General features: G+C 36.4%; 4 protein-coding genes and 3 long non-coding RNA genes across 12 annotated transcripts in view; 4 read left to right on the top strand and 3 right to left on the bottom strand.

Moving 5' to 3' along the window:
• Window positions 1–10,346, top strand: part of LOC125654482 (sterile alpha motif domain-containing protein 9-like) — a 19,647-nt gene extending 9,301 nt beyond the window's left edge. The window contains exons 3-7 of the mRNA XM_048884445.2: window positions 484–706; window positions 1,758–1,840; window positions 1,976–6,810; window positions 7,326–7,423; window positions 9,334–10,346. Of these exons, the coding sequence (XP_048740402.2) occupies window positions 484–706; window positions 1,758–1,840; window positions 1,976–6,810; window positions 7,326–7,423; window positions 9,334–9,340 (5,246 nt within the window). The 3' untranslated portion in view covers window positions 9,341–10,346. The remainder of the gene's footprint in view (window positions 1–483; window positions 707–1,757; window positions 1,841–1,975; window positions 6,811–7,325; window positions 7,424–9,333) is intronic.
• Window positions 10,347–13,882: 3,536 nt separating this feature from the next.
• LOC130048545 (uncharacterized) lies at window positions 13,883–16,945 on the top strand. Of its 2 annotated transcripts, none has more exons than XR_008797330.1 (2): window positions 13,883–14,257; window positions 16,549–16,945. It is a non-coding gene; the product is annotated as an uncharacterized LOC130048545 (long non-coding RNA). The 2 variants fall into 2 exon arrangements; XR_008797331.1 differs by lacking the exon at window positions 13,883–14,257 and adding an exon at window positions 14,943–15,194.
• LOC130048547 (uncharacterized) lies at window positions 16,309–17,906 on the bottom strand. The gene is made up of 3 exons (XR_008797333.1): window positions 17,587–17,906; window positions 16,810–16,908; window positions 16,309–16,695 (listed from the first exon to the last, which is right to left on the bottom strand). It is a non-coding gene; the product is annotated as an uncharacterized LOC130048547 (long non-coding RNA).
• Window positions 17,907–19,611: 1,705 nt separating this feature from the next.
• Window positions 19,612–47,349, top strand: LOC125655164 (transient receptor potential cation channel subfamily M member 1-like). Of its 2 annotated transcripts, XM_048885336.2 has the most exons (26): window positions 19,630–19,999; window positions 22,058–22,137; window positions 25,416–25,575; window positions 26,359–26,575; window positions 26,684–26,811; window positions 27,070–27,238; window positions 27,479–27,647; window positions 27,772–27,895; window positions 30,086–30,155; window positions 30,781–30,881; window positions 31,050–31,184; window positions 31,795–31,848; window positions 31,926–32,057; window positions 32,722–32,895; window positions 33,186–33,283; window positions 33,774–34,002; window positions 36,379–36,552; window positions 37,735–37,833; window positions 38,393–38,569; window positions 39,998–40,126; window positions 40,421–40,669; window positions 40,772–40,946; window positions 41,640–41,766; window positions 42,048–42,238; window positions 44,199–44,331; window positions 46,819–47,349. In XM_048885336.2, exons 1-26 carry the CDS (start codon window positions 19,847–19,849, stop codon window positions 47,024–47,026), a joined length of 3,855 nt encoding a protein of 1,284 aa, XP_048741293.2. In that variant the 5' UTR covers window positions 19,630–19,846; the 3' UTR covers window positions 47,027–47,349. The 2 variants fall into 2 exon arrangements, with proteins under 2 accessions (XP_056001380.1, XP_048741293.2); XM_056145405.1 differs by lacking the exons at window positions 41,640–41,766; window positions 42,048–42,238; window positions 44,199–44,331; window positions 46,819–47,349 and adding an exon at window positions 41,457–41,633 and having other exon boundaries at window positions 19,612–19,999.
• Window positions 46,997–47,504, bottom strand: LOC130048546 (uncharacterized). The gene is made up of 2 exons (XR_008797332.1): window positions 47,271–47,504; window positions 46,997–47,227 (listed from the first exon to the last, which is right to left on the bottom strand). It is a non-coding gene; the product is annotated as an uncharacterized LOC130048546 (long non-coding RNA).
• A 92-nt stretch (window positions 47,505–47,596) lies between these two features.
• Window positions 47,597–53,220, bottom strand: LOC125656272 (coadhesin-like). Its single transcript, XM_056145853.1, has 12 exons — window positions 53,211–53,220; window positions 52,543–52,986; window positions 52,206–52,376; window positions 51,903–52,073; window positions 50,755–50,925; window positions 50,162–50,332; window positions 49,618–49,788; window positions 49,145–49,315; window positions 48,763–48,933; window positions 48,387–48,583; window positions 47,791–47,953; window positions 47,597–47,670 (listed from the first exon to the last, which is right to left on the bottom strand). Exons 1-12 carry the CDS (start codon window positions 53,218–53,220, stop codon window positions 47,597–47,599), a joined length of 2,085 nt encoding a protein of 694 aa, XP_056001828.1.
• Window positions 53,221–69,848: 16,628 nt separating this feature from the next.
• Window positions 69,849–72,089, top strand: part of LOC125655847 (uncharacterized) — a 15,831-nt gene continuing 13,590 nt past the window's right edge. The window contains exons 1-2 of one of the 4 annotated variants that reach the window (XM_048886371.2): window positions 69,849–69,966; window positions 70,813–71,010. The gene's annotated coding sequence lies outside the window, so the exon portion shown is untranslated. Of the gene's footprint in view, window positions 69,967–70,332; window positions 70,436–70,457; window positions 70,692–70,812; window positions 71,011–72,089 lie in introns of those variants that run through there. The other 3 variants (XM_056145404.1, XM_048886372.2, XM_048886373.2) reach the window with 3 other exon arrangements.

Here is a 72,089-nt window from a genome sequence, read left to right as displayed (position 1 = left end):
AACGACTTGGGTTAATCGCGGCCGGGATTCGAACCCGGCTTTCTATGTGCGGTGCGAACGCTCTAACCTCTAGACCACCTCTGCGGTTGTCAATTTTTTTCCTTCTTTTTTTTCTTTTTTTTTTTTAGATATTTACGACAAAGGTTGAAAAAAGGACAATATCTTGTTTGGTAAAAGTGGTTGGGTTAGTTTGTGATCCCTTTCCCAATGAAGTTTGGTATATTTATGAAATAGAATCGCTGGATATTAGTACCTGATCAGGATATAGGGCTCACGGCGGGTGTGACCGGTCAACAGAGGATGCTTACTCCTCCTAGGCACCTAATCCCACCTCTGGTGTGTCCAGGAGTCCGTGTTTGCCCAACTATCTATTTTGTATTGCTTATAGGAGTTATGAGATTGATCACTGTTCGTTATCTTCACCTTGCATTACTATAGTATGGTTTTTCCCTATTGTTCAATTGGAAAATTTATTTTTTTCAGAGAAAGAAAAAATCAATGATCAAATGAAGGACATTCTCACAAGAACATATGCATGTGTTGAAGATGAAGCAACTCATATAACTCAAATGCAAGAAATTCAACGAGAAATAGAGTTTGGGTTTTTAACATCGGGAAAGGTTTGGGAAGGAGAGTGGGCAGCAGTGGAAACACTCCTTTTCAAACTCTTCCCGAAAGTGAAGAAAAAGAAAAAGAAAGGTGGAAGGTAAATTTAGTAGCTCGTTTTATATATTGACTCAACTGAACTCGGATTGTAATTTGTCCATCATTTATCATCTTTGAGGTTGTCGTTATTTTATACGTCCGTCAATAGACGGGACGTATTATGATATGGCGCTGTTCGTGCGTCTGTCTGGTTAACTGTCCGTCCGAGGTCATGTTTTTCGGACTTTTTTCCGTATCAGATATATATACGACTTTGAAATTCGTTCGCAATTTCTCCCTCAAGAAGCGTAAAATGATTTTGCATTTCAATTGGATTTGTGCTATTTAGGGATATAAATAGGTCAAAGAGTTTTTCGGACTTTTTGCTTTTCGAATACAGATATAGCTTTTTAAATTTAGTCACAATCTTCCTTTCGGAGGAATACAAGTGCAGTTAGCATTTCAGATCTATTGGTGCACCATGGCCTACTTTAGGAGTAGAAGTAGGACATTTTTTCGCCAGATTTCTTTCGGTATGGTCACAGGTATTGCCCTGAAATTTTGTCACTCCCTCCTTCTCAGAGAAGTACGTAATCAGTTCACATTTCAAACATCTCAAATTAATTCGTGCACCATGGCCTACTTAAAGTAGTTCAAAGGATTTACTGGACTTTTCTCATCATAGATATAGTTAAGCACTGACATTTTGTCACAATCTCCCTCTTAGAGAAATACATAATCAGTTCACATGTCAGATGGATTGGTGCATCATGATCCGCTGTTAGGCTTTTCTATTCAGAATGTGTGTGGTATCAATTCAGAGTGCATACTCTGCTTCCAGGTTGTATTTTACTGTCCGACGGGCGTATGTTGTACCGTGTGCGGTGCTGTTGTTTCATTTGGTAGCTGAATGCCTGTCTTTCATATGTTTTTATTGTAATTAATGCATAAGAATATTTTGCACTCGAAGGTTCAATTCACAAACTTTAATACAGGAAAACATATGACATTTCTCTGCTTCACAAGCGATTTGTTGCTTCATAAACCATTTGTATCAAATGAATTAACCACAGAAAACACAAACCATCTGTATTTATTTTGAATTTTTGCAGGAATATCAACAATCCTGCATTTCAGTTTTTGAAAAGAATAGATGGTGACGTTGGAACTTCATTAGGAAGCCAAGATGCTGGAGGTAATATACAATGGTGTTAACCAAAATACTTTCCATAAGTATAGAATGTGTGATTAGTGGAATACCATGGCAAATCAGAATAATCAGGATGGAAAGCGAAATTTGACATATTTAAAGATATTGTTTTTGTTGCAGACGAATTGTTAGCAGTGTCGAGAAACAAAAATACGCAACCAATGTCTGAAAGAAGTTCCCAAAGTCTCTGCAAAATTTTGAAACATTATTTCAGAGAACATCAACTGGATCTTTGTTTACTTGATACCCTTGAGGAAGAGGAAGTAAATGGAGAGATTTTTATGAATTTAAGAATGGACGAAACAGCACAACTGTTTCCCAATTTAAAGTTTGGCAAAAGAAAGAAGATAATTCTAATTCGTGATGACTTGAAGGAAAAAGAAGAAAAAGGCGAACTATTTGATGAAGACGGATGTGAAAATATCCAGGCAGGAACAGACGAAGAAGAAAGGAAAGTTGATCAATTATTTTCTGAGAAATTTAGAGAAACATTTAGAAAATTTGGATGCACAGTGAAGGACTCAGAAAATTACTTGCAGAATTCTGCATTGATCTCGAACCGAGTTTCTCTTCAGAGTCTTTTGGATCCTTTGCATAAGTTTCTGTATGAGCAAGTTGACGAACAAGGTATACCAGATTGGATTGCAAAAAGTGCCATGCCTTTCATTGCAGCATGTCTAAATGAACGCGCCAATGGCACAATCCATTTTGGAATTGCTCCCTTGGAGTCCGAAATTGAAGTTAAAGGAACTATCAATGGTATCCCAGTTGACAGAAAACGTGTTATTAGAAGATTTTACTCTATACTGAGATCCTATTTCTATGAAGATGATTTTGAAAGTGTCTGCAAATGTATTTGTCAACCTCAATTTATACCAGTTACAGTTCCGAAAGACGGCGCGGAGGAGTCCCGAAGACATCTTTATGTAGTTGAAATTGACATTATCCCTTCAGCAACATTTACTGAAGATAATGTGTTTTTCATACGACAAAAGGACGTGGATGGAGGCAAGATAAAGTCTGTGTTCTTTAGATTTAAGAAAGGGTCAACTGAACCAATAACTGGAGCAGATGAAGATCTTCGGAACTACATGACTGTCAAATCAAAGTTGACATTAGAAAGAAAAAACCAGGAAGAAAAACCATTGGACAATAAACCAAAGGAAAATCAGCGCCAAAAATTCCTCGATTTGTTTTCTGCAGGATTTGAGACTGTAAAGGATGAGATCCATCCAGTACTCTTGTTGAGTCCCCTGGACAGCAATTTGGGCGAACAGTTTGTGGCAGAAAATTTTGAATTCATAAATGACATTGATCCAGAAGTGATTTTTGATTTTGATTTTTGCAACGAAAACAAAGGAATGTATCGTTTTGTTGAAGAAGAACAAGAACAATGTCTTAAGGTATTTACAACAGATTCCTTTGACAAAAACAGCGAAGAACACACTGAAAAGAAAGATAGCTACCATAACATGCTGGAAGATTTGAAGAGAACTCCAATTAAGCCATGGATATTTTGTAATGGTTACAGCCCCCTAGATAAAGAACCCTTAAAAAGATATGCGTGGAAACAACAGCGAATTGAAGGATTCAAGGAAGCAGTCAGGTTTTTCAGTGACGAAATACCAGCTGGGAGAGCCATTGTTATATTTTTGTTGTTTTCAAAAAATTATGGTATTCTTTTAGATGCAGCAGAAGAAGTCATTTCAAAGTTCAAAGGTCATTGGTTACTTTTTGCAGAAACTGAACAAATTGCAAGTCACTGGAAAAAAGAGCTTCTTCATCGTCAGTGTGTTGACAAAAAGGCATTAGATCACCGGTGTATTATTGGTATAACTTGGAAGAGTGTTAATTTGATGATAAAAGAAGTTATTGGATCAAAGAAACAGGGTGAATGTTTAATCCCAATGGCAAATGGAAGTATTTGTCATCTGAGAGAGAAGATCAAAAGAGAACTGTTCGATTTAGAAATTTTGAGCGCAAACGAATGTGACAATGATTTAGAAATAATGAATGACTTAGAGAAGAGGAAAGAGCAAAGGAAAATGGTGGAGGAAAATTTCTTCAAAGGAGCTTGTGTGACATGGTGGAACTTATGGTTCGAAGGAGATCATGTTTTGAAACGATCTATTCATGCCAATTTTCTAAAGAAAGTTAAAGATGCGTGCTCAAAATCTGACAACGAAGACGAAAGCAAAGTTAGCAGAGTAAAGTTGTACCATCAGCCGGGTGCAGGTGGTACAACATCGGCTATGCAAGTCTTATGGGATCTGAGAAAAGAGTACAGATGTGCTGTTGTAAGGCATATTTCCGACTTAACTTGTGAACAAATAGAAAAACTGAGAAAATATGAAGAAACAGAAACGCCAAAACCACCCATTATACTAATCGATAATGGTGATGAGGAGAAAGTAATCTCCCTGTGTGCTCATCTTGCTAATCGAGCTCGAATCGCTCTACGAAGAAGCGAGGATCACTGCAAAGTCTTCTGTGTACTACTTTTATGTGAGCGTAGACCAAACTTACCACATTTTGTTGACGAATTCTCTGTTCAACTTCGACATGATCTTGAAAAGTCTGAACTTGACTGGTTCCAAAAGAAAGGAGATACTTTACAAAAGCAGTACTTAAATGAGAATGGCATTGATCCTCGGCTGTTATTGTCGTTCAATTTACTGAAAGAAAACTTTAATCCAGACTACAGAAAGGAGATAATTCAACAATTTGTTGACAATATTACCGATGAAAAGGAGATGTGTCTGCTTCGGTACCTTTCGCTGATGAATAGTTTTGATCTAGATTTTCAATCTGTTCCAGTTAGTGCTTTTGATTTGCTGATGACAGATAGAAAACACACACCACAACAGCAAAGGAATCCTATATCGAGTTTTGGGATTGTCTCTACTCAAACTCACATGCGAAATCGAGGCTGGGAGGTGCAGCTTACACAATCACTCTTAGTACTTATCAACCGCAGTGGAAGCGTTAACTATAGGGCTCACCTGAAAGGTCTCTACATCATTAATCAACTGTTTGCAAAGGAAATCTTCATGTACATTCAAGGTCAAATGAAGTTGAAAACCAGCGAACTGATGCTAGATTTTCTGGATTCCCCAATGTTCTTAAGCTACAACAAATCTCTGCAAGTTTTACAAAAGATTGTCGGAGACATATTAAAAAAAAGACAAACCCTTGATATCAATAGAAGAGAAAAATTTTCCCCACTCATAAAGGACATACTCTCTCATGAGAGTGCAGACAAAGCTGCTGAGGTTTTGGAACGTGGTTTTGAGTTATTGAAAGATCCAATGGTAGCACAACAAGCTGCTCGCCTATACTATATCCACAAAAATTGGGTAAAAGCAGAACGCTTCGCTCGAATTGCAACTGGAATGAAACCAGAAAATTCTTTTCTTTGGGATACGTATGGCCAAATTTTCAAGACACAATTAAAAGAAATGTATATGGAATGCTCACAGAAAAGTGAAATGTTAGGAGATGATGAAGTGAGGTTAGCCGTGCATATTTTATCGAAGGCAATCGAAAAGTTTCAATTTGAACAAAAAGCAAGTGAAAAAGAATACTACTCAAAAAATACGGACAATGGTTACTTTGCAGAAATTGCAACAATTATAACTTTCCTAGATCTCTTACACTTTCATCCAGACACAAATGACATGGATATATTGCGAAAATTTTTGGTAGATCCAAAATACATTCCCCCCTCACTCACCAATTTCAACCCTAAGATCATTCAGTTCATCAAAGCATTTAATGCCAGAACAAGTTTCGTTATGAGATTCATTGATGAGAGGATCTCACAACTCAAATGGGGTGTATACAGTGATTTACTGTCAATCATTCCAGATCAACGAAAAATGCTGTTCGATTTGAAAGAAAATCTAGACAAGTATTTTGGGGAAGATTCAAATGACATACCACATTTGGGCTCTTGTGAAGAAATCGAATTTGTCAGACGCAGAATTCGAAAATTAGGTGGAAGCTCGTTGAAAGTGATCATTGATCTCAGAACAGATGAGAATGGAAGGGAAAAACTACAAACAATAGAAAACTTACTTCTGGAAAAAGTTTTGCCCCAAGAGTTTTCCTTACCTGATTTGATAACACTGGTCAGTGCTCGTGTTATTAGAAATCTTAATAGCAATGGACATGAAAAAGAGTTTATTGAAATTCTGTTGTGGAGCAAACAAGCATATGAAATGGCAATATCCCAGAAGGAAACTCATATCTATTTAGAGCCATTCTTATATTTGGTTCTATTTCATTGGCAAACTGAAAATAGAAATAAGTATGCAAAAGAAATTTGTCCTGTGCAACAGGTTGAAGACGCGATTAAACAGTGGAAACTCGCATATAACCAAAAATATCCACGCCAGAAAGATGAAACCAATCCATATCAAAGAAAAGAAACAACATACTTTTATTTGGGCAAAGGCGTTCAGTTTGCAGAGATTGTTTATTATGAAGATCTTTTCCAAGATGAGCACGGCTCTCGGTATCGAAAAGGGGATTCAATATGGCAGGAACCTGCTATTAGAAGAAGACTTCACAGAATTAAGGGGACTTTAAAACCAAATGGACTTGAAGTTATGGTACAACAGAAAAGTTCGTTAGGAAATGTAAATGTTGTGTCAATACCAACAACACTCCCTATCCATAATAGAGCTTTGTGGAACAAACAAGTGTTTTTTTTCCTTGGCTTCTCTTGGTCAGGTCCAAAAGCTTTTGATGTCTCGCAGGAAAACTTACAGGTGAGCACTACTGATGCTGTGGGGGCAATTAAGTCATCTGTTGGATTGTTCAGAGGTATGCAGTATCGACAAGTGTCCAGTGACGTAACAACCAATGAAGACTATTTAAAGAAACTTGCCCAACTAAATGAAAGAATAAAGAGAATTGAACAGCTCAAAAAACTCAAAGTTACATCACGAGAGGTAGGAAGACTGTATTTCTTTTACTAAAATATCGTTTAAGTACTTAAGTGAACATTTATTTATCTTCTGTTGTTGGTAATCATTGTCATTTCTTTATGAATTTTCGGTTCACTCTCCTCAACACATGAATGACTTTAAGTGATTGAAATGAGCTCAAACGAAGGCATTCAGTGGGAAATGATTAAGATATAGTGATAAATGGGACAATATTGGTATCTGTTGAACAAGGGTAATGAAATAGAAAATAGACGGGCTGCTCACAAATGAATTGACGTGATAGTGTGTCATGCCATTTTATGTTTTAACAATGTGTCCTTTTTCTAACTTTTAATCATTAAAGTGATAAGGAAATTCATTTCAAAAGCTTTTCGAACTCCTGCTTGTATCATTTTTCAAGCAAACTTCCAGGGGTCCGTGTTTTCCCAACTCTCTATTTTGTATTGATTATAGGTTTGAGATTGATCACTGTTCGTTGTTGTTACCTTTCATTAATATATCCATGATATTTTGTGTAGATGGAAGAGATACAGAAAGAGAAAGATTTGATTAAAGAGAGGGACGAACTGATTAGAAGAAGAAGTGATTTTCTTTCTGGAACTTTGGCAGAGCCTTGGTGAGATTTCACTAATACCATTATAATGGCATTACTACATTCATGCAAAGTACATACATGTTTTCTGGTTTTAGATATAAGTTGTGTTTTGGTGAGAGTGAGAAAACGACATAGAGAACGACGCTTACCACCAAGTCCTCTGTACGTTTCAGATTCGATGCCCAGATATCAATAATGTTTTAAGATGTATTTAGGAATGAAGTTTCTTTATCTTGCAAAGCAATGCATAGTCACGTAAGATCTTGTATGCTACCGAAAACTGACAATTTTGTGTTTGAAAAGCCTTACCTCGTCAGTTGAGTCTCCTACGTCACAATATAAACTTTAAGAAATGAGCACGTCATAGTAAAATTGAAAGCACGTGGCTAATGTAGCTTTGGTTATTGAATTATCATCATTAGGACCGGTCGTGGTAACTCAGAGGTAGAGCATTCGCTTCGTAACTGGGAAGTCGTGAGTTCGAGCCCCGTCGGACCATGGCCACATCAAACCTAAGAATTTGAAATAGGTTATGATTGCTCCTTCGCCAAACGCTCAGCATTTAAAAGTGAGAATCATGGGCCTTTCGAATATGGCCTTATAAACGGAGGTCCCGTGTCGCAACAGGCTTTGACACGATGAAGAACCTCCATTGCTACGACTGTAAGCGATAAGCATAGGTCTAAATTTTTGGTACTGCACCCACAACTGGTGACTTATCAACGGGACGTAAAAGAACAAACCATCATTAGGTCAGTAAAGAGAATAGTTGCAATATTTAATTTAATTTAAAGTAATTCCACCCTCCTGTGATGTCATCAGATTTTGCAAAATCAATGATTCATTTAGATTTATGCATGATAGGAACATAAATTTTGTTGGAGTCTTTTCCGATAGGTATTGTAAAAAATCTTGTTAAAAATAAACTATTTTAAAAGTCTAAGTTATAGATGAATAATCAATGATGCGTTTTAAAATATTGAATCCAAGGGCAATAATTCTGATTTTGTTGATTTCTCTATCAAGTCTATTATGCGATAGATTTCCTTTATTTTTTACAGACATTTTGTATATTTTTGTGAAGATACAGTTTCATGTCATTGTTATGAATGTAAAACTTATACGGTGCCAATTTTGATGCACCAGATGCGCATTTCGACAAATAATGTCTCTTCAGTGATGCTCAACCGAAATGTTTGAAATCCGAAATAACTATGAAGTTTTAGATCTAAATATAGCCAAAAACAGAGTGCCAAACAAGTGGAGCCAAATTCGTCCAAGAATAAGAGCTATGCATGAGGGAGATAATCCTTAATTTTGAAATGATTTCTAAATTTTATAACAGCAATTAAATATACATCCGTATTTTCAAGCTAGTAACGAAGTACTAAGCTACGGGGCTGTAGAGACCCTCGGGGACTAACAGTCCACCAGCAGAGGCCTCGACCCAGGGGTCATAATGTAAAATTTATACGGTACCAATTTTGATGCACCAGATGCTATTATATCGTTATAACCAGTATGTATGAAATTTTGATAACGCTGTTTAAGGAAAATTGCAATTTTCTGACGGTGATATATGATTCTGTTTATATAAGTCTCGCATCTAAAAAAAAAAAAAAAAAAAGTGTGATGACCTATATATTTTATTTGATAATTTGTTAGGTTTAACTCTAATGAATGGAAATAAATACACTTTTTAAACTTGTATCAGATAAAACTGCGGGCAATACCTTAAACAATATTTTATTCACTAAGTGAATGAAATTGGACAGCAGGCACAACCTATTTTAGCCCTCTCCCTAATTCGCAAGAGAAATATATTGTTTGATATCGGTGTGTCATTTACAACGCTAATGATTGCTACATTACATGGGAAGTTCAATTGCGATGATTAACGAGTACATCGAAGATATGTTTTGCTGTTGCAGGTACTGAATCGGTGTACGGTTGATGAGACCCTGGCAGTAAATATCGGCAAAAGATAAGCTTCAGGGAACCAATGGTGCAGCTCCACTTAATAAATCCTAGGGAAATATCTCTCTGTATATATTGTGTCGGCTATGATTCTGAGTGAATGGCCATGTTACCATTCTAATATCATAAATCTTTATATGGGTTGTTATGTGTATTTCTTGGCAATAATTATTCATTTTATGCAAGACCCTTTTGAATGATTACAAAAACATTTTGCCTTGTTTGTCTTTTAGTCCATTAATAAAAAACTGCGGACAGTGTGTAGATCACTTCATTGTTGAATAACTCTTAAATTTTAACATTTATACATCATTCTCCTCTTCGAATGGATTTGTATGCACTGTTAAAACCTTTGATCAAACCGCTGTTTATTTACATGATGTATTTATGTAACTTCCTGGCGATCTTGGATAATCATTAGTAATATATGTTGTAATTGATACTTAGTGCAATGTTTTGTTTCATGTATCAGAAATTAAAGTTGTTCTTCTGCAAATTGAAACTAGCATCCACTTCGTTGAAAGATTATTCCACTGGTCTCAACAGGGGATGCGTACCCCTCCTAGGCAACCCATCATATATCTGGTGTTTTCCCTGTTCTCAATTGTTTATTCTTTATAAGATTCATTAGACTGGTCTCTGTTTGATATCTTCACCTTTTTCCAAATTGTCCCTCCACTTGAGAATACTATTAAAACATTCAATGCTATTAATGAAATCATCATATTCCTTGTCAAATCAGAATTCGCCCAATTAAAGCTCTCCAGTTGTATCTCGTGCGAACATCAAACATTACACGGTTTACGTACTTTATAAGTAATCGATGAAACGTACTTTTGGTTATACAGTTCAAATGTTTATAATCATTAGTATATTTTGATAAGTAGTATAATTGTAAGAAGTCTTTATATAAGTTTTACAACATATTTTTTAACGTTTACGTTGATTAAAATGATGTTTGTGTACAGTGACTTTTGTTGTTTTAAATTTGATTTGGTAAACTTCTTTTGGTACATGCGTTTGTGCATAGGTACATTTTGGTTAAGTGTGTTTGGGTATACGTGTTTCAAAGTTATATAAAAGAGATATCGGGGTAATGGTTGATTGTATATTGTTTAACGTCCCGCTCGAGAATTTTTCACTCATGTGGATACATCATCATTGCCGGTGAAGGGCTGCAAAATTCAGGCCTATGCTCAATGTGTACGGCCATTGAGCAGGGAGGGATCTTTATCATGCCACGCCTGCTGTGACACGGGACCTCGGTTTTTGCGGTATCATCCGAAGGACCGTCCCATTAAGTCACCTCTTACGGCAAGCAGGGGGTACTGAGGACCTATTCTAACCCGGATCCCCGGGGGTGGGGTACTGAGGACCTATTCTAACCCGGATCCCCGGGGTTGGGGTACTGAGGACCTATTCTAACCCGGATCCCCACGGGACTCGGGAGTAATGGTGTATCCATACTTTCATTTCTTGTGTTACTAGAAATAGACGGTATGACTTTTAATTTCTGATTGGTGTATGTGCACAGGTACTTGTTTTCGTCCTTAACAAAATTTCTTCAGATACACAACAGACAGGAACGTAACGTATTTCTAATACGAACAGAAAAACGTGTTCGTGAGTGTGTGGCACAAGGGATTTAAGATAACAATATACTTTTACTACAAATCAGTTACTAGCAATGTAAGAGTCCTGTTTATCATAGCAACATACCGAAACACTTTGACGTGCAGAGTCAACATTCTACAAGGTTAATCACTGCCAAATCAGCGTTCTACAAGGTTAATCAATACCAAACTAGTGTTTTACAAGGTTAATCAATACCAAACTAGTGTTTTACAAGGTTAATCAATACCAAACCAGTGTTTTACAAGGTTAATCAATACCAAGCTAGTGTTTTACAAGGTTAATCAATACCAAACTAGTGTTTTACAAGGTTAATCACTGCCGAACCAGTGTTTTACAATGTTAATCAATACCAAACCAGTGTTTTACAAGGTTAATCAATACCAAATTAGTGTTTTACAAGGTTAATCAATACCAAATTAGTGTTTTACAAGGTTAATCAATACCAAATTAGTGTTTTACAAGGTTAATCAATACCAAATTAGTGTTTTACAAGGTTAATCAATACCAAATTAGTGTTTTACAAGGTTAATCAATACCAAACTAGTGTTTTACTAGGTTAATCAATACCAAACCAGTGTTTTACAAGGTTAATCAATACCAAACCAGTGTTTTACAAGGTTAATCAATACCAAATTAGTGTTTTACAAGGTTTATCAATACCAAACCAGTGTTTTACAAGGTTAATCAATACCAAACTAGTGTTTTACAAGGTTAATCAATACCAAACCAGTGTTTTACAAGGCTAATCAATACCAAACTAGTGTTTTACAAGGTTAATCAATACCAAACTAGTGTTTTACAATGTTAATCAATACCGAACCAGTGTTTTACAAGGTTAATCAATACCAAACTAGTGTTTTACAAGGTTAATCAATATCGAAACAGTGTTTTACAAGGTTAATCAATACTGAACTAATGTTTTAAAGGGTTAATCGCTGCGAATCAGTGTTTTAAAAGGGTAATCAATACCAAACTAGTGTTTTACAAGGTTAATCAATACCAAATTAGTGTTTTACAAGGTTAATCAATACCAAACTAGTGTTTTACAAGGTAAATCAATACCAAACCAGTGTTTTACAAGGTTAATCAATACCAAACTAGTGTTTTACAAGGTTAATCAATACCAAACCAGTGTTTTACAAGGTTAATCAATACCAAACCAGTGTTTTACAAGGTTAATCAATACCAAACTAGTGTTTTACAATGTTAATCAATACCGAACCAGTGTTTTACAAGGTTAATCAATACCAAACTAGTGTTTTACAATGTTAATCAATATCGAACCAGTGTTTTACAAGGTTAATCAATACTGAACTAATGTTTTAAAGGGTTAATCGCTGCGAATCAGTGTTTTAAAAGGGTAATCAATACCAAACTAGTGTTTTACAAGGTCAATCAATACCAAACTAGTGTTTTACAAGGTTAATCAATACCAAACTAGTTTTTTACAAGGTAAATCAATACCAAGCTAGTGTTTTACAAGGTTAATCAATACCAAACTAGTGTTTTACAAGGTTAATCAATACCAAACCAGTGTTTTACAAGGTTAATCAATACCGAACTAGTGTTTTACAAGATTAATCGCTGCCGAATCAGTGTTTTAAAAGGGTAATCAATACCAAACTAGTGTTTTACAAGGTAAATCAATACCAAATTAGTGTTTTACAAGGTTAATCAATACCAAGCTAGTGTTTTACAAGGTTAATCAATACTAAACTAGTGTTTTACAAGGTCAATCAATACCAAACTAGTGTTTTACAAGGTTAATCAATACCGAACTAGTGTTTTAGAAGATTAATCGCTGCCGAATCAGTGTTTTAAAAGGGTAATCAATACCAAGCTAGTGTTTTACAAGGTTAATCAATACCAAACTAGTGTTTTACAAGGTTAATCAATACCAAACTAGTGTTTTAGAAGGTCAATCAATACCAAACCAGTGTTTTACAAGGTCAATCAATACCAAATTAGTGTTTTACAAGGTTAATCAATATCAAACCAGTGTTTTACAAGGTTAATCAATACCGAACTAGTGTTTTACAAGGTTAATCAATACCGAACTAGTGTTTTACAAGGTTAATACCAAATTAGTGTTTTACAAGGTTAATTAATACCGAGCTAGTGTTTTACAAGGTTAATCAATACCGAACCAGTGTTTGACAAGGTTAATCAATACCAAATTGGTGTTTTACAAGGTTAATCAATAATAGGCCTAATTTAATTCTTATTGTATCCTTGTCTCTGATTGGTCAAATTCCAATTGAGGAACACAGGTTATTTTTGTATCAGCTGGTTTGGTATGGGGACACCCCCCCTTGACAACCAGATGTCGGAACTATTTTTTTTCTCTCTCTCTAAACTTCTATGGAATAGAAAGTCAACGTGCACAATAAGATACTTCGGTTTGATACACATGTTGTTTTCTCGTTGTCAATATTAGCATCTAGGCCTACTTGTACGCAAATCACTTTTGTTAAACATCTTTCTCTGTATGTATGGTCGAATAATACTATTGATAGATTAAAACAAATATATTATATTCGAATTAATGATTTTCCAAGTAAGCATTACCCTGTTCATTTTGAAATACATTTCTCACTGGGGAAAAGAAGGGGGTGCGTTGTTTCATTCCTTGATCCGTCTTTCAACAAAGCAAGCAAAAATTCATACGTCACATTTTATGACATGACGTCAGACACATTGACATGTGGATGCTATTTGTTACTTGCTTACATATTTTCTTGTGTCGGATTTACTATTAGCTATAACATTGCATACAAGGGTAAGTTTTCATTTAGTAGAAGTTTTCACAGAGTTGAAAGCCGTAAATTATTGCATTTTCTGATATTTGAAGATTTAAATAGCCGTGTTTCGAGTTACTCCGGAACACAGTGTTTATTCTGTGTTTAGTCACGCCGCGTCAAAAATGTTCCACAGGGTTACTTCCGGTTTATCGTTGTTTACCTTTGTTTACCAACAGTCGACACTTCGTGTATTAGGCCTAGGCTTAATTTTGTCGATCATCATGAAATTGAAATACATATGTAATAGTTTGGGGTGTATGCGGTACATATTTGTTTATGAGCGTTTGATAAGCTACTATTGATCTACGAAATACAACGAAAGACTTCGTCAAGAACAGAATTAAGAAGACGATGTCGTGTAACTCACACAAGGCCCAGCTGTCTAGTAACCGGAGGGGTAAAGGAAAAGAACGTATTAGACTCACTGTAACCTGTCAAACAGGTAAAATGAAAGTTATGACGACATTTTATATATAATTAAACAAAACACAATGTGCACTGCTTCATAAAGCAGGGATTAGGTCCAGTACAGTCTAGGGCCTATGTGAAATAGAATTTACGTTACCAAATCAGGGCCAAAATGGGCATAAACATGTAACATATATAATCAGGTCCATTCCAAAGACTATTTCTTCCTACGTACTATTAATAGCTACCTAGGTATTTAAAGCTACTTAAAGTAGCTACTTTTACCTACTTTTACATGTTTTTAAAGATATGAATAAATAATAATTAAGGCACATCTTTTAAACAGGTCAGTCGTTTTATGTATCATGTTGTGCATGTGCATGACAAAATTCGGAGTGTAAATTTAAATACTTTACGAGGGTGGAAAATGTAGAGGAAATTGCATGAAAAATTTACTCAAAAACTTTTAATGTAAGAGTGCATGAATGTTAACTTTAAAATTAATGAAGATTTGTAAAACATTCTAGACTTCTTATCATGTATCTTTGATCCTAAGTTCCTAGAGAATGGAAGTGGGTGCAGTTATTGATGCAAATTTGAAAGTAATAATTTTTTGTACAATATTTTTGTGGTATTCATTGTCAGTATAAGTGAATCAAGAAATTTGGTACACACCATGTTGTGCCGTTCCTGCGTTTGGCCACGCAATGCAAGTAAAGGAAAACGTAGGTAAAAATAGCTACCTGGAGTAGGTTTAAATACCTAGGTAGCTATAAGTAGCTACATAGGTAGAAATAGTCTTTGGACTGGACCTGATAATTATTGATATAAAATATAGATAATGACAATACACAGTGAAAAGTAATAGATTAGCTATAATATTATAGGTATTTGAAATGGCTTTATTATTTAAAGCTAGTTTAGATTGAATTAGACTGGGTTTCTGAGTGCAATGGTATAGCCATATGTGGGTGAGGATAAAATGATCTACTTGGGTATAGTCAATATGCTGTCTAATTTGAAAATAATTATTTATCAACTAATACTTGTGTTACAAATTAAGTCTTTGGAGTTTGACTTCTAATGATATACTCATGTAATTGGAAGAATTTTTAGCATGACTATTTGTTGTTGTAGTCATTTTATTGACTTTTCACAATCCAGTAGGTATTTGTGATTACTGGTCATATTTATATCACTGAACAAAATATATATCTGATCATGATTAAGGTAATATTATTCCTTTCAGCAACATAATTTCAATTATGTGCTCATAGACTGGTCCAGCACAATCTCTAGTATAATTAGCTATATAAATATGCTAATCAAGCTATATAGCTTTTTAAAGCTAATTGAAATTACTTGATATAACTATTTCAAATCTTCTATCAAATATATTTTTAAAGCATAAAAATTGAATTTCTAAGTGAAAATATTTCATCCTTGTACTTGAAACAACACACTGTAAACAAAAAAAGCTTCTTAAACTATGTACCTTAGGAAGAATTTTGATTCAAAATTGTCAAATGTTTAGGATTATTAAATTGTTACAGATTCCACATTGTAAAGTCATCATATACTTATCAAAGCTTCGACACACACAAGGTAGTGGACAGTTATCAATACAAAAGAAATTCTCTTTTCATGAAAATTCTTAAAATGGCATATGATCTATACCTAGAATAGTGTTGTGGTTAGTTCAAAGTACATGCATATTGTTATGTGTCATTGCACTTAAGAAATTTAATCGAAACTAGCTTAATGAAGCTGTTTGAAATAGCTTTATAAAACTATATACAATGTAGCTAAATATAGAGATTGTGCTGGGCCTGATAGATATAGTAATACAGAGGAAATCTGTCATATGCATTAAAAGTTTGAAAAAGGTGAATTGACTTAAATATAAATTTATGAACAAAATTGAAAAAAAGGAAAGAAATTAGGAAGAATCTTTTGTGTTCATTTAAAACATGTTGGGTAGATTTTGAAGTTGTTTAACTCGGCTTTATACATGATGTCAGATCTCTGAATGCAAGCAAGTTATCATATGACTACAATGTATAGGGGAAATCAGATATATGTACAATAAATATGGTAAGCTTTATTGATAAAAATCATGAAAACTCATACATTCACAGTTTTAATATGAATTACTTCATGTATTTCCAAATAAGTTAAAAAAAATATACATGTATGTACAGTGAACAGTATTTTTAACAAATACATGAATTATAATTTCAGCATTATTTTTTTTGTTTTACATCTTTGCTTCTCAAATTGACAAAAGTCTATTATCAACATTGTGGCATCCCTCCTCTTTTTCAGGTATATGGGAACAGGATCATTTTCCATGCCTTTCACTTGAGGTCTTCAGTTTCATCATTAATCATCTGAATGTCGGTATGCCAAACTCTCATGATGTCATGCCATTACTGGATATTCCTTAACACTGGTTTATTTAAGCCACACTACCTATAACATCGCCAAAATATTAGACTGAAAATTTTCAAATACACAAGATTTGAAGCAGCAAAAGAAAAGAATTACATATGTATAACACACAAAAAAGAAGAAATTAATTCTCACCTGGCTTATATGAACTTTTTACTCCTTTTTAGCTCCCTTTCACTGCATACCAGCCTATAACTAGCAGTCATTATATGCAGATCAGCCATTGTTATCAACCTGTGTATATATATGTTGAATAAAATATGAATGAAAATTGTTCTTCTTTGTTATTCTTTTTAAAAAATATATATACTCAATAGTATATTTCCTTACACAGTACTGAATCAAAGGGGTAGGAGAGCAAATATATAATATATAACCTGGCTCATGTTCAGCTGGTTCCATTCTTGTATACAAGTGGTTTGAGTGGAAATGTACATATCTAATGTACATGCAAAGTACCTTGATTGCACAGGCAATAAGCATAACTTGTGTTCGAATTTACTATTAAAGAGTGCTTGATTGGTATTAAAAGTTGGAGAAAAGATAAATGTTCTTTAATACAATTCAAAATTTTGCAGTGAATGAACCATCGGTATGGAGCTTGAATAAATGATCATGCAAATTCTAGTATAGATCCGTAGGGATATATTATCTGGTGTTCTCATATTTTATTTAATTGGCAGATATTATATATGCCCCCCTCCCCCTTCTCACTCCCTTGTGAAATTGCTGCGTAATTTTTATGAGCCTGAACCATGAGTTCATAATTGAAATTGTCTATTTAATGTCACATGAATACCGTTGTAAAATACACACACTGCTCAGATGTGGATGAGGGTACAGGTATACCTATTCTTAAGATTGACAAGATGTTGCACAGTCTATATTATATTTTTAAGAGTCAGTACAAACCTCTTGGTTTTCCTAAAAGTTAATATAAGCAAACTGGCTAGAACAATGATGTTTCTTTGTTGGTTCAGCTTTCACGGAATGTAATAATCGCACTCAATTTCGGCTGCTCGTGGTTTTCTACACAAATGACGCCATCGTTTCTTCTGCGTGAACGCTTTTCCCGGGTTTGGGAAAAGGTAAACTTTGACATCTTCCCAAGTAAATATACATCCCTTGCTATCCTTTATCTGATTTACGACAGTTTGTGCCGCAAAATCTATATTTTGTCAAAAACAATTTTGTTACCAGTGTAAACAAAATTAACCGGAAGTACCCCCTGTGGAACATGCTCATATCACGTGACCGGCGTGGCTAAATACGAAAAATCCCGGGTGTTCCGGAGGAACTCGAAACACGGCTATTCCCCGTATTTTCTCAATCTGTCGGAGATGAGCGACTTCAAAGTCGATCTCTCTCTCTAAAGGGCAGCGAAATACTCGTTACATGGATAGTCTACACATATTTTCTATCATGATAAACTTCACTTTCGATACAATATTTTGATAAATGGCTAGGCTCCGTAGAACTAAGATTAAAGATGGCGACCTTTGGCTTCGCAGCTAGATATATACACTTCGTGTCGCTGTTGCTAAGTAAATCATTGCGCGGCTTGGTTGACTTGTATTTTTCCGAGTGTATGTACATTTTGATAAACGAAGGTTAGCATCTTTGTCTCTTGCATTAAATTATAAGGAATGACTTTAATTCTGGGGCAAGTTATACGAGTATAACCTGGTTTGGGTCAGTTTACGCTTTTTTATAATCCGCTTCGCGGATTATAAAGCGTAAACTGACCCAAACCAGGTTATACTCGTATAACTTGCTCCAGAATTAAAGTCATTCCTTAACCAAATCAGTGTTTTACAAGGTTAATCAATACCAAATTAGTGTTTTACACGGTTAATTAATACCGAACTAGTGTTTTACAAGGTTAATCAATACCAAACTAGTATTTTACAAGGTTAATCAATACCAAACTAGTGTTTTACGAGGTTAATCAATACCAAATTAGTGTTTTACAAGGTTAATCAATACCAAATCAGTGTTTTAAAAGGGTAATCAATACCAAACCAGTGTTTTACAAGGGTAATCAATACCAATTTAGTGTTTTACAAGGGTAATCAATACCGAACTAGTGTTTTACAAGGTTAATCAATACCGAACTAGTGTTTTACAAGGTTAATCAATACCGAACTAGTGTTTTACAAGGTTAATACTGAATCAGCGGTTTATTTTTAATCATCCAACATCGACAAGTCTTTACATAGGATTAATTAACACTGAAGCAAATTTTACAGGGGACATCCAAATCTGATAAATACCAAAGGCGGGAAACAAGCAAACACAATCTGATTGACATGATATCTTTAATCCGCCCCGGACTTGTGTAATGACTTCCAATCGGGAGCGGATCATAGATCTGATTTTACTCACACTGCGAGCAAACAAATAGTACACGTAGTGGAGTATGAATCTGAGATTCCATGCAGAAGAATCATCTGATGACGTAATCATTGATGAGAAATGAATCCACATAGGCATCTTTTATTATTTCTAAGCTTCCATAAAAACAGCACTGATCCGTTCATAGCTGGCGATAGTACTTTTTCTTTGAATATCGTAACTTGTACACGTAGCAACACTCAATAACTGAGATTCAGATATTTGTAAATATCCCTGTGTTATCAAAATTTGTTTTTTAATTGCGAATTTTCAACAACAATTAGAGAATAACCCTGCAGTTAGCTGTTCGTATTGATGAAAGGTGAAGATAACGAACAGTGATCAATCTCATTACTCCTAGATATTGGTCTTTCTCTATTGTATAAAAGAATTATTTAAAAAATCTGTCACAGACACTGGCTACCAAGAAAAGATTATTGCTATATAGTATTTTATACATTTACTTGGATGAAGCTCATACAACAGTTTTTGAAAATGTGAAAGTATCGTTGGGTGACGGGACAGGAGGATTTGATTGACAGGTGCTCTCACCGCGGACGGTTTCGTTTCCTACACACATAAAGAACCCCTTGTACAACACGGCTGACAGGGACTGCAGTATGTACCTGTCAAGTGTCTAAAATTGGAAACGTTAAACAGTACACAGTCAGAACTTCAATGGATTAATATGGAAAATACAGTACGTATCACCGAGGAATAAGGTTGTTGTTTTTTTTTTAAAAAAAGAAGGGAAATCTACCGGGATTTATCTTGTGAAATGCTCCCTATGAAAGACTTGAGCCCGAGTGTGAGTGTAGAACCGCGCGCTGGCGCCCGGGGCTCCATTGCTCCCTCACCGAGCACCTATAGTTTTTCTACTCTCTTGGATGGATTAAAGAATCTTCGACAAAGAGTTGTACCCGATGAAAAGGTAGAGTACTGACATTAATTTGATGGAATTATGACCGTATTTTGCGACACAGTACATCTTATTCAGCAAAAATCCCAGTGTGAACAAGAATCATATATCGTATCGAAGTTTTCTGCCATGTTTTCAAATGAAAATAATTAAATAAATCAAAAAAATGAAATATGAATCATATACATGTATAATCATAATTATTGAAAATAAATTATGTTCGTGGTTGTATATTACGACCTGCGCAACGTTCAATATGACAATGTATATAACTCTTATGATATCATATTCTGCTTTTAATAACATCAACAACAAAAAATGAAAAAAAAAAAATGAATGAATAAGAAATATATTAATCACTGAGTTTTTTCAGTAAATTACAAACATATCCATGTCTGAATTGTTTCTTTAAATTGATTTTTCGAAACCCGTACAATATTTTACAATACCTTTCAATTTGAACGAGAACTATTTTTCCGTTTAGTTCTTGGAGTGAATATGACGCAGATGACTGTTCATGTTTTAACCTCGTGGCTGATTTACATTCAGTGCATGTGCATGCAAATGAAATTTCACAGTGGATTTTCTAAGAAGACAATGTTATGATATTTCTTCTCGAAAGACAAGTGCAAGAAAATAGTCCTTGGGATTTATAAAGAAAAAATAAAGAAAAAGCATCATATATGGTTAACCAGACAGGTGAAAAAATACACCTGCCAGCCAAGTGTGACAGGAAGAAATATATGTGTGCGATAAGGGCCCAGAAATTTCGCTAACGACGCTGGAAATGAACATAGTTGACAGTTTATTACCGAAAGGTATCGGGAGGTTTTTCTTTAATTAAGAACATCACAAGTCACCGCAGTTTTACAACTGTATCTAATTAAAATTAGAAAATAGAATACATTTCCGTAATTAGTTCATTCTACAAAATGTACATTCATGAGTATCATCAAGATTTGGATGATTTTTTTTTATTCCTGCAATGTGCGATGCATAAGTTTGTCGATAATAAAATTTCTTTATTCCCCGGTAAAGGCACTGCTTTTTCAAGTGTTCCAAAAAAAATTCTAGATAATTGAAAAAAATCAAGTACAAAAAATTGTTAATGATACCACAGTTAAGTCAGAGAATAAATAATTCTGTGTAACTAATGACATTGGTGATTCTATTCGAGCTTTATAACATGAGGTACTGAGTTAGCACTTTAGGTCAGTGGTAGAACGTCAGATTGCGAATGAACTATTGTAGTGAAGATAACTAACATTGAGCAATGCCATAACTCCTATAAAGAATACAAAATTAATAAAAGGGCAGACACGGACCCCTGGATATACCAGAGGTGGGATCAGGTACCTAAGAGACTGAGCATCCCCTGTCGACCGGTCACACCCGCCATGAGCCCTATATCTTGATCTGGTGAACGGAGTATTCCGTAGCTAAAAGCAGTATATCCTGCATTGTGGAATTCGTACATATTCTACTTCGTTATCATGAGTGTCGGAAATTTTAAAATAGGTTATATCGTTGCTTTTTTGCTGTTTAGGATAAAATCGAAGAGCGTCGTTGGATTATATCTAATATTTCATCGAACTAGAGGCCCCAGGAATCCATAGATTACACTTGTAAATACAAGTTGTCACTGGGGCTGATGTTTTTCATACCAATTCTTAGGTCGTTCTTTTACTTAATGGATGATTGGGTTTTTAAAAGTATGTACAGTAATTCAGATTATGTAACATTCCGGACTACAGAGAATGGACCTTCGCCAAGTTACACTGTAATTGAAAATGCGCACTGCACAGTCTACGACGATTACAATTTCACGAAGGTGTCCATGATACAAACTACCGTGGTAAAAGTGCAGTTGATTACACCGAGGCCTGAGGGCGTAGTTAAACCGCCGTCTGTCGCAGTAAAACAAGACGACTTGTCATTTGTATTTGACAATAATTGTTAACAATTATACACGTCACGTAGAGGAGAAAACTACGTTACATAAGAAGGAGACGAATACAGGAATAAATTGGGCTTGAACAATTATTTTAAGAATTTTGTATTTTTCCTCAGACGGAGACATCTTGGATAGAGGAGACGTTTCACAAAAGAGAGTGCATACAGTTCATAGCTGACCCCAATAACCCTGGGAGGTAAGGTATCCTCGTCACAATGTTGAGGGCCACATGTGCAGAAATCACGATGAGGGCCAGTCACACATACATCAAGGGAAGTAATAAAACACGAAACGGTTCACCAAATAAACTAAAAAAAAAATAATTCAGAATCATAGTAGACGATAGTAAGTATTTTAGTCTCTCTACCTATAACTATATATGCATGTTAGGTACATATATACACGACACATACAAGTGTACAAGTTTACTTAATATTTACTTAAAACATGTCTCTCTCTCTCTCTCTCTCTCTCTCTCTCTCTCTCCATGCACATAATGATAATTATATATGACTTGTTGTATTCATGTACTTTGTTATGTGTACAAAAACCAATAAAAAAAACAACCTAAAAAAACCCCCCAAAACAACCCAACTTTAACCCGAATCAGACCCGGGACCTTGCATTACAAGTCAGGTGCTCTATAACCACTGAGTTATCCAGGTTGATATCCACGGTCCGTATAACCCAAACCACTACATTCCTCCCTCCTTAAATTGTCTTCACCCTCGAAGACACACAACCCAAATTATTTTGCCATCAAATGCGACAAGGAAAGAGTAAATCTATGACTGGACTAGAAATCGAACCCGGGGCCCTCACATTACTAGTTATAGGTGGTAGAAATCGAACCCGGGGCCCTCACATTACTAGTTTTAGGTGCTAGAAATCGAACCCGGGGGCCTCACATTACTAGTTATAGGTGCTAGCCCAAACCCATAACAATCTGTTAAATTAAGTTCAGCATAATCCCAGTCATGCTTTATTACATTAAACTAGCTAAACAAGTCATTACGATAGAGTCTGATCATTTAAGCTCATAAATAGCGATGTTAACAGTATAAACCAGTGTGAACACCTGTAGGAAACTATATATTTCACTTCTAAACAATTACTATTATTAACGCTTTGTCAATAATTCATGCTGTTTTGATTATTTTATTTTTCGATAAAAGCACCAACATTTTCACTTATGAAAGTACTGTATGACCAACACAATGGTTTTTACATGACCCATAATGTTCCGCTAGTCCAGTCCAGTCTAGTTCTAGTCCAGTCCAGTCTAGTTCTAGTCCAGTCCAGTCTAGTTCTAGTCTAGTCCAGTCCAGTCTAGTTCTAGTCCAGTCCAGTCTAATTTTAGTCCAAACAAATATTGCAAAGGTAATCTGCTTCCGTTACTTAGCAACACACAGACTTGTATATATTTACAGAAAAGCCATAATGATGGAGATACACGATTATCACAAGCCTATTTGTACATATATATTGAGAGATATGCATGAAAACTGCACAAAATATACGTAATAAAACGTTCTGATGACCCTGCGTTCAGAAAATAAAAGGTTATGTGAAATCGTAGAAAACCCAGACATCTCTCATCGTAAAAATTCAACATCGGAAAAGACTGACTGTCACATCTCAGAACATTATGAATATAAATATTTATGTGTGCATAATTATATCAACAATCAATTGAACAGGATCTAATACAGCAATTTCCAAATTACAAGATTTTTTGAAAAATTGAACGTCTTAATGGTCACAGTTGCTTCAGTCATTTGACTTTAAGTATCAAAACGCTATGTTATACCGTCGTCCGTCTGTCCGCCCGTCTCGACCTTGTAGGCAAAATGCAAACTGAACCGTAAGCTTCAGGACCGTACAACTTGGTTTATTTGATCACCTTGATGAGATGAAGATGACTATTGTTTTTCAAGTTCAGAGGTCAAAGGTCAAGGCCATAGTATCAGTTAATAGGAAAACCTTGTAGACAGAATACATATTGAACTATTGAAGCTAGGATCTTACAACTTGGTACATCTTATAATCAGAATAAGAGGAATATGTCTATTGTTTTTCAAGTCAGAGATGAAAGGGCAAGGTCATAGTATCAGTTAATAGGAAATCTTTTAGGCAGAATGTATACCAAACTATTGGAGCTAGGATCTCACAACTTGGTACATTCAATCCCCATGATGAGAGGAAAATGTCTATTGTTTTTCAAAGTCAGAGGTCAAGGTTGTAGTATCACTTGATAGGAAAACCTTGTAGGCAGAATACAAACAGAACTATTAGGACTAAGATCGTTAAACATGGAACACATACTCCTAATGCCAAGTGGAGGGCGCCTTTTGTTCTTCAAGATCAAAGGTCAAGGTCGTAGTATTACTTAGTAGGAAAACCTTGTAGGCAGGATACAGACCGCACCGTTAAGGTTAGGACCTTCAATCTTGTTACACATACACCTTATGCCAAGTGGAGGATGCCTGTTGTTTCTTAAGGTCAAATGTCAAGGTTGTTATGAATATAAGTATTGCCCTGAAATTTTGTCAGAACCTTCCTCTTAGAGAAATACATAATCAGTTCACATTTCAACTTAATTTGTGCATAGTGACCAACTTTAGGGCTAAAAGTAGGTCAAATAGTTTTCTGGATTTTTCCCCATCATAGATACAGATATTGCACTGAAGGTTAAACGGGTGTATGTTGTACCATTTGCGGTACTCATGTTGCCATGATGACCGCCGCGGTGGTCTAAACGTAGTGTTCGCCCTGCATGCGGAAGTTCGGGGTTCAAATCCCGGCCACGACAGACCTAAGTTGTTAAAACAGGTAGTGACAGTTCCATCGCCAAACACTCGGCATCAGGTGTGAATTTCAATGGTCCTCGAAGGTGACCTTAAAACGGACGTCTCGTGTTGCACGCTAACAAAACCCCACTTCTCAATGGCCTTAGGCGCCGAGCATAGGTCTAAATTTAAAGCCCATCACCGGTCTCCATATGATTCAAAAATTCTCTAGAGGGACGTTAAGCAAGATTCATACAACTTGATGCCATGTTTGGTTACCGTGACATCGTATATGATATCTCATGAAACTGGATAAACTTGCATTTTCAAATGTCCAAAAGTTGACATTTTCAACGAAATGCCTTATGACATGATCGCTACTTCAACAATCATTTTGTTCAGCGTTGCAATTAATGTTTCACTTTTGGCTTTTGAAAAATACGTATGCAATGCCATTCTTGATCGAACGATGAAGAAAAAAAAAATGAAGGGATAAACCCAAGGAACTTTTATTTTACAATCATTCAAAAATACATATATCATCTACATTTCTCACATATCACCTACAGATGGTGACGTTTCAATACATGTATCAGTAAAAATAAATTCTCGAAGGGACATAAAACAAACAAAGAGACAAACAAACAAACAAACATTCTTGACGTTATTGATGTTATCATTACAGGTGCTGTTGTGGTCGATCCGCTCTCTGTCATGAAGAGTACACTACGGAGGAAACACCCTCTAGCGAGCGCTGGTTGCCCGGACTACACACGGCACAAGCGCCGACTGATGCTTTTGGATCCATAGAATTCCAGGATACAGGACACCCAATGAAAGCTCAAGTATGATTGGCTAATTCTGCTAATTCCAGTCACAGGAAACCCTATATAACATAACGAAGAGTGAGAATGATCATGGAACATGCATTCTTTTAAATTCACTTATAGGCGCTTTCAAATGGTCCTATCAGTATACTGTGGGTATGTAGCACAGGATGAACACCTGTACAAGCTCGGACAAATAAATACTATTGCATCACACTGATTTAGATCCGCCAAAACGTGTCCATTTTACTCTCTCTATCTCTCAGTTTGAAAATTTTTATACGGCTGATTCAAGACGTAAATTACGGATTGAAGAAACAAACAGATATATTTTACTTATCAAAAAATTATCAACAATTATTTTCTTTCTGTAAGGTCAAAACCGATAAGCGCACTCACTATTTATGGATTTATTTCACATCGTATTATTTTAAGTTGTCATTCCAAAAAATCACATTGACTTAGATTCTACCACTTCGCTCTGTGTTTTGATATATAGAAAACGAAAGTAGAGTTCTAATTAATTCCACGATAATTACTAATCAATTAAATTATAGTTTTAAGGACTTCAGCTCATCTTATTAAATGTGCAAGCAGTATCCCTGAAGCAAGCGTGTCGTAGTTTCTTGGCAAAGTTTATTCATTTAGAGATATACATGTAGTCTTGAATTGAATTTTGGTCCTTTGTGTAAAGCTGGATATTTCTTTTATAGCCATATTGAATTTTAGGATACCTCTAAGATAATAATATGTGAGAAATGAAAATAACTTTTATTGCATGACGATTTTAAACTATCACAGTACGTTCGGATGGCGACGATTGACACGAAAGCGGAGAGTGTCTCACAGCTGGTACAGAAACACTGGGGACTGGAGCTACCAAAAATAATCATCTCTGTACACGGAGGGATCGCCAGTTTTGATCTTCCACCAAAATTAAAACGCAACTTCCGGAAGGGGGTGGCCAAGTTTGCCAAAACAACTGGCGCGTGGCTAATGACCAATGGCATTCGGGCAGGTATTGCAAAACACCAAGAAGCGGCGTTATTTTGCCTCGTTTAATACTTTTAAACATACTTCATTCGTAAATTATGATGCAGACGATCTGATTTTCCCTCCAATTCAGGTTTTACGAGGCATGTTGGAGCTGCTATTGGTGAAAGACGATCCAAGCAGTCCAAAAGGAAATTGGTCACCTTTGGGTTTGCGCCTTGGGGCGTTGTGGCAAACAAAGAACAGCTCGTGGGAAGAAACGTATGTATTTCGATGATGCAGATACTGTAAAGGACATTTAATTCGCCGACGACAAACCTGATCAAGATAATTCAATATTCCGGATAATGCTTTTTTATATCCTAAGATAATCTACTCTCTCTCTTTCTGGTTCATCACAATATGTTTGCGACCCGTACACACTCGCGGACGTCATCAACACGTTATTAATGGTTGGTTTATTGGTATATACATTTTAAAAATGAAAATTGCTACCACCTCCCCATTTTCGTTTTCCAGAAAACTTGTCAATACCATCACGTGACTGAATCCTATGGCCATTTACCACTTGACAGCAGACATTCCTACTTCCTGTTAGCAGATAACGGGACGGTTGGAGAATTCGGAGCGGAGGTTATCTTTCGTAGAAGGATTGAGCGATACTTTCATCAACAAAAAATAACAAGAGGTAATGAGGCAATTTTCAGTAAATATGTCAATGACCCTTGACATTTTTATTTCATCCGTGAATTTCATTATCAAATCTGTAAAGGTAAACTTAACGCAGCATTCGATGTAGGGATCTTGGAAAGGACTGCAGGTGCGTTTAAAATACTGATTGGTTATAAAAATTAAGACATTAGTCGATGATATATTTTCAATGTTTGTATCACGTAAGCGAAATGAATTAGTAAACTCTACACTGCAGGAATCAACGTTCCCTTGGTATGTGTGGTTTTGGAGGGCGGATTGAATACAATTAGGGCGGTGTTAGAATACGTCACAGACACACCCCCAGTTCCTGTGATTGTTTGTGCCGAAAGTGGGCGTGCAGCGGACCTAATCTCATTTGCATATCGAAACATGATGAAAGATGGGTATGTGTTCAATTTTTACAACGACCAAATATCTAATATAAAGATTTTATTCACTTGTGTAAGTCTGAATGAAGAATATCAGAGCCTAAGCCCTCATGAATATGTACCATCCATCTATCTACAGGAAACTTTCTGAGAATCAACAGCTTGTTCTGATGGACACGATTCAGGACACGTTCACATGCACTGAGCAGCAAGCCAAAGAGATCTACCTCGAAATACTCATGTGTGTACAGAGACGAAATCAGGTACGTCCACGTTTTATACAGTGTACTGAATAATGTAACATTCAACATAGGGACCAACGATAACTGTTCTTATCACAGTTACAGTAAATGTCTATGCGTCTGCCCATCTGTCTGTATGTCTGCCCATTTGTCTGTATGTCTGTCTGCCCTTCGGTCTGTATGTCTGCCCATTTGTCTGTATGTCTGTCTGCCCTTCGGTCTGTATGTCTGGCTATGTCTGTCCATCTGTCTGTATGTCTATGTCTGTCCATCTGTCTTTATGTCTGTCCGTCTGACTGCCCATCTGTCTGGATGTCTGTCCATTTGTCTGTCCATCTGTCTGATCGTCCTTCCCTCTGTCTGTGTTTTTGTCTTGCTGTCTATCTCTGTCTTTCGGTGGAGAATAGAGTCTTCTTTTTAAAACTAACGACATTTATAGCGGTAGGAAGTCAGGATACTTCATGGGTAAGTTGGACCAATAAGAAGTGTGTAGTCATTCCAAAATAAATGTTAACAGCTGCCACTTGCAAATCATTGTTGTCTACCGAAGAACAGGGTTAGCAAACATTACTCACAGTTCGTGTGATCAAAGAAAAAAGGGCTAACAAGAACTACTTGCAGTACAGTGTGGTCAACTCCCCAAAGGTTAACAACCGCCACAGCAATATAGTGTGGTCAACTCCCAAAAAGGTTAACAACCGCCACCGCAGTATAGTGTGGTCAACTCCCAAAAAGGTTAACAACCGCCACCGCAGCAGAGTATGGTCAACTCCCCAAAAAGGTTAACAACTGCCACCACAATATAGTGTGTCAACTCCCATAAGCTGTTAAAACCGCCACCGCAGTATAATGTGGTCAACTCCCAAAAAAGGTTAACAACCGCCACCGCAGTATAGTGTGGTCAGCTCCCAAAAAGGTTAACAACCGCCATCGCTGTATAGTATGGTCAACTCCCTAAAAAGGTTAACAACCGCCACTGCAATATAGTGTTGTGAACTCATAAAAAGGTTAACAACCACCACCCAGTATAGTTTGGTCAACTCCCCAAAAAGGTTAACAACCGCCACCGCAGCGTAATGTGGTCAACTCCCAAAAAGGTTAACAACCGCCACCGCAGTATTGTGTGGTCAACTCCTAAACAAGGGTTAACAACCGCCACTGCCTGAAAAAGATGTTTACATCATGCATATACTTACATAAAGAAATAAGGTAAATATGAAATGTAGACAGTATTAGAGTTAATATTATTGAGTTCGTATTTTAAAATGGATTTAATATGTTGTGAAAATATCCATGTAACCTATCTCCCACATGTATGCAACAGTGTATGTATGAAGTGAAAATTTTGTAAATAAAAAAATTATAAAAAAAAAACCAAAAAAAAAACCAAAAAAACAACCACCACTGCAATATAATATGGTCAACTCACCAAAAAAGGTTAACAACCGCCACCACAGTATAGTATGGTCAACTCTCATAAAAGGGTTAACAACCACGGTATAGTGTGTCAACTCCCCAAAAAAGGTTAACATCGCCACTGCAGTATAGGGTGTCAACTCCCAAAAAAGGTTAACAACCGCCACTGCAATATAGTGTGGTCAACTCCCCCAAAAGGTTACCAACCGCCCCTGCAGTATAGTGCAATCAACTCCCAAATATGGGTTAACAACTGCCACCGCTGTATTGTGTGGTCAACTCCCCCAAAAAGTTAACAACCGCCACTGCAATATAGTGTGGTCAACTTCCCAAAAAGGTTAACAGCATACACCGCAGCATAGTGTAATCAACTCCCAAAAAGGTTAACAACTGCCACTACAATATATTGTGGTTAACTCCCAAAAAGTAACCAAGAACCCCTACAGTATAGGGTGTCAACTGCTCCAAAAGTTAACAACCGCCACTGCAATGTAGTGTGGTCAACTCCCAAAAAAAGTTACCAACAGCCCCTCCAGTATAATGTGGTCAACTCCCAAACAAGGGTTAACATCGCCACCGCAGTATTGTGTGTCAACTCCCAAAAAAGTTATCAACCGCCACTGCAATATAGTGTAACCAACTCCCGAAAAGTTTAACAACCGCCACCGCAATATAGTGTAATCAACTCCCAAAGAGGTTAACAACCGCCACCGCAGTATAGTGGATCAACCCAATAATACGGTTAACAATCATCCTGACAACATATAGTAGAACTCTTTCTTTTCATTTTTGTAGATCACCATTGTAAATCTTGATGATGAAAGCCAAGAATTAGATCTCACCATTTTGATTGCTTTGCTGAAAGGTAGGATTTAATTCTGGGAAATTTTTGTAATAGATAACAAAATCGATTTGACTAATAGCATTTCATGTCAATGTGGCAAAATAGTACCGGATTAATTCGTATTTGAATGTGACAGAGCGAAAAGGATGATAAAGGGACAAACATGTCCTTGTATTCGTTTTTTGTACGTGTGTTGTTTCACGTCCTTTATAAAGGAAAGTCATTGTGTGTGAAGAGCCAAGAAGCATGGCGATCAAGTCCATTCGAGGTTTTTCAAATCACATCCAAAAGACGCGTGACTCTTTTCTAACGCCAAATGACGTGACTTTTATTTTGAATGCCAAACGACGTGACTTTCATTTTGAATGCCAAATTACGGGTACTTAACTGATGCGCAGTTGCTATCTATATTGAATTTTTTGGGGTTTATCAGGGCTGTCAGGATCAGATATTGAACCCTGTAACTTCCGGTTTGCCTTAACTACTAGGTTACCGTGACTTATCTTAGTATACTTTAATTAAATGTGAGTTGAGGATTGTTCCACGTACACATGGTAATAAACGATAGTTAAGGGTTACAGATAATTAACGTTATAAAACAATTACAAGTTAACAAAATAAACAAATTATGGTGATTATAATTTAGGAACCTGCAGTAGTGTTTCTGAGCAACTGCGCCTTGCTCTAATGTGGGACAGAGTTGACATTGCCCAGGATTACATCTTAGATGGAGATAAAGCTAGAACGGTATGCATATTGTTGACAAAAGTTGCAATTTGTTAAATTGCTTATCCTTTAATTGGGATAAAAGACATGATAATATATTTCGTTTGGATTTTGAACCTATTTATTACCCGATATTTGACTGCGTTTGTATGGCGGTCGAGTTTAATGTTGTCTTCGTATTCTTGTTAGGAAGAATCCTTAATCCCAGTCCTGATGGAAGCGTTAATCAACGACAAAGTAGATTTTGTTAAACTTTTGCTGGAGAATGGTGTCTGCATGCATTCCTTTCTGACAGTCAACAGACTCGAAGAGCTATACAATATTGTAAGTCCTTCTACACTGTGTAGTTTACGTTATCAAAGTGTGCATGTTTACACTGTGTAGTTATCAAAGTATGCATGTTTACACTGTGGAGTTTACGTTAGGTATAAAATTTACGCTACCCAGTTTTCGTTAGGAAAATGTTCATATTTACACTTTGGAGTTTACGTTAGGTAGGTTGTAAAATTTACACTACCCTAACATTCCGGAGATCTTCATATTTACGAAGAGGGGTTCACGTTAGGTTCGCGTGAGGCAGGTATGTAGATTTACGCCGCTGATTTTACATTAGCACCCTATAACGATTTACACTGTGGAATTAATGCTAGGAACGAATTCACAGTTACATGGCTGTTGAGTTTACTGTGCAGTATGCTTATTTATACTAAACAGAGAAGTTTATGCGAGAGAAGTATGTCGATTTATACATAGGAGTTGAGGGTAGTGTGCTGTTTCGCAAATTTGAATTGAAAAGTCCTTCGCAGACTTAAGAATTTGTACTCTCACAAGCCATGCGATCTACCTATTTTAAGATAAATCATTAAGTTGTGAGATTTCGCAATGGTTAACTTGCTTGTTTTGTATGTTTTTAGCATATCAATTTTAATTACAGCAGACCCAGTGCAAGTTTGACCCAGTCCGTTATTTCATGAAGGGTTTACGAAAGGTAAGGTCAATTCTTTAACATAAGAATCTAATACAAACAAGAATTTTTACCCGCATTTACAGTTGCGTTCCTTTCAGAATATATATCCAAACTACCGATACACGCTTCTAGATGTTGGGCTGGTGATGGACAACCTAATGGGCGGAGCGTTCATGTCAAGTTATTCTAAGAAGGAGTTCCGACAAAAATACCTCGCTCTCAAGAGAGTGGTAAGTATTATGGTTTTCTTTAATAAAAAGCTTAACATAACCAACAGTGATTAATCTCGTAACTCCTATAAGGAAAAGAGAAGATAATTAACAGTGATCAATCTCATAACTCCTATAAAGGTGTAAATAAAGAACAGTTTATCAATCTCATAACTCCTATAAGGAAAGGAGAAGATAACGAACAGTGATCAATCTCATAACTCTTATAAAGGTGTAAATAACGAACAGTGATCAATCTCATAACTCTTATAAAGGTGTAAATAACGAACAATGATCAATATCATAACTCCTATAAGGAAAGGCGAAGATAACGAACAGTGATTAATCTTATAACTCCTATAAGATAACGAACAGTGATTAATCTCATAACTCTTATAAAGGTGTAAATAACGAACAATGATCAATCTCATAACTCCTATAAGGAAAGGCGAAAATAACGAACAGTGATCAATCTCATAACTCCTATGAATGTGAAGATAACGAAGAGTGATCAGTCTTATTACTCCTATAAGCAATACAAAATAGAGAGTTGGGCAAACACTTACCCCTGGACATACTAGAGGTGGGATCAGGTGCCTAGGAGGAGTAAGCATCCCCTGTCAGCCGAACAGATATGGTTGTATTTTTAATCATTTTAGCGATAATTACTGTTCGTATTTTCCAGAGTTCGAGCGGAAGTAGAAGAGGCTTGATAATGGAATCGTACTCACGAGGCGACATGATTGACGCTGACCTGTTTCGCTATCCGTATCACGATCTCATGTTATGGGCAGTGCTAATGAACAGACAAAAGATGGCGCTGTTCATGTGGCAACAGGGAGAGGAAGCCATGGCTAAGGTATGTTATCAGACATGGACAATCGACATAATGGACAATTGTAAAAGCAATGAATAAGACGAATCCTGTCCTCAAATTTCTAGAAGTGTAGCGTTGCTATTACGATATATCAATTTGATTTGATAATGCAAATTCTTTTAAGACATTTTGCGACAAAATAATTATGTAATCTATAGATATTGACGATTTCGAATGATCACACAGTATTTTATCATGTTTGGATTGATTTAATTTAAAAAAAAATGAAAACAACACCCAGTTAACAGTCAGATATGTGAATTTATCTGCAGGCTTTAGTTGCCTCTAAACTATATAAAGCTATGGCACACGAGGCAGATAACAACGTGATGAAAACCGATGTGTCGGATAAGCTTATGGAGAATTCGAGGTAAGAGAATGTGTTCTTTTCAACGGAAGTGCAATATGACCAGTTAAAGAAGACAGTTAGTATTGAGTAAAACATACACCACTGCAATGTATAAATGATTAAAAGCAGCTTTGCTTTCAAGGTATGCAACATAGGGGAAACATGCCACATGTCCTGGCTTGGATTTCTCGAAAAAATCTAACTTCAGTTTGAGTTTTCTTTTATTTGAGCAGTCAAAATTTGAGCAAAATCTCTGACTTAAGTCCACGTTTCGACATTAAGTTCATTTCGAGAAATCCAGGCCTGATCTCTGAAAGTCAAACTGTGATACGGCTTATGTTCCTTATCTTACTTGTCTGGGAACAGAAATTCGTGTAGATATAGAAGATCCGCCAACACAAATGGCTGGGAAGTGTGAATTAGAATGGTCACGTGATTAATGGATCTTTGGACAAAAGAAAGTAAACTCAGAAAAAAAATCCTCATCACCGATAAACTTTCATATTTACAGCGAATTCATGAAGCTAGCACTAGAGTTTCTAAAGCACTGCTACCTGGTCGACGTAGACTACACCCAGCAGCTTCTGACGGACGACCTGAAGAACTTTTCGAACACCACTTGTCTTACTGTAGCCGTGGACATTATGCACTATGATTTTGTGGCGCACAATTGCTGTCAGAACCTAATCAACGATATCTGGATGGGAGGACTACAGACTAGGAAAAACAGCGGAATTAAGGTGGTTGTTTCAAGAGCTCGACGTCTGTTAGAGATTAATTGATTGTATCTTGTTTAACGTACCTCTCGAGAATATTTCACTCATATAAAGACGTCACCATTGCCGATGAAGGACTGCAAAATTTAGGTATATGCTCGGCGCTTACGGCCTTTCGGCAGGAATGATTCTTTATCATACCACACCTGCTGTGACACGGTGCTTCGGTTTATACGGTCTCATCCTAAAGAGCGCCTCATTTAGTTGCCTCTTACGAAAAGCAAAGAATACTTAGGACCTATTCTAACCCGGATCCGTCTATCAGAGAGTCTCTCACTCAGGTAGATAGCCATAAGCTGTAAGGGAAGTGCTACAGACCTATGCTAGACGCTCTGAGCCATTTAGCAGTCATGATTTTATATTGTACACACAACTATTGTGATATGGGACCTTGGGTTTAAAGCTCTCGTAGGATATACCCACATCTTTCTTTTTATTAAGGTTGAGTAACGTATCATGTTTTTGGCAGCCTGGATTCGCACCTGAGCTATACTCACACGCTGCAACCTATCCTCTGAAAGAAAGTCTGCTCGAAATTACACTGAGAAAATGAATAACATGTAGCTTTCTTTACATAGATCATCATTTTACATAGCATTATTCTTATTCCTTCATCACTTCCGGTTTACTAAACACAGAAGGATAAATTTCTAAACTTTACAAAACCCCTTACAAACATAGATACATTGCTGGATAGAGCACAAAGCCCCTATCTTTGCTCATCACAAAAATATCAACAGCTGTGAAGGAGAAGCTTCAAACATACTGTGCCACAACGTATTCCGGATGTTGTGTAAATCAGTATATAGAACTTTTAGTAAATTTGAAATCGCAAAACTTTTCTCAAATCAACAACATAAAAACGTATGACTTTTCAACAATTTACACGACCATTCCTCACGATGAATCAATGACAGTTGCTTCTTCAACGAACATGGAAAACGGAAATAAGCATATCTAGTGATCAGTCATCCAAAAAGTATTTTGATAAACAAGTACTCTGCATTGAAGTAAAAAAAATATATTGGAGTTCCTTATTGACAATATCTTTCTAGTCTTTGGTAACCAGGTCTTCAACAGTCTGTTGGAATTTCCATGTACACGAATTGTGCTCAATTGTTACCAGGCCTGTTTTTATATTCTTATGAAGCCGAATTTATTCAAACACTTCTACGTGAGAAGAAACAATATCTTGCTGTGGCCTTCAATACGGCATTTAGATATATCGACGACGTATTATTTATTAACAAAACCGCTGCGGTGGTCAAGAGGTTGGAGCGTTCGCCCCGCATGCGGAAGGTCGGAGTGCGAACACCGGCCGCAACAGACCTAAGTCTTTAAAACAGGATGTAATATTTCCATCGCCAAACGTTCGGTATCAGGTGTGAATGCCACGGGTCCTCTGATATGACCTTATAAACGGATGTCCCGTGACACAATAGGTGTGGCTCGCTAAAGAACCCTCACTGCTCAATTACTTTAAGCACCGAGGATGTACCTAAATTTGAAACTCTTCAACGGTATTGGTGGCGTCTCTATATGAGTGAAAAGTTTTCGAGAGGGATGTTAAAAAAGATACAATCAATCAATCAATAACAATAATCATTTTCATTCATATGTCGATTCGATATATCCCAGTGAATTCGAAATAAAAGACACCACAGAGTCGTCCACTTTTGTTTCATACCTTGATATTCTATTGAAAATAGATTTAAATAGCAAACTAACAAATCGACATTATGATAAATGGAATGATTTCAGCCTCTCCATGGTAAAGTTCCCAAATTTATGTAACAATATTCCACCATCACCTGCATATGATGTTTATATCTCTTAACTGATTCGATACGCAAGAGCTTTTAAATTGAGGCAGGCTACTGACAAAAAAGTTGATGGTGCAGAGGTTTCAACAGTCTCGTTTAAAGTAAACCTTTCACATATTATATGGTCGTTATAACGATCTAGTTTGCCAATACAACCTATCATCGGTTAATGTTTCATATAGATTATTAGGTCGTTCTTGGCAGATTAATTTTGACTATGGATAGCTCCGTTTACCTGATCAGGATATAGGCCTCATGGCGGGTACTACTGGTCGACAGGCGATGCTTACCCTATATGCACTTGATCCCACCCCTGGTATATCCAGGGGTCCGTGTTTGCCCAACTCTCTATTTTTGTTTTCTTTATAGGAGTTATGATATTGATTATCATTATCTTCACCTTTCATTATGATAGATATATTATGATATTACATATCTTATTTTAAAACTGAATGATGTAAACGGTGTGAAAAAACATGTTTAAACGTTCTAAACTCTTATTCTACACCATTTTCAGGTCATTGCTGGTATTCTATTTCCACCGTTTCTTACCGTACTGGATTACAAATCAAAGAAAGAATTGAAGCACATGCCTCAAACGGCAGAAGAACATCTGGAAGATACAATAGAAGATGACAGCGATGACAACGATGATAATGATAATGATATAGACGATGATAGCATTCAGCAGGTAAATCAATCTCATCAAAAGAAATATTTCTCCATTTCAAATTAAATTCTTCATAGGAAAAGAAAACCAATGGTAATCGTTTTCACAAAAGTCCCCCCGTCTATGTTATGAGCGTTACTGTCGGAATATGGCACTTTCGGGCTGTGCTGGAACGACCTATTAGAATTGACATTTATACACTGTGGACCGTTAGTAGTAAATTATCAGTAACCATTTGTAAGGCAAAGTTGACATCGAAACAAATTTGAAGATGGTGTTCCGCTAGCAGACGATTCGTAAAAGGCTATGCACATTCTTAAAAAGAGGAAGAATGCTGACGTTCCAAGTCACTATCGGTGCTGAGTACCTGCGTGTAAAGCAGATGGAAGTTATCCGTTTCTTATCCATGTCGGCATAATCGTCTTTTATTTCTACATCTTCGGGATTTATTTCCCTTGCCAACTTACATAATTTAATCAAATGCGTTTTCCTGTAAATGGTTGTGGTGATTCCCTTCTTGGAAAGATAACATTTTAATGCAGGATCTTGATTGCAATTGAAGTCTTCCATGCTTGTTTTCATAGTTGTTACTGTAATCCGGAAGTGACATATGCGCTATAATTACGTTCAACGCGCGATAAAAGTCAGAGTGGATCCGTATATCGAAAGTTTCGTATTGCAAGGAACTCCCATTCTTTCATACGCCAGGGATTAGAAAATAAGTCTTATCGTTTTGACGGAGATTTAATACTCTACAAGTATCAAACTTATTTTAGTACTTTTTTAAAAATCTTATCTAGGATTAAATATTCTTTTTGAAGAATTTATCGATGCATAAACTCTGGACATTTTACTCACAAACTGAATAAAAGTGCGAATAGTGTTTGATTCTTATAATTCCAATTTATTCACTGTATTAGGAATTTTAAAAAAATGAATAGTTTCCACGCACTACGTTATTTGTTTTCAGTCACGTATGAATTCATCGCGTTTTCGGATTTATTGATGTGTAAACTATCGTTCAGCTTTATTTTTGTCCAATCAAAACAACTGTAATAAATAACATTGGAATTATTACCATTATATTTCAATTTTTACAAATAATCATCAGATGAAATATTCTTACCTTATGTGTATTGTCACATGTGAAGAAAAGCAAATGAAATGAATGTCTTAGTGGGGATGTTGTGTATTGTTTTAAAGGCACCATCCGCACAACCGACTCTCCCAACGTCAAACTCTCTACCGAAGTTAAGTGATGCTTTGAAAACTAACAGAAAGCCTCCAATGATCAGATCAGCGGTAAGTAAAATAGTCTTCGTGCACGAGTCATGGAAAGGTAGTACCAAAATTGTTTTAAAAAGTATAATAAAGATCCACAGTGATGTAGATCTCGTACATGAACAGTATATCTCTAGCTGTCGTTCTTTAAAGTTATCAACTAAAGCTCGTGTTCTGAGTAAAGATAATTTAAGTAAACCCAAGTAAAGAAATACGTTTACTTATAGTGGATGTCGCTATATATATATTTACTACTGTATATTCCTTATTTTACGCGAGTACTTAATATCGCGAAATGTCTCGTACGCGTCAAATCGCGAGCACTTAAATTCACGAGCACTCTGTTGATCAAGAGTTTTTGCATGTATATCAGCTATACAAAATAAAAGCGAAAACTTTATTTCGTAATGGGTCCATATCGTATATAATTAGGAATTTGCAGCATTGTTTCTCTGTAAGATTTGGTTGAAGTCGGATCTGGTAATGATAACTTTGTGTCTCATGACTAACTGTTTACAAATTTACCACTATGTATATAATGAGAGTGGAGTTTAGTATGTAAATGTTCATTCTTTTAAAGAGCATGCATTTTGACAACCAGCGAAAGATAAGTCGCCAGGAGCTAAGGACATTGCAGAAAATGGCGACCAAAAACAGAGAGTGTCACATGTTTCACTGTCGGAGGACGCCTGTTAATCTGAGGAAAATGATTCACAAGTTTTACACCGCTCCCATAACCAAGTTCTGGTTTTATCTGGTAAGTATTGATAGATCAATGATATATTACCATACTTGTTACAACAAAACTATTCGAAACGGGGGATTGACACGTGTTAACGATTCCCCCCATTGTATGTAAAATGGCACAATATGAATGAATGGACACTTCAGAAGTTTTAATTCATTTCTTTCCGGCAAATTGCGACTTACTATAAAGAATTTAAGTGGCAGACAATAGAATACACTAATGCATTGTACAATTATATTGTATATTAATTTCATAGCCTGAAAATATTAAAAATGTTTACAATATTGAATATATGGCGTATGTTATTTCTGTTTGGAAGCTTTATGCAGGGGTCCGTGTTTGCCCAACTATCTACTTTGTATTGCTTATAGGAGTTATGAGATTGGTCACTGTTTGTTATCTTCACCTTTCATGCACAAACACATTGAACTTCGGCCGCACGGTCTTCTGTGATCGACATTAGGCATCAGGCACTATGACTTTATCTATTCCCTCTACCAATATGTGGTTCTTAAGATTCTTTTTGAAATGATGCGTTAACCCCGTAAAATTTCCTTATTCTCAGATCTACAAATTGTTGCAAAACCAATATTGTGACGCGTAATGTGTGATACAAGATTTACATTAAGTATATTATTAGCCATGTATGATATTTTTGCTACAGATATATAGCTATTTTTGGCGCATTTCGTTATGACTTACTTAAATTGACACCTTGTTAGAATGAATACAGAGTATATATGAGGAATGTAAACATCTCGCGTTAGGTTACAGGAGGAATATGTACTGTCTCCAGCTGACAAAGCCTGTAACAATATAGTCTTTCTTTATAAAGCTCTTCAATACAACTGGATTTCCCCCATATATGCATCTGGTGAGAATATGTTCGTTATAAAGATCTTGATTGCAAATACATGTACAACCTGTCATTAGGTCGAATATCTACTCCTCTTAGGCACCTGATCCCACATCTGGTATATGCAGGGGTCCCTGTTTGTCTAACCATCTGTTTTATATTCCCTGCAGGATTTGTGAGATTGATCACTGTTCGTTATCTTCACCTTTCATCACAGGAGTTATGATTACTGTTCGTTATCTTCACCTTTCATTTTGTTTTAGATTGCTTACAGGAGTTATGATTACTGTTCGTTATCTTCACCTTTCATTACAGGAGTTATGAGATTGACCACTGTTCGTTATCTTCGCCTTTATAGGATTTTTGAGATTGACCACTGTTCGTTATCTTTGCCTTTCATTTTGCTATAAATTACTTATAGGAATTATGAGATTGATCACTGTTCGTTATCTTCACCTTTATAGGATTTTTTTTAGATTGACCACTGTTCGTTATTCTCGCCTTTCCTTTTTGTTATAAATTACTTACAAGAGTTACGAGATTGATCACTGTTCGTTATCTTCGCCTTTTTTGTGTTATAGATTACTTACATCATGTTCCTGGTGGCTTACTCCTACACCATTCTGGGGAAAACTTTACCGAGCCCCGCATGGCCTGAACTCTTTGTCATGGTCTATATTCTGTCCTTCTCTGCCGAAAAATGTAGAGAGGTGAGTAGGATTTCAGTGATACCCAGTTTTTCAGGTTTTGAAAAAAAATATTTACATAGCTGTGAAGTGCTGAATTTGCATCATTTTGCAGATGATTGTACGTCTATGTTATCTAAAGTTAAAATGTTTAGCTATCTACTTTACACGTACTGTAAGTAAAATCATCTCCATTATTTATAGATATTGTATATCAGAATAGATGTAAATAAAACACACGGCAATTATCACCCCTCAATCTTACAAGGATTATGATGAAAAGGAGCATAATCTAATCTAAAGTTTTGATTTTTTCAGCTTCTTACGTTAGTCCGTGGTCCTCTGAAAATGAAACTTCGCGTCTTTGCTAGTTTCTACTGGAACCTGTGGGATGTAGCGGCCATCGCGTGGTTCTCTATCGGCGTAGTCCTCAGATTTTACCCTCCCACTCTCAGAGCTTCACGTATCGTGTATGCCATGAACATTGTCTTCTTCAACATACGAATTCTGGGAATTCTGTCTGTAAATCAAGCCCTCGGAGCCTATTCAAAGATTATTGGGAAATTGGTAAGTGATTTCGAGGAAAAAATGTAAATTTTTCAACCATATATAATGGTGAATATTATGCTTATCAAATTACTTCACTTTAATATTATGCTTCCATTTCAGCTAAAACACATGTCATACTTCTCAATCATCATGTTCATTGTGGTAGCATGTTTTGGAGTCGTCAGGCAAGCGGTGCACTTTCAGAACGAGGAGTGGTCGTGGTTCATGGTTCGATCCGTCTTCTTTTACCCATACTGGATGATCTACGGCGAAATTTTCAAAGAAGAAATTGACAGTAATGATTCTATCTAATATGTTAACATGAACAAAGTACCCCAACACAACATATTGCATTATCGCTTAGCAGGAAATATTCCTAGTGAATTATGATATTGCAAATCAATGAAATATCCACTCTTTTGTAACACGCACACTTTATGTTTCTGACTCGTTAAGAGAATTGCATTGGCTGCTAGTTATATGCAAATACTACGATTGTGGTCTTTGTTAGACGTGTCTTAAGCCTATTGGTATTTTCCGCATGTGGATACGGGCATGTCCTTTAATTACATCTTATACTGACTCTGATAACCATTCTAATAACTGACCTTACATTTCCTGGGTATCCTGTATATCTATGTATTATTTGTACAGACTGCTTTGACACTGATAACCATTCTATAACTGACCTTAATTTTCCTGGGTATCCTGTATATCAATGTATTATTTTTATAGCCTGTTGTGACCCTGATAACCATTCTAATAACTGACCTTACATCTCCTGGGTATTGTATTATATTTACAGCCTGCTTTGACACTGATAACCATAACAATAACATCTCCTGGGTATTGTATTATATTTACAGCCTGCTTTGACACTGATAACCATAACAATAACATCTCCTGGGTATTGTATTATTTTTACAGCCTGCTTTGACACTGATAACCATAACAATAACATCTCCTGGGTATTGTATTATTTTTACAGCCTGCTTTGACACTGATAACCATCCTGGAGGATGTACCTACGCCTCCTGGGTAGCACCTCTCGCTATGTTCCTCTTTCTGTTGGTTAGCTTCGTCCTCCTCGTCAATCTTCTCATAGCAAGGTTCAAGTGAGTACTCTTGCCAATGGATGATTAAATTTCTTCTGTTTTAGATTATTAGTGTAATTCTTTTTGCCCCAGTGCGATTTGCTTTTTTATGTACAGTCAGAAAGAATTATTCTTATCATCTTGTCAGCTATTGATCACTATGCTGTCGTTTTTCTCCAACTGTTTTACTGTGAAAAGATATTTGCTATTTTTAAATTGATTTACACGAATGAATTTGGACATTTTTAACATGTCAACCACAAAGTCTAGAAAATAAAGCTCGCATTTCTTGACCTTTTCAGTGCTACGTGTATAAAGTTCATTCCTCGTGTTCGGGAGGTGTGGAAGTACCAGAGATACACGTTAATCCTTAAGTACAAACTGTGTTCACTGTTACCGCCACCACTCACCGTGTTCAGCCTCATATACCAAGGCATCAAGTGCCTCGTCTGGAAATGTCAGGGGAAGGAAAACTTGTGTGACAATGGACTAAGTAAGAAGCTTTTGTATTTTCTACGTATCTTGTCTCTTGTTGGGTTCTTCAGATATATTTTATTTGACGAGAGAACAATTTTACCTCATTTAACCAAATGTTCATAACACTCTTTATGAAAACATTAAAAAATCAATATAAAAATACATCATCTCGCCGGGAGAAAACGTTTTAATATGATGTTATTCGCAGGTGTTTGCACATGCTAGTACAAACCCTAACTGGTCCGGATGCATGGTGACATACCATATAATTCTGTGTTCCTATACTGTTAGATAAGAGCTTATATGTTATTTATAAATGCACTGAAATGTCACAGAGCAGAAAGTGTAGCTTACAAATTATATAAATATGCAAGAAATAGTTGTGGCACAATTTAGGAAATTCAGAACAGTATCGACTACTGATTGATGGTCACGCTCTCCCACTTTATATTGCGCTAAGTAATAACCAGAATGAAACTTAACAGAGATCGATCTCACAAATTCCATAAATAATGCAAATAATTGAGAGTATCGAAATGAACCCCTGGAAACATCAGAGGTAGGAGAAAGCATCTCATGTTCACACCCACCGATAAACATAATAATATGTAATCAAAATCAGGATATGAAAACAGACTAATATTTGACGTGAAATACGATAGACAGTATTGGATCGAATGAGACGTATTTACAAGTTAGATCTTCATAACGACCAAAAATACGTGTAATGCGGACTTGAAAAAAGATTGTTGAAACCCTTGTAACATCAACATATTTTCGAATGAAAAATTGATCATACTCAGAACATGTTCTTGAAGTTGAGAGACATAAACGTGATACGAAGGTGATAATTGAATATTGCGTAGGAGCTGGTGCCATCCTGTTTGTCTGAATTTGGTTTGTTAGTTCACTGTTATTATTATCCTTCAGAATAATACAGTCAATTTCATTGGTCGGGGTCTGGTCACGTGGAGGGAGAAAATACGTGTTGTCTCCCTCACGCGCAGGGTGACAACTGTGGTGTCTCCCTTTAGAAGATAACTTCTGATGACACAAGTGAGCAAGCTCTATTAAAAATAATTGAAAACATTAATCAGAAACTTCAGCGTCAACATTAACGGTCACAAATATATGTAACAACCGAGAAGAAAAATATTTCCATTCTAATGCAATTTTGCATTTCACTTGATGTTTACATTTCTGTCTTGAAATACGTTACGAAATGTTTACGTTTGACATTATGTTTTGCGTCATTCTACTGTGACGTCACAATTGAAAGCTTTCTCTTGTTTAACTTTCTCAAACCCCAATGGTTTGCTTTCGTTAACATATAGGCCTATATCTAATAGATGTATGACATTGATTGTAAAACAAAATAATGTATGCAGTTGAGGGTAACATTGATTTCACCCCTCGAAAACTATTGAAAAGTTATCATAATTTTCTGCAGAGAAAGTCACGAATTTGTTGACGTTTTAAATAAAAAAGATACATGATACAAGTCAATAAATAATGTGTGATAGTTTTTTAACGTTCAGATTCTTCAGGATAATAAAACTTCATATAATACACATAATCGGTTATGAATGAAAGTGAATTGACAAAACGTCGCTGATATATCTAAATGACGTATTGGCAAACTAGACAGCATTATAACGACCACAGAATTTGCGAAATGCTGACTTTAAACGGGATTGTTGAAACTCCTGTAGCATCGACTTATTTGTCAGTAGCCTGCCTCGATTTGAAAACTGATAGTTTGCAGAACATGTTCATGCCTATCAAATCAAATGAAAGATGTAAACATCATATGCAGGTGATAATGGAATATTGTTCCATAAATATGGGAAGTTGGTGTAGGAGAAGCTGAAATCGTAAAGTTGTTGAGTTTGTCGTTAATATTCAATTTCAATATATTTAATAGGGATTACATATCAATAGGAAATTTAAATGTTGATTGTTTTCTTTTTGGATAGAAGTCTTCTTGACCGAGCATGAGAAGGAAAAACTGCACGACTTTGAAACAGAATGTCTAGAGGATTATCTGACACGCAGGGAACACAAAGTACAGACTTCCGCGAACAAGCGTGTGTCCGTTATCTATGATAAGTAAGTCCTCGTTTCATACAATTCCCAAGAGTCATTTGACTATTTCGTCATTTGACACGCACACCTATATATTATAACGTATTTTTAACAATTTCAGTGTGCAGGCTAAATCCAACAACTCGAAAAAAATTCTTTTTCTAGACAGTCTAGACATTTCATTTTCGGTATCTTAATTTCAAGATTCCAATAAAAAATAGAATGATACGAGAACATTTTGTTTGTATGCCTAATTTTAAATTCAGAATAACAGGATTAGATTAATTATGTAAGAAATAAGACATCGATATGTATACATGCATGATTTTGAATCATTTTAGCTCACCTAAGCTGAAAGCTCAAGTGAGCTTTTCTTATCACCCGTTGTCTGTCTGTAAACTTTTCATACTTTCGACTTCTTCTCCAGTACCACTAGGCCGATTTCAACCAATTTTGGTACAAATCATTCTTTGGTAAAGAGGATTCAAGCTTGTTCAAATAAAGGACCATACTCCCTTCAAAGGGGAGGAGATATCACAAAAATGCAAAAAATAGGATGGGGTCATTTAAGAAACTTCTTCTCAAGAACCACCGAGCCAGAAAAGCTGAAAATTTCGTAAAAGATTCTTTACATGGTGAAAATGTAAGTTTCGTAAAATCATGACCCCCAGGGGTAGGGTGTGGTCACAATTTGGAATGAGATTTTTTACATGCGAATATATAGGGAAGATCTTTAAAAAGTCTTCTTCTCAAGAACCACTGGGCCATAAAAGTGAAGATTTACCTGAAAGTTTCCTGGTATAAAGCAAATTCAAGTTTGTTAAAACCATTGTCCCTGGGGGTAGGATGAGGCCACAATAGGGGATAAAAGTTTTATATAGAAATATATAGGCAAGATTTTTAAAAATTATCTCAAGAACCACCCAGCCAGAAAAGTTTTTATTTATATGAAAGCTTCCTGTTGTAGTCCATATTCAAGTTACTTAAAAATTATGGCCCCCAGGCATAGGGTGGGACAACAATATGGGATCAAGGTTTTACATACAAATATATGTGGAAAATCTTTAAATATCTTCTGAAGAACCACTGGGACAGACAAGTTTACATTTACATGGAAACTGCCTGACATAGTCCAGAGTCAAGTTTGTTAAAACCATGGTCCTCAGTGTGGGGCCCACAATATGGGATTACATACAAATATATATGGAAAATCTTAAAAAATCTTCTCAAGAACTACTGGGATAGAAACGTTTACATAAAAGCTTCCTGACATAGTACAGAATCAAGTTTGCAAAGATCATGGTACCGGGGGTAGGTTGGGGCCACAATAAGGATCGAAGTTTTACATGCGAATAAGTAGGGAGAATCTTTAAATATGGGCCAAGGTGACTCAGGTGAGCGATGTGGCCCTCTTGTTTTTCTCACTTTTGTTCTTCACTTCAACTTCAATGTTTTATTATCCACCCCTCCCCCTTTCGGTCGGTCGGTATGTCGGTCGGTAGACCACATGTTGTCCGCTCAATATCCCGAGAACCATTCACTTGCTTGTAACGATATTTCAAATGTGGGTTAATTATGACTGGAAGTGGACCCGCAGCGATTTTCAGGTCAGAAAGTCAAAGGTCAATCCACTCTAGATATAAGAAAAGACTGTCCGCTCAATATCGTGAGAACCTTTTGATTGACAGACATCAATCTTGGTACATCTTCAAAAACATCCCCCTATAGATTTCGAGGTCACATTGTCGAGGGTCAAAGGTCAAACAGGACATAGGAATATTCTGTCCGCTCAAAATCTTGAGAACCCTTTCCTTGACAGATATCAAACTTGGTACACTGGTACACCTTCTGGAGAAGATGACCTCTATTGATTTTGAGGTCACATTGTCAAAAGTCAAAACGGACAGGAATATACTATCCGCTCAATATCGGGAGCCTTTGCTTGACAGATATTAGACTTGGTACATCTTAAGGAGTAGATGACCCCTATTGATTTTGAAGTCAGCTGGTCATAGGTCAAGGGTTAAACAGGACATTTGCTTGGTTGACACCAAACTTGGTACACTGGTACAGCATAAGGATTAAATGACCCCTATTGAGTTTTAGGTCATATGGTCAATCCACTCTGGACATAGGAAGATATTGTCTGCTCAAATTTTGAAATGGTTTGGCACTACTATCAATCAAATGATGCATGTGTATAACCCTTTTCAATTTTGCACCATGAGGGTCATTCATGTTTTACAAACATTTCTTGTTCCTTGTAGCTCTGATCGTTTATAACAATTTAGTTAACCAGTAATTATATATGAATGTTATCATAGACCTATGTATTTCTCATCACAGCGCTATGAAAAGAAACAATTTGGAATGAAGTTTGATTTGATTGAACATTAGATCTTAAATGTAGATGTAAGAATATAGAAGTTATCGCCACCTCAATACATGTGGTTTGCATAAAATTACTGAATTTGTGAAATCATCTGATGGATTTGTGTTTGCTTTGTCCAGGGTTGACCAGCTATCGACACAGCTGGATGGTGTGTCCTTACAAGAGAAATCCCTCAGACACTCTCTACAGACAGCAGATCACGAGATCAGTAAACTGGAAGAAATATTCTACAAAAATAATGAAGTGATGACATTGCTGGGCGATATATTCCCAGACTTTCACGCATATGCGCAAACTGAAAACAGAAAGAATCATTCCAGACAATGAGAAAACCCACATCTAATGATATACATAGAGAGTTTTGAAGGATTTGCAAGCAGGTTCATAACGATGTAGTAAATGAATTATTGTTTTTGTTTCTGAAAGCTTAAATACGCGATTATTACATTGGTTGTCCAATGTATATGATATAACGTACATGTAACGTAATTTATTGTTATGAGATTGATAACTGTTCGTTATCTTCATCTTTATAATAGTTATGAGATTGATCACTGTTCGTTATCTTCACCTTTCGTTGTATAGCTGAAGAATTGGAGAGAAACGGTACATGTACAATTGATTCTGTGAAATAAACTTTATCTAGAGGACGTATGAATTATATGGTACATCTCTACACAAGGTGCAGCTTTTTCAAAAACACAAAACAAATATTTCAGAATTAATGATCTGCATTGAATTAGGTAACAGTTCAGTGACTGGATGGGAAATCAATATCGTGGAATTCAACCTGAAACAATTTAGTTGTTTCATATGCCTGAGTACGGTTTTCACTCTCTACATTCATTGATGCATAGTACGTTTAATGTAGATACGTTTATCATATGGTTAAAACGTTCACATTGACAACTGCACCAGCATGGAAATCAACAAGGCAAAGACTACAACGAGACAGGAGAAACGGGAATGCCCTGAAAAATAGAAATACTAAAAATGAATTTTCTTTCAAAGTAGATAATAAATGGGATAATTATCAAGTCTAAAATCTTGACAAATCAGTGAAATAAAGTTAGCAGCTAAAAGCATCATACCTCCAGCGTTCTCACATTCCATCATTTGTGTTGTCTGGCAACCTGCATATGTTACGTCCTCGTCACTTCCGTCGTCACAATCCTTTGCGCAATCGCATTGGAAAGTTTTGTCTATGCACGTGAGTCCTCCCGACTGGCATGTGAACCACCCCGATGGGCAAAGCTGAAACAAATAAATCATAATGCAACCACAATCACATCTCCATCAACAAAGATGCTACCGAACAGTAACTAAGAAAACAATTTCATTTTGGAAATTCATGAGGGTATGAGCCGCGACGTTGTATGCCTGCATACTTGATGAAGCGCGTTATGTCAGCGTAAAGCGTTGCTCTTCGTACCTCATGTATTCAAAGATTAAATGTATTTCTTATATTTGCATTCTCTTTTCATTTCTGTCGGAGAACAGTCGTTAAAATATCCGTACTACCGGTATATTTATGAAGATTTTACACAGCATTCACATTCATCAGGGAACGGCTATCATTTCAATTTGTGAAGTTATGGAAGATAAATACATTGGAAATGTAAATTCTGGAAAGTGATCACATTGATGTAAATGATATCGCATGTATATTTCCTAGCATATAACATACTTGTTGATATGTCCCCGCAGCTACCGTAGGACAGTCGTGGGAATTACAGTCTGTCAACTCACTGGCACTTCCGGGACAGTTCTTTCCTCCATTAACGGGTTTGGGATTCGTACAAAATCGGGATCGGGATTGCTTGCCTCCTCCACACGACACAGAACATGACCCATAACCAGACCAGGAACTCCAAGCGCCATCAACTGGGATTCAAAGAAAGGATACAATTGAAATCAGTTTAAAAAGCCACACCCCCCCCATGCTTCACATTGACTGCGCCTTATATTCCAGTTCAACACGACCCAAAAAAAAAAGCTACAGATGCGAGGATTGACCCAACGTCTTCACACAGATAACCATAAATCAAAAGTTGACTACTTACTTATGCACACTTGTGTGTTACAATTCTGGTTGCTAGTGGTGGGTCCACTGCAGAGGCCGCCACCGTGCTGGGGAGCGGGATTGGTACAGGTGCGCTGTCTCTCCTGTGTCCCGCCTCCACACGTCACTGTACAACTTCCCCAACTACCCCAACTGCTGAAGCGTCCATCAACTTCAATATTTTTTCATCATTATGTTATCAAGAGACAAGACTTTTTCTGTAGTTTTACCAACACTGAGACCATTCACATTCAGGAGAACAGAACGATAAATGAATTAATGGTGGTCCCAGTGGCGCCGTGTTTGCCCCACACTATATATTATATTCTTTATGAAATTGATCACTGTTCGTTACCTTCACTATTTCATTACTGCTCACTTACTTGGACACGGCTGTGTATTACAGGACTGGGTCGACGTGTCGGAGTTTGGACAACTTTTCCCATTATATTGAGGAGCAGGGTTTGTGCACGTGCGCTTTCGAGACTGGGAACCTCCGCCGCACGTCACAGAACAGGAACCCCAACTTCCCCAACTTGCCCATTGACCATCAACTGTAAATCATAACACTTAACATAAAGCATATCTTTTATTAGTGAACAGTACAATTTCTGGTGAGCGAATATTTCTTGCCGCGAAACAGGCCTTTGATGTATCTCGTATTTGTTTAAGATTATCTTGATCTCGAATATTGGTAGCTGAGAACCAGTTCATCACTGGTGAAGCGCGAACTAAAGTCGTCGCGAATAAAAGTTGGTTTAAAGAATCAAAGGAAGATGACCTTATAATCAATGACGTAGCTGACGAAAAATCAAATAATTCTGATAATTACGAAATGTTCTTTGGATTTACTAACTTGGACAGTTGTGGGTGTTACAAGTCTGAGATGAAGAAGACATCCCTGCACACGCTTTACCCAGGTACATGGGGGCTGGGTTTGAGCAGGAGCGAGTCCTGGTCTGAATACCACCTCCACACGTGACCGTGCATGCACCATAAGACGCCCAGGCTGCCCAGTTCCCATCGACTGTTAAGGAAAACATAACACGGATTTAATCTATAACTAAAGTGGACATAAGAGTCGATTTTCTGTTCACCTAATATTTTATCACTCTGATTAATCAATACTGACTACCAAATATCTCTATTTGATTGTTTTCTTGGTTAACAATGTACTGTAGAATCAGGATACACGTTATGGCTGTTGCATGTTGTGGAATCTCTAAGTATAGCCCTTATATACCGAGAGTTTTATCACAATTTCACTGAAACAGTTCAACTGAACAAATTTTCTAATCACAAAATGCTCATCCATACAATTCCATCCCAATAATGAAAAGGTATAATTATAAAGAATGGAACCAACTATAATGATTCTACAGCAAGTTTTGATCACATACTTGGACAATTGTGCGTGTTGCAGTTTCTGGAACTGGAGGTTGACCCTGAGCAGGATTTCCCTAGGTACTGAGGGGTAGGATTTGTACAGGTGCGACTTCTGGACTGTGTCCCACTTCCACACGTCTTAGAACAGGTACCATAGCTTGACCACGCTGACCATCCGCCATCAACTGACACATGTAGAATACGTCACAAACATGTAAAATACGTCAAACTCTTGTAGAATACGTCACACACATGTACAATACGTCAACGTAACTTTCAAACGACATATTTTGTTTCTTCTCTGAGTTGCATGAAAACAAAAATTAAATACAATATCTGAAAACATAATTGTCTTTGTTATTGTATGATTGTCTATGTAAATTAAGCTGAAACTACTTGAATTATCAGATAGCCATTAAAATTCCATCTGCATGTGAGCAATCATCACCATGTACAGTGTATATACACATACAGATATTCTAAGTTAGCGTTGTAAATAAGTACCTGTAGGTTTACATTCTTTCATGAATATCTGCAGATTGTTTAAGCTGAATCTCGTACACACGTGACCATAATTATAACGTCAAGTAGAAGAGTTTGTGCTTACTTGGACAGTTGTGTGTGTTGCAGTAACGAGAACTGCTGGAAGATCCAGAACACGAGTTTCCATTGTAAGCAGGAGCTGGGTTTGTACAAGAACGACTTCGTGACTGTTTTCCGGTTCCACAGGTCTTGGAACAGCTTCCGTAACCTGACCAAGCGGACCACCCGCCGTGAACTAAACAAAATGGAGAGGACATTTATCATTGTTATACCTTTGTAAATTACTTTCTATATAAATCAATACCACAAAAAAGTCCAATAATTCAAATGTTCTCACAGAAAAATGTTGACCGGTCCTTTTTTTGTTGGACTGTTCAGTCAACATCGAGTGAACTTTTGACTTATAACCTCACGCGTAATTTACGGCAATACGACCAATTCGCGAACCCCTCTAAAGAGTAATGTAAATATCAACATCCGTCTGCAATAAGATTTCTCAATGGACAGGTTCGCTGAATACAGCGATCGCAAAATCGAACACTGAATTGTTACTGATTGAATAATATGTATGTACATCTACCATCAGCCTCCGTTTTATTATTTGATACCTTTAATGAGAGAAGGTATAACAAAACATTTGTAGACTGAGTTTTCGGTCAACGTGTGTTATGTTAGACCCTCAAATCAAACCTCCAGCCTCAGGCAACAGTTTGGTCCTCAGGTCCAACATAACACATGTTGACCTCAAACTCAGTCAACAAATATATAGTGCAGTGAGTAAATACGTATCATTGGGCCTTTTCCACTTATTTTTATCTCTACTAATGTTTATCACAATATGGTCATTTCACATACAAATTGTAACGTCTCCGTTTGAGTAAGAAAACAAAAACCCAACAACAATTAAGCAAACAATCACAGTTCTATTGTTTCTTTGTGCTTGAGGAAAAAAGTCCCATGCTTTGGACGTCTATCACACACATGAACAAATCCGTATGCTAGTACATGTATATTCTTTTGAGGGGTTCGTATATTTAATTGCATATGTCATTCATTATCATCGTGTATCTGCCTTCTGTAAATTATCAGTTCTGAAGGCATCAGAGAATTATGTTTAAATTAAAACTTTTAACATTTCATTAAATTAAATATTTGAATAAAGATTAATTTTTTTTAACAAGATTACTTGCGGACTACTAAAATGTTACATACCCGGACAGTGGTGACTGTTACAGCTCTGAGAGGAAGTAGATGATCCGGAACACGTGTTTCCGCCGTGGGCGGGGGCGGGATTTGTGCAACTTCGACTTCGAGACCGCGTACCGGAACCACATGATCGAGTGCATGATCCATATCCGGACCAAGACGACCACCCGCCATGGACTGTACATAAAGATATACAGAATAGAAACAGTACAGAACTGAACTGAAAAGATTGACAAATAAAGATGTATGTAATTACCGTTAGAAAATTGCATACTAAATTGTGTATTTGACATATTGTATTTGACATACTTGCGCAGCTGTGTGTGTTGCAGCTTTGTGACGATGTCGATGATCCGGCACAATTGTTTCCACCGTTTGAGGGTCTGGGATTAGTACAGCTGCGGCTTCTAGACCTAGTTCCTGATCCACAAGATCTCGTACAGGATCCATACCCCGACCAATTCGACCACCCACCATGAACTGTAATTATCATGTTATTTCAGGATAAGATGCTTAAAAATCCTTTAAATGACATGTGAGAGATTCGATATCCACCAATTAACAATGGGTGTTGTATTAACACATTAAGTTCAGATGTTAATTAATACATCATCAAATACTTATTGCTACTGAAAATTCCATTGACCTGGAGGATTTGAAAACTCCCAGGAACCAGTGGAACCCCAACCCGTGCTCACGGCGATATAGTTGACCTTAATAGAGGAGTCAGAAAAGTCCAGAAGGGTGCTGGATCCATAGGTTGTGCCTTTTCCTAGCCTGATCCTTGATCCGCCCCATCCAACCCAGAAGTAATTGTAGCCGCTGCAGCTGAGTACTCGGCCTGAGTATTGCCTGTAACAGTGTCCCTGTTTGCCCTTCCGCATGCAACATTTTCCATTCCCCCATCCACCGATGACAATCTCATACAGCGGACCACTGTCACGATCATACGTCATCAAAGCCACGTGAGCGTCGTTACAGGCTCGCACTCGGAAAGTGACGTAATCTTTCCCGGCGCAGGTAATGCCGTATCTACTGATGCTGTGGTAGCTGTACGCATTTGGTGTGCTAAACAAGACTGCATTACTACCTGAAAGTAGAACAGTTGTTTATATCATGTGTCTACGGTATGACTGTTGAGTTAGCGCGGGAAATGTAGCCATGTTCTCTGACAAAAGGTTGGAAATATGGCTCAAAGTTATTTACTTAAATCCAAGTTTTTAATTCTCCTGTGATGATGTGACATCTATTTTGTGTTGACTCATGCCTTAAAATCATTCTTTTTAAAAAGGAGATGTGAATTAGCTGATATACCTTTTATCATTTTTTACGGTGCTAGCATTTTTACGAAAAGTACATATACATGTATCCAGGTGACCGTGCAAAGGACACCGCATTTCCATAAAATCTAGACAATTCGAGGTAACCATGTTATCAATCTCTGCCGTTTTTTTTATCAGGGTCGTCTAAATGAATGCACAGCTCGGACTTTTTCGATCGCAGCGATCCATTATAGAGCTAGCAGTGCAAGCCATTAGAGCTAGCAGTGCGAGTCATTAGATCTAGCAGTGCGAGCCATCCCGCTGGTTTTCTCCGCTAGATATATCTAGCTTACAGTCGACTTTGATCTTCGGAATACAACTAAATCATGTGCAAGACAATTCCCCCCCCCCCCCCCCCCCTCACGTCAGTGGTGACTTAGAACTGGTCACGTACTGACAGGGATGTATCGGAACAATTAATTGTTTACATAGATAAATCTGGATCGCATTAAATTGTTAGTAGGCTCTATGATAAAATCCTGAGCACTGCCTGGGGAATCCAGACCAGACTGTAAGACTCCGTGTTGTCAGAGAAAATAGGTATCCTTCTTCTTCTGATTCACTTAGATACCATTGTTTATTTGTTTCTATGCTTGTATAGCTTTATAACTGCCAATGTTGTTCTTATTGTTGTTTTAGATGGCAATAAACAGATGTAGGGAATGGGAGAGAGAAAGAGGGAGGGGGGGGAGGGTGTTTGTTTGGGAGCGTGGGCGGAGGTGTGCGGTCCCTGAGTTCTTTTCTTGTTTTGTTCTATATGCTTCTATACAATTTTCCCATTCTGATTTATATCAAATTATTCAACTTTAATCTATGCAATGTTCTTAAAATGCATGCACTTGTAACCTTTATTTTAAAAACACCATTCCAACGACACAATCCAGTGTGTGTCCAGTTTAAGGTATGAATATGACTGCATCTATAAAACAAAATGAGTTCAGTAAAATCTTAAAATATTTAGGTCGTTGTTAATCTTTCTTATCTTTTAATCTTTAATGGTCAGAGGGTTTCAAAACACCCATTTACAGCTACAGATAAACCGATTATCTGAAAGCAAAAATTTAACTTTCTGTACCGAACAGATTATCAGCTCTACACATTACATACCGCAGATATAAAGTTGGTTTCCTTTCTAGTACTCGCCTACAGAGTGACGATATTTCGATACTAAATATCAGCGTTTGTATTAAGTTTGTCTAAATACTAAATACATGACATTTCTACCTGTCTAATCCGACACGAGTGTACTCTGTTTTACTGTACAGTTCTACCTGTCTAATCCGACACGAGTGTACTCTGTTTACAGTACATTTCTACCTGTCTAATCCGACACGAGTGTACTCTGTTTTACAATACAATTCTACCTGTCTAATCCAACACGAGTGTACTCTGTTTTACAATACAATTCTACCTGTCTAATCCAACACGAGTGTACTCTGTTTTACAATACAATTCTACCTGTCTAATCCGACACGAGTGTATTCTGTTTTACAATACAATTCTACCTGTCTAATCCGACAGGAGTGTACTATGTATTACAGTACAGTTCTACCTATCTAATCCGACACGAGTGTACAAATGTTGGCGTTATAGCGGGGGATCACTGTATGTCTAACCGTATGTCGGATAAGGAAGGTTTCACAGTGTATTCTCCCTCCCTCTATTTTTTGTTCATTGTAATCTAATTCCTTTATGTAAGGCAAATAATGATGATAATAATAAAAAGATTCTCAGGCAAAAACTTTCAAATTTTTGATAGGCATGTATGAAGTATTTATTTTTTACTTGGCTGTAGCATGAGTTATCTTTCCTTTTCATGTTGACTGTAGCACGAGTTATCTTTTCTTTCTCATGTACATGTTTATATACAATAAGCAATGAATTCCTCATTCTTATACAAAAAATAGTTTCACATTACTTATTATTAAGCGTATACACATTTAATATTATTCGTCAACACTTGTACATAAATAAGTATGTATTTAATGATTATTTGATCACAAATATACTTACAATATTATTAACAAACAACCATTTGAAAGTGTTACATTAAATATCTATAACACAAGAGATACTCTTTTTTACACAAATAAGAATCGAAGAAACCAACAACAACAACAACAACAACAAAATAAATAAATAAAAAAAAAAATATAAAAAAAAAATAAATCAAAAAATCAACAACAACAAAAAAAAAAAAAATAAAAAAAAATCATGCAACACTTTTTTAACGGATACGGTGGTGCCTGAGAAACTATTGATTTTCGTTGTTGTTGGTCTAACAGAGATATATGATAGAGTTTCTGGGATGGCTTTTCAGAGGTACCTGTAGTGCAGTTATGTTCTAGATTACTTCGGAATGTAATGGACGATTTTCGGTATTCGTTTATGCATCATATTTCTGTAACACCCATCAACCATACTTCATTCAAATAGATAGATTGATTGATTGTATCTTGTTTAACGTCCCTCTCGAGAATTTTCACTCATATGTCCCAGAGACGTCACCAAGACCGGTGAAGGTCTTCAAATTTAGGCCTATGCTCGGCTCTTACGGCCATTGAGCAGTGGGGGTCCTTTAGCGTGCCACACCTACTGTGACACGGAACATCCGTTTTTAAGGTCATCTCCGAGGACCCGTGACATTCACACCTGATGCCGCAATCTCTACCCAGAGTTGTTGTTCCTTGCTTTCACTTACACGAACTGTCACTCTCTCTTTTAACGACTTACAGCTGTCGCGACCGGGATTCGAACCCCGACCTTCCGCATGCGGGGCAAACGCTCTACCTCTAAACCACCGCAGCGATTCATTCAAACGGAAGAAAAGCGTGATAACATTAGGCTTCATTTCTTATCCTGTTACGAAGTACATTCCAAATTAAAATATGAGCGAAATTTTCTTGAAAATCGGTTGCAAGAGGTAAAAGTATTTTTGACTAATTACAATATTTACCGAGTATAATGAAGTATGCCTATCTATATTTTTTCCGCTCGTGAACAATATCTCGTTATGCAATGCAATATATATTTTGATATGTCTATATACCGCCATGCCAACCATTTTATTTTGAGTATAAACACAGATTTCTTCACAGAGCGCAAAATTAAAAAAACAGTGATCCCCCGTTATAACGCCAACATTTGTACCTCGGCAATTTTGGCATTATAACGGGGGTGGCATTATATCGGGTGAGGGTGTGTGTGTGTGTGTGTACAGCTGTCATAAGAAATCAAACAAATTTTATCTACTACATCAATGTGCTATTAGATTTCGATGTGTCCGCAAAACTCAGATTAAAAAAAAACAAACTGCATATTTGAATTCAGATGCATATGATTATCGTTTACGTAACTTATTTTGATACCTGGAGGACTAACGGCGGATAATTGGTTAAGCCTGCTCACTCAAATTTTCCTGCCGTTGATTGGCGATAATTATCGGGGGATGATTATAACGGTAATTGACCAAATCGTACCTGTAAATACGTTGGCGGATGGCGGTATGCGGGGGATGGCGTTATAACGGGGTTTTACATAGCGAGGAAAACGGGGCTTTGAACTTTTTTGGCGATATGCGGGGGTGGCGTTATAACGGGGGCAATATAGCGGGGGATCACTGTAGTTAGACCCTCCTTCAAGATTTATTTATCTTTTGAGAAGATTAGGTGGGCTCTTTTGGATTCTTTTACGAAAGAGGGGTAAGGTACGTATATGGATATCCTCTTTTGCACACTACTTTAACAAAGGATGCTTTTCTTAAATATTTAAAATGTCCCAAAAGTCATTAAAAAATTTCTGTTTGTTACGTTTGATAAAATTCTGCGATGGACACTCGTGTGACGTGACTTAGATTGACGCATGCTTATAAACATCAATAGAAATCAGATTTGGAAAACTCGCTGAAAAATGTGTTGTTTTCTATACATCTCCATTGATGATTCGACCTAATTAACCTTCTACCAAATGACTCTCAGAATTAAATCAATCTCATAACAGTCTCTGAATGTCATGAAATTGAAGTGGATAAACGTTTTTGAAATAAAAATTAATAGACCTTGATATTGCTATTATGATTCGACGTAAATGGCATTAAGTTTTATCACTGATATTTGAATTCATTACTGATTATCTTACAAATGGGTGACCATTTTCGTATTACTGCCGATTTGGATTTTAGTTGTACTGTTGCTTGAGCTTTCGTTTTTAATAGCCTACAGCAGTATGACTGAAATTAATACGCCCATCCTAAATTCACTCTGCAGGAGGTAAATGCGATGTATATTGCAATATTGCAAACAGTTTATGCAAGCGATTAAAAAGACGAAAACGAGAGAGAGAGAGAGAGAGAGAGAGAGAGAGAGAGAGAGAGAGAGAGAGAGATATTAGGTATATAAATTTCTGTTGACAAATATATAAATAAATTTACCTTGAATTACCAACAGAATATACACAATTAGAGGCCGGTACATAGCGTGGTTTTAGGATGTGGGTAAATGACCAATTTTTATTCTAATTCTAATAACTTCTCGCACTACTTTTTAATTAATTGTATAATCTGATAATTCCTTTTAAACCTTATAAGGTCAAGATCTTTCTTTATATAATAAAACTAGACACGTTATGAAAAGTTTTCCGTGTTTAATGATTACGGCTATGTTAACTCTGTTGCGTTAATTTTGGTCTTTAACAAGGACATTGAGTGAATGGCATACACGAGCATGTAGCAGAGTGACCATGCAATATAGAACGTTATAAGCCTAGAGGAATGTGGTGTCAAGCTTCTTCTCTGTCGTATCCACGAATTGAGTGTTATGAGTCAAGATAAAATGTCGTCTAATTTATTCAAAAGTTTTTTTTCTCTTCCTGATTATGGTATACATTTGTGTACAGAAGTACCACTTATTCATTTCACGGGGCTCGTCTATCATTCCACGGATCTCATTTTTCATTTCACGTACCGCGTCTATCATTCCACGGATCGCGTCTATCATTCCACGGACCGCGTCTATCATTCCACAGACCGCGTCTATCACTTCACGGGTCACGACTATTATTTTACGGATCACGTACATTGTTTCACGGACCGCAGCTATTATTTCAGTGAAAATGTAGATCACACGACCGCCTTTCAAATACCGATACCTGCCAAGGCCAATTCGAAAATTGAGTTATCTTTCCTTGATCCGGAACGTACTGCGCTTGCGTAATTTAGTTTAAGATTAGTAGTAGAGTAGTATAATGTTGATAAAGATTCACAATACATTAGTTTTCTTCATACATGTGAAAACAACCAACTTTGCATGTATAGATAATTGGAAAATTACCAACTCGCATAGATCTATGTTTGATAATTTTTACATATATAATTCAATGGAGGATCCAAGATTTCCGAAAAGGGGAGGATACATGGGAAAATCAAGTATTAGTCAAAATATACTCAGCCATTTTGGGTGCCAAATCTAGAGTTTTACTCATATTATTTTGTAAAATTGTGACGAAAGGGGTGGGGGGGGGGGGGGGGGGTGGGCTCTAATTTCTGTTATGATACCATACACGCCGACATAATAACACATCTCAGGGGGCTAAAAACGTGGAAAAGAGGGAAGGTACAGAGAGTCAAAAGCAATACAATGTTCAAACTTACTTATCCCCCAAAGAGTACATTTGAGAGTGGCACCCCCCCCCCAACCGCCGATACCACACCTATGAAAAATAATTTATATCAGTCGAGCTATTTAACAAATGAAAGATAATTTTAATTTAATTAGCTATTTTGCTGCATTTGAATATATCAGTTTTAAAAACAATCCCTCCTGCATGCTGCACATGTACTAAATGACTTGCAGAGTGGACACGTCCAGTTACTTGGGTGAGAGTTATCCCAACAACATAATCTGGTTTACTTTTGAAAGAGTTGGTTGGTAGTGGTGGAATAACTTGAGCCCTGATGAAACAGTGAGAACATTCCTAATCTATACAGGTGGGGTTTTTTTTGGGGGGGGGAGGGGGTGTATCATGAAACACTTGTCGATCCTCGTAAAAACCCGAGCTTTGAGCTGATGAGTTGCCATCATCTTTAAGAAATCAGTAGATGTGTTCTGAATTTGTACAAAATAATTATGTAAGTCGTTATTGGAGACATTTGGAAACAAGTGAATGATCGATTACCAATTCGATTTTAAAAGTTTTTCATCTTTTTTTTTTTCTTTTTAAAAAATCACGCCTCTGACTCGATGAAGAAGTTCTTTTTTCCATTTAATACCACTTTCTTACCCTCACGTAGAAAATTTTCAACTGTTTAATTGACCAGTTTTCGATTTCAGCATCCACACTCAATATTGCATAATTAGCTAACCACAAAAAACACAAACAAAAACACCCCACCCCCCACTGAAATATTGCGCAGTATGATTGTGTTATTACCCGGAAGTTGTCATATATGTATATAAGTTATCCTGGACCAATTGTGGTAGACCCATAGTGTGCATATAATAACATACATGTAACGCCAGTATATCTCCACCCTCTACTTATATTACCGTTTGAGAAGTAGACGAAAAAGATCTACTGGAGATCAGGACTAAATTGCGAGAAGGGCTGACTTTTACAATTTACGGCTGACTTTGACACTATTCTCTTTAGAGAAGTCGAAAGGCATAGCCTTCATCGACTTCTCTTCGCAAGCATTCATGTTTTGATTTTGGAAAACGTGTAAATGCCGGAGTCAGTGACAGGTTATGCTTCGACCGACTTTTCGACTCAGATGTGCCCGGATTTACGCAATAGACAAGTTGTTTTCAAACATTTAACAGCAATGCACAAACCCGTCACAAGGAAATCAAAATTTACTTGCTATTAATCCATTTTCTACATGTCCCCTGTCCCGGGTTTACGTTAACTGGTCTTGGGAGCTGTCACAATAGGGGACCAGTTAAGAGAAAAGCATAGTTGTGATTTAAACCCAGGACAGGGACATATTGAAAATGGCACATCTGAATCGAAAAGTCGGTCGAAGCATAAACCGTTACCGACTCCGGCATTTACACGTTTTCCAGAATCAAAACATGAATACTTGCGAAGAGAAGTCGATGAAGGCTATTTTAATATACGGAAACCTTTTCCTGACATATTTGTACATACATGAATAAGCGATGAACCGAGGCAATGTACAGAAATGTTAGTTGTCCAAAGAGTATCGAGTTGTTCCGGTTCCTTTCCATACTCGTACTATTTCTCACAGGCATTTGAGAAGAAGTAGACGATATTTGACGGTTGATTATAGCCGATAGATGGACTTTATTTCCGGTTCACCATGACGATGCGAGATATAAGACCTTGACAGAGTTGCCTCTAAACAGTAGGGGGTCTAATTATCACATTATATCAAATTTTTCTCCGAAATTTTCAAGCGATGCAGCTGATAAAAAAGAAAACCAAGATGGCGGCGTGATATACCTTGTGAATATTATGTTTACAGGAAGACAATTTTTTAAATTATAGATATTTAATTAAAACGTCGAGTGTCTGTGCTATTTCTGTTACAGTAGAGTCTATGTGACCTAACATCCCCATATATTCCTCCTGCACCCCTGCTTCCATGGGGATCCGGGTTAGAATAGGTCCTCAGTACCCCCAATCTAATTAAAATTAGATCTTTGATCTGCTCATGCAATCGCTACGTAGCGATTCCATGAGCGGATCAAAGATCTAATTTTAATTAGATTGCAGTACCCCTTGCTTATCGTAGAATTAAGGCGGTTAAATAGGGCTGTCCTTTGGATGAGACCGCAAAAACCGAGGCCCCATGTCGCAACAGGTGTGGCACGAAGAATATCCGTCCCTGCTCAAAGGCCATAAGCGCCGAGCATAGGCCTAAATTTCGCAGCCCTTCACCGCCAATGGTGACATTTTCTCTCGATGGACGTTAAACAGTGTCGAGGACGGGAACCAGACTGGTGGTTTTCATAACGTACTAGAATTACTTTTGAATATTTACGTCCAATATTTGTGTTTATTATAAATGAAGACCGAATACGTACTTCATATTGGATAGAATGAATAGATATAAAAACCAACGGGGTTCGAATTGACTGAACATTACGTAACATGGCTATCTTTAAAAAACGAAATCATTTGAAGTTGCGACTATTTGGTTCACATGGGGATAAATGTTTGGACAAAAATATACTAGGAAAATATGCAAGGAATTTTTTGATATTATGATGCCAGAATACAGTGACCTGCGCCGTAAATCGACGATTCTTATGAGGGGTGGATCTGTAGCTCTCTGGTATGACCAAATATTTTCTAAGAGAGCTACAGATCTGCATTAGTGCAGATGCACATGCAATTCCAAATTGTCGGTACGCTTAGCACGCACTGTGTTGTATATGTGTTTGATTGAATAAACTGTATAACAACTTCACATTTTATGATAAAAGAAAACGCAAACCTCCTGCATAATAAACTTACATGTACATCCAATTTATCATGTTGCGATGGCTTTTTGTAAAGTTTGAACATGAATCAATGTATCTGTGCGAGTTAAGATTTTACATCTACAATGCATGTATGTATGCAAAAATGAAATGAATTGTTTTTATTTCTTAATAATTGTCAGATAAATGAAAGAAGTTCATGTGGTTTAAAACCTAACAGTCGTAATATAATAATATTGTAACGTACAGTGATCTGAACACGCTCACCGTTGCTTAGAAAAATACTACCATATCACTATAAACGCTACACGCAGCTCTCTAGCGAAGCAGTATAGAAATTCCCTACATACTGTTCCCTACACTTCCTATGCTCAGGGAAGCTTCGTTTCGAAGCTTAGCATGAATCTCCTCTGATTGTTTGGCACCTCTTCGGCAGAGGCATCCGCCGTTCACGACGACAACCGCTGTCGTCCCGGGACGAAACCCCACCCGTACATGGACACAAAGTCCCAGAGATACTCTATCAGAAGCAGCCCCCCTCCCACCACCAAACATCAGCCACTACCCTGCCACGATTGTGTAACGTGCAGCGGTTTGAACACGCTCGTCTTTGCTTTTGCGTGATCAAGAGAAATCACCAAAAAAGATAGCTCAAGAGCGAGGCAGTAGAAGTTCCCTGTATAAATGCCAACAAGTCGATATTACATATATTTAACGATATTGTGCTTCCATACCATACGCAGGTTTAAATGTCCAAGTCAGCCGTTGATTGTGAAAGTCAGCCCTTCTCGCAAAAGTCCACTTGTAGCTCTCCACTCGGCCAAATACGTTAGAATACAAAGAGAGATAACTCTTAACGAACCATACCTTCTTTCAGATCGGTAACGTTGGCTACTAGTAACCAGCTACTAGTAACTGGCTACTTAAAAAGAGAAAAGTTGGCTACTAGTAGCCAGTTACTTGATCCAGGAAAAGTTAGCTACTAGTAGTCAGTTACTAGTAGCCAGCTACTAAAAGAAAGAAAAGTTAGCTACTCGTACCCAGCTACTACAAAATATAAAAATTATAATTAGTGATAGCCAGCTACCAAATAAAAATTAATGAGCTTGAAAATTATTATCTGTCAGATTTATTTCTAAAGAGGACGAGCAGTCGTATGAAATTTCTTGCTCAATCATCTCCAATTGCATAACGTTGCAATGCAAAATACGAATAAACTTTTTCAACTGAGTGTTTACTTTAAAAATGATACGGATTGAATTCAGACCTACAATCATTTGATATACCATCCATTTTGAGATATCTGCTACTTTTACAATTTAATACAACTTTGTGTTTGTATTAGATATCTGACAAATTTACGACTATACATATGGCAAGAAGTGATAGATGGTGTTTTGATACGCCACGAATTTTCAGATATCGCTTTTTAGGAAATCAGTTACTTATACATTTTGATTTTCGGTGCAATGAAATTTCAAGATATGTGTGAATACCTTAAGGAACTCCGTGTTTATATTGTATATTTCACTAATTTACAACAATACGTATGGCGAGTAGTGATATTGCGTATCGTGATATGTCATCAATTTTCAGATATCACGCTTAAGGAAGTCAGCTACTTATGTCTTTTGATGGCAGGTAACCTGAAATTTCAAGTTTTTCATAAATATCTTAAAGAACTACTTGTTTGTATTAGATATCTGACTAATTTATAACCATCCATGTGAAGTGGAGTGGTATTAGGTATTTTGATCATCAATTTTCAGATATCACGTTTAAGGAAGTCAGCTACTTATACCTTTTGATTCTAGATAACCTGAAATTTGAAAATTTCATAAATATCTTACAGAACTCCTTGTTTGTATTACATATCTGACTAATTTACAACTATCCATGTGAAATGGAGTGGTATTAGGTAACTTGATACCTTCTGATTCCTGGTAATCTGAAATTTCAAGTATTTCGTAGATAATTTAAGGAACTCTGTGTTTGTATTAGATATCTGATTAATTTACAACTATCTACGTGGAGAGAAGTTATACTAGGTATCTTGATATGCCATAATTTTTCAGATATCAACGTTAAAGAAATCAGCTACTTATATGTTATGATTGCAGGTAACTTAAAATTTGAACTTTTTCGTAAATATCTCAAGTAACTCTGCGTTTGTGTTAGATATCTAACTAACTTACAACTATCCACCTGAAGAACAGGTGATATTAGGAATCTTGATATGCCATCAATTTTCAGATATCTCCGTTAAGGAAGTCAGCTACTTATACTTTTTGATTCAAGGTAACCTGAAATTTTAAGTTTTTCATAAATATCGTAAAGAACATCTGGTTTTTATTTGATATCTGACTAATTTACAACTATCCATTTGAAGTGAAGTAGTAATAGGTATCTTGACATGCCATCAATTTTCAGATATCACGTTTAAGGAAGTCAGCTACTTATACCTTTTGATTGCAGGTACACTGTAACCTGAAGTTTTTTATCAATATTTTAAGGAACTCTGTGTTTGTATTAGATCTCTGACTAATATACAATTATCAAAGTGAAAAGGAGTGATATTAAGTATTTTCATATGCCATCAATTTTCAAATATCACCCTTAAGGAAGTCAGCTACTTATACCTTTTGATTCCTGGTGATGTGAAATTTCAAGTTTTCCATACATATCTTAAGGAACTCTGCATTTGTATTAGATATCTCATTAATTTACCAGCTCACATATGACAAGGAGTGAGATTAATTAAAGTATCTTAATATGCCATCAATTTTCAGATATCACGTTTAAGGAAGTCAGCTACTTATACCTTTTGATTCCTGGTAATGTTAAATTTCAAGTTTTCGTAGATATCTTAAGAAACTCTGCGTTTGTATTAGATATCTCATTAATTTACCACTTAGGGGAGTTATATTAGGTATTTTGATACGCCATCATGTGCATTGGTAAATAAATCATAGATCTAAAACAAACACAAAGTTCCTTAAAACATTTTCTAAAAACTTGAAATTTCAGTTTAGTTGCAATGAAAAAGGTATAAGTAGCCGACTTCCTTAAACGTGCTATCTGAAAATTGATGGCATATTAAGATACTTAATCTCACTCCTTGTCATATCTGAGATGGTAAATTAATGAGATATCTAATACAAAGACAGAGTTCCTTAAGATATTTGCGAAAAACCTAAAATTTTAGGCTACCTGGAAGTGAAAGGTATATGTAGCTGACTTCCTTACCGGTGATATCTGAAAATTGATGGCATATCAATATACCTAGTATCACCCCTCCTCGCTTTGATACTTGTACATTAGTCAGATATCTAATAAAAACACAAATTTCCTTAAGATATCTACGAAAATCTTGAAATTTTTGGTTACCGGGAATCATATGTGTGATTGTAAATTAATGAGATATCTAACACAAACACAGTATTCGTAACATATTTGCGAAAAACCTGACATTTTAGGCTACCTGGAATCCAAAGGTATAAGTAGCTGACTTCCTTATCAGTGATATCTCAAAATTGATGGCATATCAAAATACTTAATATCACTCTTCTTCACTTTGATCATTGTAAATTGGCCAGATATCTAATACAAACACAGAGTTCCTTAAAATAGTGATAAAAAAAAAATGAAATTTTATGTTACCTGCAATCAAAAGGTATAAGTAGCTGACTTCCTTAAGCGTGATATCTGAAAATTGATTTAAGATACCTAATATCACTCCTCTTCACATGGATAGTTGTAAATTAGTCAGATATCTAATACAACCAAGGCGTTCTTTAAGATATTTATGAAAAACTTGAAATTTCAAGTTACCTGGAATCAAAAGGTATAAGTAGCTGACTTCCTTAAACGTGATATCTGAAAATTGATGGCATATTGAGATACTTAATATCAGTCCTTGTCATACGCGAGATGGTAAATTAATGAGATATCTAATACAAACGCAGAGTTCCTTAAGATGTCTAAAAAAAACCTTGAAATTTCAGGTTACCGGGAATCAAAAAGTATAAGTGGCTGACTTCCTTAAGCGTGATATCTGTAAACTGATGGCATATTAAGATACAAAATAGCACTCCTTGTCATATGTGAGATGGTAAAGAACAAGGTACGATTGTATACACAAAAAGGCCCAAAAATTTTCTCTCTATAAAATGTGTCTGGAATTAACATTATTCAGTGTTTTAAAAAAGTAAAATATATGCCAGGTATAATATGTCAACAAAATCATAATGATATTCCTAATTGGATAGCATTATGACATCATGAATAAGACATTTCCGGCCTTTTTTTAAAAATAAGCCCGAAAACTGTCAAATGTCATACAGGAAAAGTTGTGCGCATTTGTCGAGCAAAATGAAAATGATATATATTGTGCATTATTTTAAGATGAAAAATATTCTTCAATATGAATTTGCTCGACGCATGCGCTGTATGTTTCCTGAAAGGAAAACCACCTGAAAATGGCATTTCTGCAATTTTATGCCAACTTCTAGCTCTCGTCATATGACACAAACCATTGTGCTGATCAAACTGAGCAGATTTTTGGTTTGCTAATCCATTCCTTATTTGAATGTCAGGGTTTGAGCTCCAAGTGAAATAATTGATATGTTGGGCCAAATGACTATAGAAACTGTACCTACTTCTTTATGATATATGTAATACAAACGCAGAGTTTCTTAAGATATTTATGAAAACTTGAAATTTCACATTACCAGGAATCAAAAGGTATAATTAGCTGACTTCCATAAGGGTGATATCTGAAAATGGATGGCATATCAAGATACCTAGTATCACTCCTCTTCATGTGGATAGTTGTAAATCAGTCAGATATCTAATATAAACATACAGTTCCTTAAGATATCTACGAAAACTTGAAATTTCACATTACCAGGAATCAAAATATATTAGTAGCTGACTTCCTTAAGGGTGATATCTGATAATTTGATGGCATATCAAAATACCTAATAACACTCATCTTCACATGGATAGTTGTAAATTAGTCAGATATTTAATACAAACAAGGAGTTCTTTAAGATATTTATGAAAAACTTCAAATTTCAGGTTACCTAAAATCAAAAGGTATAAGTAGCTGACTTCCTTAAACGTGATATCTGGAAATTTATGGCTTGTCAAGATACCTAATATCACTCCTTGTCATATGTGAGATGGTAAATTAATGAGATATCTAATACAAACGCAGAGTTCCTTAAGATATTTGCGAAAAAACCCTGAAAGTTTAGGCTACTTGGAATCAAAGGTATATGTAGCTGACTTCCTTATGGGTGATATCTGAAAATTGATGGCATATCAAGATACCTAGTATCACTCCTCTTCATTTTGATAGTTGTAATTTAGTCAGATATCAAATATAAACATAAATTTCCTTAAGATATCTACGAAAATCTTGAAATTTCAAGTTACCAGGAATCAAAAGGTGTAAGTAGCTGATTACCTTAATGGTGATATTTGAAAATTAGTGGCTTATTAAGATATATAATACCACTCCTCTGCACATGATTATTGGTGAATTAATGATATATCTAATACAAACATAGAGTGCCTTAAGATATTTGCGAAAAACTTGAAATTTCAGTTTACCTGCCATCAAAAGGTATAAGTAGCTGACTTCCTTAAGCGTGATATCTGAAAATTCATGACATATCACGATACGCAATATCATTACTCGCCATGAGTATCGTTGTAAGTTAGTGAAATATACAATATAAACACGGAGTTTCTTAAAGTATTCACACATATCTTGAAATTTTATTGCACCGATAATCAAAATGTATTGTAACGTGCAAGGGAGGTCACTGCATGTGAACCCCCGCGGGCTCGTACCCGTGATAGAAACGGATAGCCCTGAGATGCTGCAAATATGTACAATGCTCAGACTTTAATCAGTTGTACTGCGCCTATATAGGATCTATTGACTGGTAGCGAACAAGTGCATTGGCAGAGAATTCCACACACCAGCGCACTTCCACAAGGACAAGCAGGGATGTCCGCACACCTGCCCTTGCACACGATACCATAAATATAGAAAGGGGTCTAACTCTGACACAGATAAAAAACTTCAGTATAAGTAACTGATTTCCCAAAAAGCGATATCTGAAGATTCGTGGCGTATCAAAACACCATCTATCACTTCTTGCCATATGTATAGTTGTAAATTTGTCAGATATCTAATACAAACACAAAGTTTCTTACGGTATTCACACAAATGTTGAAATTTCAGGATCACTCGTATTAAATTGTAAAAGTAGCAGATATCTCAAAATGGATGGTATATCAAATTAATGAAGGTCTGAATTCAATCCGTATCATTTTTAAAGTAAACACTCAGTTGAAAAAGTTTATTCGTATTTTGCATTGCAATTGGGGATAATTGAGCAAGAAATTTCATACGACTCCTCCTCCTCTTTAGAAATAAATCTGATAGATAATAATTTTCAAGCTCATTAACCTTTATCTGGTAGCTGGTTATCACTAATTATAACTTTTATATTTTTTGGTAGCTAGCTACGAGTAGCTAACTTGTCTTACTTTTAGTAGCTGGCTACTAGTAGCTAACTTTTCCTGGTTCAAGTAGCTGGCTACTAGTAGCCAACTTTTCTCTTTTTAAGTAGCCAGTTACTAGTAGCTGGTTACTAGTAGCCAACTTTACCGATCTCCTTCTTTCATGGGTTGGAATTTTTCCTTCATATTTATCGGTATGAATGCTGTTTGACAGAATGAATGAGACAAATATTTCGTGTTCGGTAAAACAGATTCGTTTTAACATCAGTCAAGTAATCATTTTTTGTATCTCTTTCATAAGTCATCTTTTTCTGAATCCAGCAGGTATTCGGCTTGACAGCGCGACCAATACGGCAGAGAAGGCTAGGTGCACTCTACAGCCCGCGGTGTGTGTGTACCGTAACAGGAAGCATTAAAAGTCAGACAACATTGGTAGACGTCGTGAGCATGCAAAATATAATTATACACAAAACACACGAATGATTTATTAATTCGTTTCTTTAGAGTACAAAACGAAAACTTAAAGTGTAAAGGATACGTGTGGTATTTTACATGACAAAATACGCAGAGAGAGAGAGAGAGAGAGAGAGAGAGAGAGAGAGAGAGAGAGAGCATGGGGATGTGGCGCCCTCAATCGTGCACAGTTCCGATACGCACAGTAAAATGTTAAGTTACTAATGCCGAAAGAATACGACGTGACATCACAATGGTTCTTTATCATGCCATACCTGCTGTAACACGGGACCCCGGTTTTTGCGGTCTCATCCGAAGGACCGCCCCATTTAGTCGCCTCTTACGACAAGCAAGCTAGGGGTACTGAGGACCTATTCTTACCCGAATCCCCACGAAAAAAAAGTTACACTGAGTGGCTCTGAATAACGAATGCTGCTCATTTCTATCATAGAAAATTCAACCCTCTCTGTCCCAGGATTAAAAGGTAATCCTGTACATTAACAACAGCGGGAGGGCATTATTAAAAACGGAAAGTAGTTTGACGTCTTTGGTCGACAGATTCTGCATTTTAAAGGTATTTTGAAGAAAAAAATTAAATGACAGCTATCTATTCTTCCCACATTGCATCCAATAGCCATTATTTTCTATTATATGAAATATTTGATATTTTGTACGTACTTACACCGTATTTATTCTATGTACTATTTATATTTGATATTTTGTACGTACTTACACCGTATTTATTATATGTACTTTTTATGGGATTTCACACTGTCGGTGTGAAATTTAATTAAAAAAAGCCAAACAAACAGTCGCCCGTTGCAATACATTTATTCACAGAACTTATACCATCCTAACAGAACATTGCCATATCCAGAAAACATGTTTAACTTTAAACTGAATTACACCGTGAAATAAAATATCGTTAACCCAAGCCATAGCTCCAAGTGCGCAAAGTGTATTACACTTTTGAACATTAATTCCATAATACTTCACCCTACACTTCAATACCGTCTTGATGATCAAAGATTAGTAACATGAAAATAACATTCCTCCATCGTCATGCTCACTCAACCATAGAAAACAGAATTAAGACAATCTCAAGATTAGACGTGCTATTTTCCAATATTCCATTTATCATTTACTAAGCTATCAGATCAATACTTTCGTGTCGATAGAATTCCAAAACAACTGAAGCATAGCGTAATAAAAAAAATCTATTGAATCGATTTAAACAGCATGTGATGAATGGGAAGGTGGATTTTAAAACTGTCAAACTCGTATTTGATTGTGTATATCTGATGAAACATGTTACGGGTAAGTAAAATTTCTATATATTTTATTCGTCCATAATGATATATAGATTTGCAACGAAATCAATACCCACTGCTATGTACTAAATCAATTCAGTATAAAGAATATAGATATATATAATAACACAAATCTGTAAAATCCGTAATAAATGAGGGTTTCCTTTGTTTACTCGCATTAGGGCTGATTTATAAGAGAAGATACACCCCGTCCCCCCGCCAACTATTCTTCCATTGTCTCTCCTCCAACTGTCAAAATTCTCTTGTAACATGTTACTTATCGGTGTTTCATTTATTGCGTACTTTAAAAGCGTATTAATACTGACGATAACATCATTTAAACTGACATCCAACACTTCTACCGGGTCACCATGTGTGGTGGATCGAGAATATTACCGAACCCGCGACCGGCACGCTGCAAATATAGAATATCGTAATGAAATAAACGAACAAGCCACTGATATTATCGGAATCAGGTTTGTTTATATTCGTCTGACCGGGTTTAATTTCTAAAAGAGACAAACCCTGAACAATTAAGACCTATGCAACCTGTCCTTGGATCGGGTGTACGTTTGGCCGTTCACGATGTCTGACTTTGTAACCGTTTTCTGAAGCACAGCAGCATTGGGAATATAGGATGACAATTCAACGTCCCAATTCCTAATGATGATTACCAATACTGTTTCTCCGTTTTCAAAAATTGAAACGAAACTTGAAGCAGTGAGCCTTCTCGTAAACATTTCTAATTACTCGGCAGCCAGTGTACCAATCTTTTTGTGGTTTAGTTTATGGCCGTTTCCTTAAATAATATTCTTTTTCTGTAAAAGTAATTTATCAACTTTATTGGTTTCAGAGACGACACGCAGAAATCCGCACACTTCGGTACAACTAGTACGGGGACCCAGCTGTTCCCCGAATACTTTGCGATTGAGGACACCGATAGAGAAGCAGCTGTGCTGACCGAAAAGGACTCGGATTCCAAGGCGGATTGTTTTGATTTGAAGCTGAAAATGAAAACAGTTGTGATGTTAATGTAGTGGACCCAGGGAAGGTAAGTTACAATGAAGTGTTGTTTATTATCATCTAACTTAATGCTACAAAAACCCCGTTTTCTGATAGAATACCTTAAATATTCAATTTGTACGTATTTTATGCATTAGTATTCGTACAAATATATTTACCAAAAACATCGATAGCAATGATGGGATACTATATAGAATTAGATTACTGATATAATTTTCGTAGCAAAAACCAACACAGGTCGTTCGTACCTGATCGATGCTGTTAGTTAGAAAACCGAATTCGCTAGAAACACGAGAAACCACCCCACTCTATAGATTCTGTGATTGTATGATTATCAATTTAAAATCACCGTCCTCTATTGCATATGACAAACGCTATATCAATATAAATCATTGTGAATAAAATCACAATTGTTTACAAAATTTGGACGAAATACACCTGTACTATTGACAATCTCTTTTGTTCTTTGGAAGATGCATACCATAACTTTGTTGTATGTAAAACGATCTTTTCAATTGTGCAATCAGACTTGATTTAAATATTACGGATTCATATCTTTTACTTTGGCGCAATAAAATCTGAACCATAGCATTTTTGCTGCTGTACATAGCTTACAGATTCGAATAGTTTACAAAATGATATTCATTTGTACAACATGTAATTTTACTTTGTGTAATAGTTTCTTTCTCTGACAATTGTCGGTTATATATTTAAGGTGAACTACTACCGGAAGTTGTCGGAACTTCGATTCTTTGGAGATACTGTATTTAACATACTGTACCGGTTAATTTTGGCGCGCTGGCAATGTGCCAATTTGAGAAATTAACCCGTCAAATATCTCCGATATGAAAATCACCCGGTATACGTTATGAGCAGAACATGATTATTGATAAAGAACTCAAATTTTAGACATGTCTATAAAAAAAGTTAAATAAAAGATAGAGTGCAAAGTAAGTATTTTGATTTAAATAAATATAAAAAAAAAGAACAAAAAACGTTGAAATCACTGCATTTGAAACACATTTGATTCCTTATTTGAATAAATCAGTCATCCCTCCTCTTGCACACATTTGATTTTAACTATCTCAATCAACCCACGTACATATT

The sequence above is a fragment of the Ostrea edulis genome, chromosome 7, assembly GCF_947568905.1.
Source record: "Ostrea edulis chromosome 7, xbOstEdul1.1, whole genome shotgun sequence".
Lineage (NCBI taxonomy): Eukaryota > Metazoa > Mollusca > Bivalvia > Ostreida > Ostreidae > Ostrea > Ostrea edulis.
Note: the sequence above shows the minus strand (reverse complement) of the source record. Positions and strands in the feature narration are given on the sequence as shown.

What these genes read in the sequence shown, in the direction of transcription:
- LOC125655164 (XM_048885336.2), top strand. Translation starts at nt 19,847, where the DNA reads ATGCTCCCTATGAAAGACTTGAGCCCGAGTGTGAGTGTAGAACCGCGC. An exon ending in ACGATGATAGCATTCAGCAG is followed by an intron (nt 36,553 to 37,734) that starts GTAAATCAATCT and finishes ATTGTTTTAAAG; the next exon opens with GCACCATCCGCACAACCGAC. An exon ending in CAAAGATTATTGGGAAATTG is followed by an intron (nt 40,670 to 40,771) that starts GTAAGTGATTTC and finishes CTTCCATTTCAG; the next exon opens with CTAAAACACATGTCATACTT.
- LOC125656272 (XM_056145853.1), bottom strand. An exon ending in CAACACGCACAATTGTCCAA is followed by an intron (nt 49,789 to 50,161) that starts GTATGTGATCAA and finishes TTTCCTTAACAG; the next exon opens with TCGATGGGAACTGGGCAGCC. An exon ending in TAATACACAGCCGTGTCCAA is followed by an intron (nt 48,934 to 49,144) that starts GTAAGTGAGCAG and finishes AAAATATTGAAG; the next exon opens with TTGATGGACGCTTCAGCAGT.